This window comes from Staurois parvus, unplaced genomic scaffold (assembly GCF_062004578.1).
Source record: "Staurois parvus isolate SC_StPar_1 unplaced genomic scaffold, SC_StPar_1.0 ptg001892l, whole genome shotgun sequence".
Lineage (NCBI taxonomy): Eukaryota > Metazoa > Chordata > Amphibia > Anura > Ranidae > Staurois > Staurois parvus.
The window spans coordinates 115,001-174,494 of NW_028319688.1; the positions used below are offsets into that span (position 1 = coordinate 115,001).

General features: G+C 45.8%; 1 protein-coding gene across 1 annotated transcript; it reads right to left on the reverse strand.

Moving 5' to 3' along the window:
- Window positions 1–2,962: 2,962 nt before the first annotated feature.
- LOC149433868 (vesicular glutamate transporter 2-like) lies at window positions 2,963–49,595 on the reverse strand. The gene is made up of 9 exons (XM_089664346.1): window positions 49,415–49,595; window positions 47,056–47,143; window positions 46,891–46,977; window positions 29,600–29,742; window positions 29,337–29,486; window positions 26,967–27,099; window positions 24,879–24,989; window positions 15,154–15,281; window positions 2,963–12,167 (listed from the first exon to the last, which is right to left on the reverse strand). The coding sequence occupies exons 1-9, from the start codon at window positions 49,583–49,585 to the stop codon at window positions 11,832–11,834; spliced, it is 1,347 nt and encodes a 448-aa protein (XP_089520472.1). The 5' UTR covers window positions 49,586–49,595; the 3' UTR covers window positions 2,963–11,831.
- Window positions 49,596–59,494: the final 9,899 nt, after the last annotated feature.

The window sequence follows — 59,494 nt, forward strand, 5'->3', positions numbered from 1 at the left end:
ATGGTCGGAAACTTATAGAGAGATCATGAAAGTGTGGCGGGCAATCTGGCGCTAACAGATCGTCGCAGAGGGGTACACCCACTGACTAACAATGACATCACTGGTGACACTAATACAGTAATCAGATATAATAGTATACACTGTACTAATGACACGGGGTTAACTGTGTGCCTAGCATGTGTCACGCGTGTAATATGTGATGAGTTTATTCACAGATCTGGATACAACCAATCAGCAGGCCATAAAATCATCGGCTGAAACCTGCTAACAAAATCATGCTGCGTCCAGTCACATGACGAGTCAGCATGCGTACCCCAAACCCGGGAGACGGCTGATGCTGCGCACCCCAAACTCAGCAGATGTCTGATGCTGCGCACCCCGAACCCGGGAGACGTCTAATGCTGTGCACCCTGAACCCGGGAGACATCTGATGCTGCGCACCCCGAACCCGGGAGACGTCTAATGCTGTGCACCCTGAACCCGGGAGACGGCTGATGCTGCGCACCCCGAACCCGGGAGACATCTGATGCTGCGCACCCCGAACCCGGGAGACGTCTAATGCTGTGCACCCTGAACCCGGGAGACGGCTGATGCTGCGCACCCCGAACCCGGGAGACATCTGATGCTGTGCACCCCAAACCCAGGAGACGTCGTATGCTGCGCACCCCGAACCCAGGAGACATCTGATGCTGCGCACCCCGAACCCGGGAGACGTCTGATGCTGTGCACCCCGAACCCGGGAGACGACGGATGCTGTGCACCCCGAACCCGGGAGAAGTCTGATGATGCGCACCCTGAACCCAGGAGATGTCTGATGATGCGCACCCCGAACATGGGAGACGTCTGATACTGTGTATTCCGAATATGGGAGACATCTGATGCTGCACACCCCGAACCCGGGAGACGTCTGATGCTGTGCACCCCAAATCCGGGAGATATCTGATGGTGCGCACCACAAACCCGGGAGACATCTAATGCTGAGCACCCCAAACCCGGGAGACATCTAATGCTGAGCACCCCAAACCCGGGAGACGTCTAATGCTGAGCACCCTGAACCCAGGAGATGGCTGATGGTGCGCAGCACAAACCCGGGAGACGTCTAATGCTGAGCACCCCAAACCCGGGAGACATCTGATGCTCCCCAAACTCCGTTTTTCGTCTGTTTACATCCATTTTTTGTCCATTTTCATCCGTTTACATCCATTTTTCATCCGTTTTCGTCCATTCACATCTGTTTTTCACTGTTTTTCAGCTCTATGGGCTCTTTCACACAGACGTTCCGATCAGGTCCACTGTTTTTTAAGGCGGACCCAATCGGAACCTCCATTTCTCGGCGGGTATAAATGGACGTGTGCCTGGAGCCTTAAAATGGGGAAAAACATAACATTTGTATCATACCATTTCCAGAAATAAATGCAATCCAAAAGACAAACTTTTTTTTTTTTTTACAAAAAGATAAATAGCATTTTATTAACACTTTTTGCACCAACAGAAGTGACACTGCCCACCTTTTTCATCAAACACAGCAAAAGCTATGGTCACATTTTACATCACTTTGAGGCACAAAGCAAAAAAAAATAAAAAATAAAAATAAAATAAAATAAACAGATTTCATTTTTTTTTTTTTTTTTAGTTTTCGAAGATTTTCAAGGCCTGTATGTTTTTGCATTTTTTTTTGTCCTTGATTTCTTTTTCAAGGTCGATATTGCAGTAGCAGACCCTCCAATCACTAACACAGTACAATGGATGGGATAAAAACAGGGGAGTCACTAACACACATATAGAATCATTTTATGTCGGTCGGGATTATGCGTCGTGATCAAAAAAATCGCTCCTATGGGTTGGATGGGCGGATTGCATTACCGTTTGGTCTCCAATAACCAGCTTTAAGCAGTAGAAGATAAGCGGAAAGGTTTGCTTTAAATAAAAAATAAATAAATCATCATTGTGCAGTTTTTATAAACGTTATTGCTCGGTGTGTCTGTTAAAATGCCTTAAATATTTTGTCTATAAATTATATCATATTATATTTTCTATCATAGAGGTTTTAAATAAATTGATATATTCTATTAGATTTTTTTTTCAGTTATAAATATTTAATATATAACTTCCTGAAACAAAAAAAAATTTGCAAAGTGGATGGTGATTTTAAGTATTGGCCTTTTGTAGTCCAGTTTTATATATTACATCATAGAGGTTTTAAATAAATTGATATATTTTATTAGATTTTTTTTTATGAGTTATGAATATTTAATATATAACTCCCTGAACAAAAAAAAAAAATTTGCAACGCGGATGGTGATTTTAAGTATTGGCCTTTTGTAGTCCAGTTTTATATATTCTGTCATACAGGTTTTAAATACATTGATATATTCTATTAGATTTTTTTTTTATTATTTATGAATATTTAACATATAACTCCCTGAACAAAAAAAAAAATTTGCAACACGGATGGTGATTTTAAGTATTGGCCAATTATAGTCCAGTTTTATATATTCTATCATAAATGTTTTAAATAAATTGATATATTCGACTAGATTTTTTTTTCAGTTATGAATATTTAATATATAACCCCCTGGAAAAAAAAAAATTTGCAACGCGGATGGTGATTTTAAGTATTGGCCTATTGTAGTCCAGTTTTATATATTACATCATAGAGGTTTTAAATAAATTGATATATTCTATTAGATTTTTTGAGTTATGAATATTAAATATATAGCTCCCTGAAAAAAAAATTTTTGGCCTATTATAGTCCAGTTTTATATATTCTATCATAAAGATTTTAAATAAATTGATATCTTCTATTAGATTTTTTTTTCAGTTATGAATATTTAATATATAACTCCCTGGAAACAAAAATAAATTTGCAAAGTGAATGGTGATTTTAAGTATTGGCCAATTGTAGTCCAGTTTTATATATTCTGTCATACAGGTTTTAAATACATTGATATATTCTATTAGATTTTTTTTTATTATTTATGAATATTTAATATATAACTCCCTGAACAAAAAAAAAAAATTTGCAACGCGGATGGTGATTTTAAGTATTGGCCAATTATAGTCCAGTTTTATATATTCTATTATAAATGTTTGAAATAAATTGATATATTCTACTAGATTTTTTTTTTCAGTTATGAATATTTAAAATATGGTGATTTTAAGTATTGGCCAATTATAGTCCAGTTTTATATATTACATCATTATATATATTACATCATAGAGGTTTTAAATAAATTGATATATTCTATTAGTTTTTTTGAGTTATGAATATTAAATATATAGCTCCCTGAAAAAAAAAATTTGGCCTATTATAGTCCAGTTTTATATATTCTTTCATAGAGGTTTTAAATAAATTGATATATTCTATTAGATTTTTTTTTTCAGTTATGAATATTTAATATATAACTTCCTGAAACAAAAAAAATTTGCAAAGTGGATGGTCATTTTAAGTATGGGCCTATTGTAGTCCAGTTTTATATATTACATCATAGAGGTTTTAAATAAATTGATATATTTTATTAGATTTTTTTTATGAGTTCTGAATATTTAATATATAACTCCCTAGAAAAAAAAAAAATTTGCAAAGTGGATGGTGATTTTAAGTATTGGCCTATTATAGTCCAGTTTTCTGCTTTTAAATCATCAAAAGGGGGCGTCCTAATTTACTAAATCCAAATGCTTTATCAATTACACCAAATAATCCACTGACATATGGAGGTAATAATAAATATTGAACAAAGAAAGTTAAAATAAATGGGAGCGCAGGCTAAGTGTAGCATTGAAACCTCCACTTTATTTAAAAGACAATTGGCAACTCACTATGTGGTGTAAAACGCTTGCTTATGTGAAGTAGGAACTGCTATATCTCCCACTGGTGGATCTTCCCATTGGTGCAGTTGCTGGTTGTGTCACCAATGATGAGGCACCATTCCTTCCAGTGGGGCATAATTCCACCCACTGATCCAAACTATGTATAATAATTACCTATTATTTCCCACGGACACCAAAGATGGGGCACTGTCCCTTCCACTGACATTAGTAATGCGGAATTACTCCTTCCACTGACAGCAAAAATGGGGCACTAGTCCTTCCAATGACACCAATGATGGACCACAATTCCTTTCACTGATACCAACGATGGGGCACTATTTCTTCTATGAGGCCCAATTCTAGGATCTCCAATGATGGACCACTATTCCTTTCACTGATACCAAGGATGGGGCACTATTTCTTCTAGGAGGCCCACTTCTAGCAGGTCCAATGATGGACCACTATTCCTTTCACTGATACCAAGGATGGGGCACTATTTCTTCTAGGAGGCCCACTTCTAGCAGGTCCAATGATGGACCACTATTCCTTTCACTAACACCAACGATGGGGCACTATTTCTTCTAGGAGGTCCAATGATGGACCACCATTCCTTTCACTGACACCAACAATAGGGCACTATTTCTTCTATGAGGCCCAATTCTAGGATCTCCAATGATGGACCACTATTCCTTTCACTGATACCAAGGATGGGGCACTATTTCTTCTATGAGGCCCAATTCTAGGATCTCCAATGATGGACCACTATTCCTTTCACTAACACCAACGATGGGGCACTATTTCTTCTAGGAGGTCCAATGATGGACCACTATTCCTTTCACTGACAACAACGATGCGGCACTATTTCTTCTAGGAGGCCCACTTCTAAGAGGTCCAATGATGGACCACTATTCCTTTCAAAGACACCAATGATGGGGCACTATTTCTTCTAGGAGGCCCACCTCTAGGAGGTCCAATGATGGACCACCATTTCTTTCACTGACACCAACAATAGAGCATTATTTCTTCTATGAGGCCCAATTCTAGGAGGTCCAATGATGGACCACTATTCCTTTCACTGACACCAACAATAGGGCACTATTTCTTATATGAGGCCCAATTCTAGGAGGTCCAATGATGGACCACTATTCCTTTCACTGACAACAACGATGCGGCACTAGTTCTTCTAGGAGGCCCACTTCTAAGAGGTCCAATGATGGACCACTATTCCTTTCACTGACACCAACGATGGGGCACTATTTCTTCTAGGAGGCCCACCTCTAGGAGGTCCAATGATGGACCACCATTTCTTTCACTGACACCAACAATAGAGCATTATTTCTTCTATGAGGCCCAATTCTAGGAGGTCCAATGATGGACCACTATTCCTATCACTGACAACAACGATGCGGCACTATTTCTTCTAGGAGGCCCACTTCTAAGAGGTCCAATGATGGACCACTATTCCTTTCAAAGACATCAACGATGGGGCACTATTTCTTCTAGGAGGCCCACTTCTAAGAGGTCCAATGATGGACCACTATTCCTTTCAAAGACACCAACGATGGGGCACTATTTCTTCTAGGAGGCCCACTTTCAGAAGGTCCAATGATGGACCACCATTCCTTTCACTGACATCAACGATGGGGCACTATTTCTTCTAGGAGGCCCACTTCTAGAAGGTCCAATGATGGACCACTATTCATTTCACTGACACCAACAATGGGGCACGATTTCTTCTAGGAGGCCCACTTCTAGGAGGTCCAATGATGGACCACTATTCCTTTCACTGACACCAACGATGGGGCACTATTTTTTCAGGAGCTTAGTCAAAGAACTCCATGACAAAGCTCCTGTTGAAGTGAAACGCGTAAGCAGAGCAGATGGTTTTTCTCCGTACCTGGGGTCACTTATAAATGTACCTTGGACTATTTGAAGTTGAGCAGCTCCAGTCTTGTTTCTCTGCCTCTGATGTTAGATCATGGACAATCTTGAAGCTTGCACCGTTGGGTCGGGTGAGCAGTGAGGGAAGCCTTGTGGTGAAGTAGTTGGGATTTACAATAAACAGTACCCTTGACCCATCAACCTCCCACGATGCATAGATGTATATACACATATTGTGGCGTGCCGGGCCAGGAAAGTTTTTTTGGTTCATTGGACCCTGGTCAAGAGCCCATAGGAAATGAATGGGCTGCTCCAACACAATGTGCATCCAAGCATGATCTACACCAAAATTTAGGGTGGTCTCTACAACAAAACAAACAAAAAAAAGGATTGTAGAAAAAGTGCTTCTACATAGTTAGTCTGGCTGAGAAAAGACAAAAGTTCATCCAGTTCAACCAAAAAAAACCCAAAAAAACAAATATGGTGCTTACCTGGGAAGACACCAGCTTGTGGCAAGATTCATCTAGTATAGCTTTTCCCAAGCTTACATTGGTTGCAGTGGACAAATGCCTGCTTACATTGGTGGACAGTGGACACATGTCCCCTTACATTGGTGGACAGTGGACACATGTCCCCTTACATTGGTGGCCAGTGGACAAATGCCCCCTTACTCTTGTTGTCAGTGGAAAATGCCATTGTACATTGGTGATCAGTGGAAAAATGCAACCTTATATTGGTGGCCAGTGAACAAATGTCGCCTTACATTGAACATCAGTGGACAAACGGCCCCTTACATTGGCTCTCAGTGGTAAAATGACACCTTTTTTGGTGGCCAGTGGACAAATGCCTCCTTACAGTGGCCGTCAGTGGGAAAATGTCTCCTGACATTGGCTGCTGAGGACAAATGCTCCATTACATTGGTCTTCAGTGGACAAATGCTCCCTTACATTGGTCCTCAGTGGCAATTGCCCCCTTACATTGGTTGCAGTGGACAAATGCCCCCTTACTTTGGTTGCTGTGGGCAAATGCACCCTTACATTTGAATGTCAGTACGAAATTGGTCCCTTACATTGGTGGCGATTGTTTGTTGGAGGAACCCTACTTGAGAAAACCTGATCTAATAGTTTGCTATAGTGGACAAATGTCCCCTTACATTGGTGGGCAGTGGACAAGTACCCCCTTACATTGGACATCAGTGGACAAATGCCTCCTTACATTGGTTGTCAGTGGAAAAATGTCCCCTTATATTGGTGGGTAGTGGACAAACACCCCCTTACATTGGTCTACAGTGGACAAATGTCCCCTTATATTGGTGGCCAGTGGACAAATGTCCCCTTACTTTGGTCATCAGCGGACAAATGCCCCTTACATTGGTTGTCAGTCGACAAATGCCCCCTTATATTGGTGGCCAGTGGAAAAATGTCCCCTTACATTGGACATCAGTGGACAAGTGCCCCCTTACATTGGTAGGCAGTGGACAAATACACCTTTACATTGGTTGTCAGTGGAAAAATGTCCCATTACATTGGTGGGCAGTGTAAGTACCCCCTTACATTGGACATCAGTGGACAAATGCCCCCTTACATTGGTTGTCAGTGGAAAAATATCCCCTTACATTGGTCTTCAGTGGACAAACACCCCCTTACATTGGTCTTCAGTGGACAAACGTCCCCTTACATTGGTGGGCAGTGGACAAATGTCCCCTTACATTGGTGGGCAGTGGACAAACACCCCCTTACATTGGTCTTCAGTGGACAAATGTCCCCTTACATTGGTGGGCAGTGGACAAACACCCCCTTACATTGGTCTTCAGTGGACAAGTGCCGCCTTACATTGGTGGGCAGTGGAGAAGTATCCCCTACATTGGACATCAGTGGACAAATGCCCCCTTACATTGGTTGTCAGTGGAAAAATACCACTTTACATTGGTGGAAAGTGCAAAAAAAAAAGACCCCCTTACATCAGAGCAGAAGCCCCCCACATTTGAATGTCAGTACGAAATTGCTCCCTTACATTGGTGCCCATTGTTTGTTGGAGGAACCCTAGTTGAGAAAACTTGATCTAATAGTTTACTATAGTGGACAAACACCCCCTTACATTGGTTATCAGAGGAAAAATACCGCTCTACATTGGTGGAAAGTGCAAAAAAAAAAGACCCCCTTACATCAGAGCAGAAGTGGCCCCCCGAAATTACTCCCTTACATTAGTGGCCATTGTTTATAGGAGGAACCCTAGTTGAGAAAACCTGATCTGATAGTTTACTATAGTTAGAGATAAACAAAACATTTGGAATTGATACAATTTTACTTTTTATCTCTCTGGTAAATTTTAAATAAAGACTACTTCCACTACTACACACTGCTACTAGTGTACAACTACTACTACCACCTCTGTTACTACTATTACTATCACCACTACCACTACTCTACTACTACTACTCTACTACTACTACTCTACTACTACTACTACTACTACTACTACTACTACTACTCTACTACAAGTATAAAATATAATAATTATAAATAATCTCTCTATTACAGTTTTTTTTATTTTAATGCTCTTTAAAATATCCAGAATTTTAGAAAAATAAAAAGTTTCTAACCTATGAAATCATTTGACCTAAACTCCGCAGGATTTGCCGTCATCTCTAACTACAGTAACTTCTTGTGCTTACTATTGTGCGCAACTAACACGTAAAAACATTTTTGTCCTTTCACAGCTTACGTAACTAATATTTTATATGTTTTTTTGTTTTGGTCCAGGCCAGTTTACATTTTTTGCGGTCCTTTACAGAAGCGGTTTGCATTACGGCGCTGCGTTACTTTAACTGACAATTGCGCGGTCCTGCAACGCCGCACCAAAATGAAATTTACGTTCTTTAGTTCCGCACAAATTGGGATTTCTTTCGGCGGTATTGGATCGCCTGTGCGTTTTTAATTTTTTTCGCTATAAAGAAAAAAAACAATTATTTGAACTTTTTGCTATAAAACAAGTCCAGTAAAAAAATTTAAAAATCAAATTTCGTGATGAATTTCGGCCAAAATTTATTCTGCGACATGTCTTTGCTAAAAGAAAAATCCCAATAGGTGTAAATTAATTGGTTTATGTGAAAGTTATAGCGTCTACAAATGGCGGGATAGATACTGGGATTTTTTTTTTATACTAGTCATTGCGGGACGGATACTGGGATTTTTTTTTATACTAGTCATGGCGGCATTTTATACTAGTCATGGCGGCATTGATACTGTTTTTTTTTTTTTTATACTAGTCATGGCGGTATAGATACTGGGATTTTCTTTTTATACTAGTCATGGCGGTATAGATACTGGGATTTTTTTTTATACTAGTCATGGCGGTATAGATACTGGGATTTTTTTTAAATTTCTGACACTGGGGGAGAATTGACTTGGGGTCACTGACATCCCAGTGACACCAATACAGTGATCAGTGCAAAAAAAAAACCACTGACACCATACTAATGGCACTGGGGAGGAAGGGGTTAGCATTAGAAGGCAATCAAAGGGTTAACTGAATGAGGGGAGTGTTTAGCTAGAGGGCGGGGTCTGTTTCTAGGGGGCGGGGGTGTGTGCTTCACTGTAAGCACACTGATCCGGAAGGCTGAGCTCATCCATGTGGGTCAGAGTGCCCAAACTGACAGGGAGGAGAGCTGCATTGAAAACAATGCAGCCGTCCTCCCTGTCAGTGTTTGCCGGCAATCACGGGGCTCCGGCGGGTATAAAAATGTAAAAATCTAATTTTGTGATAAAGTTCGGCCAAAATGTAAATATTTTGCAACATGTCTTCTTGTGCTTACTATTTAGTGCCGCAACTAAAACGTAAAAAAAAAACATTTTTGTCCTTTCACAGCTTACGTAACCTATATTTTATATGTTTTTTTGTTTTGGTCCAGGCCAGTTTACATTTTTTTGTGGTCCTTTAAAGAAGCGGTTTGCTTTACGGCGCTGCGTTACTTTGACAATTGCGCGATCCTGCAACGCTGCACCAAAATGAAATGTATGTCCTTATTTTCCCCACAAATTGAGCTTTCTTTCGGTGGTATTGGAACAGCTGTGCGCTTTTTATTTTTTGCGCTATAAAAAAAAAAATGGCTGACAATTTTTGAGAAAAAAAAAATATTTTGGTCTTTTTGCTATAAAACATGCCTAGTAAAAAAATGTAAAAATCACATTTTGTGATAAATTTCGGCCAAAATTTATTCTGCGACATGTCTTTGCTAAAAAAAAAAATCCCAATACGTGTAAATTAATTGGTTTATGTGAAAGTTATAGCGTCTACAAATGGCAGTATAGATACTGGGATTTTTAAAAAAATTTATAGTAATAATGGCGGCGATCAGCGACTTATGGCGGCAATCAGTGACTTATAGCGGGACTCTGGAGGGCATTCTGACACTGGGGGGGAACTGACTTGGGGTCACTGACATCCCCAGTGACACCAATACAGTGATCAGTGCAAAAAAAACAAAACACTGACACCGTACTAATGGCACTGGGGAGGAAGGGATTAACATTAGAAGGCAATCAAAGGGTTAACTGTGTGAGGGGAGTGTTTCACTAGGGGGCGAGGGGAGTGTGCTTCACTGTAAGCACACTGATTCAGAAGGTTGAGCTCATCCATGTGGGTCGGTGTGCCCAAACTGACAGGGAGGAGAGCTGCATTGAAAACAATGCAGCCATCCTCCCTGTCAGTGTTTGCCGGCAATCACTGAGCTCCGGCGGGTATAAAAATGTAAAAATCTAATTTTGTGATAAATTTCGGCCAAAATGTAAATATTTTGCAACATGTCTTTGCTAAAAAAAATCCCAATACGTGTAAATTAATCGGTTTACGTGAAAGTTATAGCGTCTACAAATGGCGGTATAGATACTGGGATTATTTTTTTTACACTTATACTAATAATGGCGGCGATCAGCGACTTATAGCGGGACTGCGGCAGACATTCTGATCGGTGGGCGGTCGCGCGCCCCCTACCCCAAAATTCAGGATCACGTTTATAGACGTGATCCTGCGTACAGGGGCCACCGTATATGTACTGCGGGCGGTCCCCAAGTGGTTAAAAGAGGAACTGTTGGTGCCGAATACGCGTTTCTACATTTGTTTCAGAATTCTAAAAACTATATCTAGAACTTGCGCTAAAATTTCGTACAAAACCAGTAGATCTCAGCATTGCAGTCAACATCCACAACTGCGTTCACTATCAGACGCTAGAATTGTTACATATTAAACATCGTCGCCCAGCGCAAAAAAAAAAAAAGAAATATTTTGTCCTGCGCACCTATTTATGATATTTCCAACAACCCAACTCTGAACGTGTCTTCATTTCATGCTCCTTCAATGTGTAGCCATTTAGGTGGCTCACCAGTATATATTGTATGTATATATATATATATCTCGATAGGGAATGGAGGTGCCACCAAATATTACACAGCTCCGCCTACAAACCAAAAATCTCAGCTGCGTTGTATGAAAAATATCCACATCTCTGTATAAATGGCGAGCGTCTTCCATATTCGGTATTGACGTTGCCACCAGTTGGGTGGGCCACCATTGAACCATCCTCTCGGTGCGCTGGAAATGAATGCTGGTCGAGAGTTTTGTGAGCGAGATAGTCGTGTCTCGACTTTTTACACTTTGAAGGACTGTTTTGGCCAATAGTTTTTTTTTTTGTGCTGGTTGAACCGCCATCCATTTCCTAATGACGGTCAGTTGACTACCATCGGTCTTGTAGAGATCTACTAAAAAAAAGGCTCCAATGACGCAGCAAAGATTTGGCAACGTTGTTTCGGATGTGTCGCCATCTTTGTGTCCGCTTTGTCTCGGTTGGAGAGAGAGTTTTCCGCTGTGCTATATCTAAGTGTGCTTTGACCATCTCGGGTACTGCATCCATGGTGGCAATGTTTTCGGTAATGGCATTCTAAAATGAACTCCAGAGATGGTTCCATGGATGGTGGCACCAAGCCGATGTATTGGTCTGTCCACTTGTAATCAAAGCTGGATCTTATCTTCATGTATGACATGTGTTTTCAATGATCCACCACTTGTGTGCAAACACTACGATGAATTTGACCACAGACACTATGATAAAAAAAAAAAATAATAATAACTAGCTACAGCTTGAGTTAGGAGTAGTCTCCATCTTCTCTATATTGGTATGACGCTTGTCCTTCTTCTTGTATAAACTCTTCTCTCTTATCCCAGCCGTTGGGCCAGCCGCCGCTCACCTGCGTGGTGGTGCCGTAGGTTTTGGCGGTACCGTAATTAATATAATTTTGACTAATGTCCCCGCTCTCCTCAGCCAACTCATCCTCATGGATGAAGCCACATTTCTCGTCGCTGGTCTGCTCGGGGTCTGCCCAGGGCTGCTTCTCTCCAGAGGCAAATAAGCCGTAGAAGATGACTCCACCGTAATGGACCAGAGCTGCGATTAGGAAGACGTATTGCCATTCCTCACGTGTCTACAAAAGATTAAAAAATAAAAAAAACATGATTTACAGAAATTTTGCAAAAGGTTATTAGAGCAATAGATCGAAAAATTCATCGGCAACCCACATGGATAAAAAATACATTTTAAATATATTTTTAAAATATTCTTCCCAAATATATTGGCATATATTTGAAATACTACAATTTTGGCCGTATTCAATATATATATATATATATATATATATATATACACATAAATATATATATATATATATATATAAATATAAATAAATATATATATATATATACTGTATGTTGAAATGTGTTTTTTATATATTACAAAGTGGTTTTATATATTTTTTTAAAATATATTCTTGTTTAAAAAAAATCTGAAGAATATATTTAAAAAACTATATATTTTTTAAAATATTTTTCATATATTTTGTAATATATAAAAAAGAATTTCAACATACAGTATATATATATATATATATATATATATATATATATATATCTACTGTATGTTGAAATGCGTTTTTTATAAATTACAAAGTGGTTTTATATATTTTTTTAAAATATATTCTTGTTTAAAAAAAATCTGAAGAATATATTTAAAAAACTATATATTTTTTAAAATATTTTTCATATATTTTGTAATATATAAAAAAGAATTTCAACATACAGTATATATATATATATATTTTTTTATATATATTGAATACGGCCAAAACTGTAGTATTTTGAATATTTGTCAAAATATTTGGGAAGAATATTTTTAAAATATATTTAAAATATATTTTTCTTCCATGTGGGAAGGGACAGAGATGAGTGGAGTAATTCCCTGAAACCAGAGGTGTAACTAGAACCTTTAGAGCCCCGGTGAAAGAAACCATGAAGAGCCCCTCTGACCTGATTCTGGGGCCCTTTTGATTGGTCCTTTCCTCCTAGCTCAGGGTCCTTCCTTTGGGGCCCTGGGCCCTTTATTATGGTCCTGCAGTAGGACCCTTACACATGTTCTGTAGTGGGCCCCAAGACAGCAGGAAGGTGGTGAAACACAAAGGTCCGGTCGTACATGCGACCTCTGCAACCCTAGTAGTTCCGCCTCTGGCTGAAACTAATTTTGTCACAAAATTAGTTTCTGTGTTCCTCAATGGACAAAGATGGACGAGGATTTTTGTACTTGCCGTAAAATCCTTTTCTTGGAGTCCATTGAAGGGAACAGGCCCCCCCCCTCTGGATGATCATCCTATTGGTACTGATTTGGTACTAAAATGGAGCATGCTGGTAGTAGGAGGGGTTATCCTTGTCTGACCTACAGTTTATTTTTATTTTCCAGAGTCCAGTCCTCCTATGGGTGGAAATATGACCTAGAGGTGAAAGACTTCCTGTGTCCCTCAGTTTGGACTAGAAGTTTGGACTAATAGAAGGTGTTGATCCTTCTAGGACACTAGCAAAAAACTGAGGCATGCTGGGTAGAGAAGGGATATCCTTGGCTGGTCTATAGTTTTTTGGGGTTTTTTTGCCAATGTCCAAAATTAGTTCCTATGTTCCTCAATGGACAAAGATGGACGAGGATTTTTGTACCTGCCGTAAAATCCATTTATTGGAGTCCATTGAAGGGAACAGGTCCCACCCCTCTGGATGATCATGCTATTGGTACTAAAATGGAGCACGCTGGTAGTGGGAGGGGTTATCCCGGTCTGACCTACAGTTTTTTTTATTTGCCAGTGTCCAGTCCTCCTATAGGTCGAAAAATGGCCCAGAGGTGAAAGACTTCCTGTGTCCCTCAACAGACGAGGATGATGTTCTCACCATAAAACCCATTTCTTAGAGTCCATTGAAGGGAACAGGTCCCACCCCTGTGAGGGATCATGCTCTTGATACTACTTTGCTACTAAACTGAGGCATGCTGGTAGTAGGGGGGCGGGGTTATTCTCGTCCGGCCTACTTTTTTGTGTTTGCCAGTGTCCAGATGCTATAAAAAAATGAGTTTGGACTAGAACACGGGTGTCAAAGTGGCGGCCCTCCAGCTATTGCCAAACTACAAGTCCCATGAGGCCTTGCAAGGTTGACAGTTGCAAGCATGGCTCCCAAAGGCAGAGGCATGATAGGACTTATAGTTTGGCAACAGCTGGAGGGCCACCAGTTTCACACCCCTGGACTAGAAGACGGTGTTGATCCTTCTAGGACAATAGCAAAAAACTGAGGCATTCTGGGTAAATAGTACACGGGTGTAAAACTGGCGGCCCTCCAGCTGTTGCCAAACTACAAGTCCCATGAGGCCTTGCAAGGTTGACAGTTGCAAGCATGACTCCCAAAGGCAGAGGCATGATGGGACTTTGGCAACAGCTGGAGGGCCACCAGTTTGACACCCCTGGACTAGAAGAAGGTGTTGATCCTTCTAGGACACAAAAACTGAGGCATGCTGGGTAGAGGAGGGGCTATCCTTGGCTGGTCTATAGTTTTTTTGGGGGGATGGAGATTTGCCAATATCCAAACCTTCTGTAGGTGGCAGTATAACCCGGGGGTGAAAGATTTCCCATGTCCCTCAATAGACAAGGATTTTTGTACTCACTGTAAACTCCAAAAAACTCAAAAAAAGGGGTTTTAAGGTGAGTACAAAAAACAACAACTATTTTTGTCTCTAGAGATCAAGTTCTAACATCTGATTTTGAATTATGTAAAAAAAAAGCGAGATTAAAATAAATCTAAAAATCTAAAAATGCAACAAGATTTCCCTTTAATGAGAGAATGGACTGAGATGAGCTCGGCGTTGTATTTTCTTCCTCCGCCCCCCATTCATGGATGGATGACAGCTCTGTGACTTGTAATGCGTGTTGGCTGGCGGTCCGTGTATTCGCGGCGCTCAGCTTGTTTCTTTCGCAGTTAATTAAAACCTCCTGACTCCTCGGTCACATGCAGACCGGAGAGGGAGTTCGAGGTTCTATATTTAGAAGCCTCGGCGCTCTTCCTGACAGCGCCGGGTCCGTAATGAGCCCAGGAAGGAGATGGACGTACTTTGTTCTTAGTCATGGCTCCGACGATCAGGGGGCACACCATCCCGGACAGGGTCCCCACGCCATTGGAGATCCCCATCAGAATGCTGGCATAGCGAGGAGCGATGTCAAGGTGGTTGACGTTGAATCCTAGAGAGAGAAGATCAGAGTCAGACATTGCAGGCAAGAAAAGGACACTCCAATCACAACACAACATAGGAAATCATGGGGGGCAGGTTAAAGCAGAACCCCAGCCCTCCCTCCAGGCTTGCACAGGTGTACCAGCTCCTCCCCTTCTGTCTTGCACAGGTGAACCGGCTCCTCCCCTTCTGTCTTGCACAGGTGAATCAGCTCCTCCCCTTCAGTCTTCCACAGGTGAACCGGCTCCTCCCCTTCAGTCTTGCACAGGTGTACCGGCTCCTCCCCTTCAGTCTTGCACAGGTGTACCAGCTCCTCCCCTTCTGTCTTGCACAGGTGAACCGGCTCCTCCCCTTCAGTCTTGCACAGTTGTACTGGCTCCTCCCCTTCAGTCTTACACATATATTCTGGCCCCTCCCCTTCAGTCTTGCACAGCTCCTCCCCTCCAGTCTTGCACAGATATACCGGCTCCTCCCCTTCAGTCTTGCACAGGTGTACCAGCTCCTCCCCTTCTGTCTTGCACAGGTGAACCGGCTCCTCCCCTTCAGTCTTGCACAGGTGAACCGGCTCCTCCCCTTCAGTCTTGCACAGGTGTACCGGCTCCTCCCCTCCAGTCTTGCACAGGTGTACCGGCTCCTCCCCTTCAGGCTTGCACAGTTGTACTGGCTCCTCCCCTTCAGTCTTACACATATATTCTGGCCCCTCCCCTTCAGTCTTGCACAGCTCCTCCCCTCCAGTCTTGCACAGATATACTGGCTCCTCCCCTCCAGTCTTGCACAGATATACCGGCTCCTCCCATTCAGTCTTGCACAGGTGTACCGGCTCCTCCCATTCAGTCTTGCACAGGTGTACCGGCTCCTCCCCTTCAGTCTTGCACAGGTGTATCGGCTCCTCCCCTTCAGTCTTGCACAGGTGTACCGGCTCCTCCCCTGGACTGAAATGGCTTCCTCTGATGTCACCGCTCACTGTAAGCTTTTCTCAATGTGCATTAGAAGCTGCAGCAAATCAGACAGAGCTCCGCCTCCTTTCCTGGCTGGAGGACGTCCAGCATCATCTAGTCCTTTCCTCCCCAGCCTGACTGTCCCTAATCCCGCCTCTTCCATTCATTGGATGTCAATTCTGTCAATCATGGAGGCTCAGCATCACACATGGGTGTTACCTAGGGTGGTCTGCATGCCTGGAAATGCTTACTCTTCCAGAATGACTCCGCCCATCAAGACAGGTTGATATCTGCATAACTCCTCCCATGAGCCGGCCCAGGAGTGTGTTTAACCCTTTCCTGTCACCACCTCCTGACTCTTTAAGAGGATCAAAATGCTGGGAGAAGGAGGTGGGCATTCCGATCATATGACCGCTGTGATTGGCGGAAAGTGTTCACTGGGAGTGGTCTGTGACACGTGTGTGCCGCGAGCGCGTCGTCAGCACAGTAAACAGTTTACAGATGGACGCCTATAGGCAGCCAATAGGCATGAAGAGGTTAAAATCTTGTTCTGCCAACTGCCATTTATAAAAGGCGCCGGTAGGCAAGAGGTTAAATTCCACTTCTGTCAATCACACGTGGGTGTCACCTAGGGCGGTCTGTATGCAAATTAATCCCGCCTAGGAACGCCCACTCCTCCACACTGACCTCCACCCATCTCAAACAATTTTTTTTTTTTATATTTGAATAACTCTTCCCATGAGCCAGCCCACTGCTTGTATCAAGACTCCTCCCGGGTCCTCCCTCCAGCCATGATCTGCCTGCATGGCATAGAGAATCACAGAGACCCAGTGATGACGTCACGGAAACTAAAATAAAGTATGTCATGGAAACAGAATTGTTTTATTAACATGTTGATGATGATGGGGGGTGGGGGAGGGACCAGGGAAGGCAAAAATAAAGCAATTAATCTTCATCCCTAGAGGAAGGACGTTACATATATGACACATATCGAGCGAGAGACAGAAATCTTCACACGCTTAGCTGAATGAAAATTACACGCTGTACATTTTTCACAGGTTGACTCGGATCTATGCGGCGATTCCCGGAGGAAATCCCTAAAAATAGAATCACACGGATAGTAAACAGACGGCAGCGCCGGGCCGGGGGAGCACGCCAGAGTTCCCCGGATTAAAGGGCCCCCTGTGTGTCACAGAAAACATAAACCTGTTCAAGGAGAACATCCAATCAGAAGTCATTTGAAGACAAAGTGCGGTTGGTTTTTTTGCTCCCTCTTCGGACGCAACTTTACCCCCCCCCCCCACCCCGATGCATCAAGTCTTCTCTGTCCTGTCTGCTCCTGTGCATGGCGGCCCCATTGACTTCTATCAGACCAGAGAAACATAGAAAAGTGACGGCAGAAAAAGACCATGAGGTCCATTGAGTCAGGCGTTTTATTTCTTTTTTTTTGGGGGGGGAGGGGGTGGTTTTGTTTTGCTTTTTGGGGAGGTTATTTTTAATTTTTTTTTTTTGTGTTTTTTTCAGTTTTGTTTTGTTTGTTTTTTTCAGGTCTTTTTGTTTTGTATTTTTGGGGATTGTTTTTGTGATTTTTTTTTTTGTTTTTGTTTTTTTGTTTGTTTTTTTTTGTAGTTTTGTTTTGTTTTGTTTTTTGTTTGTTTTTTTCAGGTCTTTTTGTTTGGTTTTTTGGGGGAGTTTTTGTTTTTGATTTTTTTTATTTGCTTTTTTTCTGTTTTCACTATATCCACTCTCCCCGGACCCTGCATTCACTATATCCGCTCTCCCTGGACCCCGCATTCACTATATCCGCTCTCCCCGGACCCCACATTCACTATATCCGCTCCCCCCGGACCCCGCATTTACTGTATCCGCTCTCCCCGGACCCCGCATTCACTATATCCGCTCTCCCCGGACCCTGCATTCACTATATCCGCTCTCCCCGGACCCTGCATTCACTATATCCGCTCTCCCCGGACCCTGCATTCACTATATCCGCTCTCCCTGGACCCCGCATTCACTATATCCGCTCTCCCCGGACCCTGCATTCACTATATCCGCTCTCCCCGGACCCCACATTCACTATATCCGCTCCCCCCGGACCCCGCATTTACTGTATCCACTCTCCCCGGACCCCGCATTCACTATATCCGCTCTCCCCGGACCCCGCATTCACTATATCCGCTCCCCCCGGACCCCGCATTCACTATATCCGCTCTCCCCGGACCCCGCATTCCCTATATCCGCTCCCCCCGGACCCCGCATTCCCTATATCCGCTCCCCCCGGACCCCGCATTCCCTATATCCGCTCTCCCCGGACCCTGCATTTACTATATCCGCTCTCCCCGGACCCCGCATTCACTATATCCGCTCTCCCCGGACCCCGCATTCACTATATCCGCTCTCCCTGGACCCTGCATTCACTATATCCGCTCTCCCCGGACCCCGCATTGCCTATATCCGCTCCCCCCGGACCCTGCATTTACTGTATCCGCTCTCCCCGGACCCCACATTCACTATATCCGCTCCCCCCGGACCCTGCATTCACTATATCCGCTCTCCCCGGACCCCGCATTCCCTATATCCGCTCCCCCCGGACCCCGCATTTACTGTATCCGCTCTCCCTGGACCCCGCATTCACTATATCCGCTCCCCCCGGACCCCGCATTCCCTATATCCGCTCCCCCCGGACCCCGCATTCCCTATATCCGCTCTCCCCGGACCCCGCATTCACTATATCCGCTCTCTTCGGACCCCGCATTCACTATATCCGCTCCCCCCGGACCCCGCATTCCCTATATCCACTCTCCCCGGACCCCGCATTTACTGTATCCGCTTTCCCCAGACCCTGCATTCATAAGGGGGGGACACTGGAAGAAGGGGAGGATCAGAGAAGACAGGGTCAAACAGCGTTTTTTACACAATGCAGAGGATTAACCCCTTAGGTTCCACAGCGAGTATAACAAGCACGCTTTACTGCATCTACAGACTGATTGTACTGTTGGGGGTTTAGTAACACTTTGAACGAAGTTTAGCATGATGTGAAGTACAGGCATTCACTATATCCGCTCTCCCCGTACCCCGCATTCACTATATCCGCTCTCCCCGGACCCCGCATTCACTATATCCGCTCTCCCCGGACCCCGCATTCACTATATCCGCTCTCCCCGGACCCCGCATTCACTATATCCGCTCTCCCCGTACCCCGCATTCACTATATCCGCTCTCCCCGGACCCCGCATTCACTATATCCGGTCTCCCCGGACCCCGCATTCACTATATCCGCTCTCCCCGTACCCCGCATTCACTATATCCGCTCTCCCCGGACCCCGCATTCACTATATCCGCTCTCCCCGTACCCCGCATTCACTATATCCGCTCTCCCCGGACCCCGCATTCACTATATCCGGTCTTCCCGGACCCCGCATTCACTATATCCGCTCTCCCCGGACCCTGCATTCACTATATCCGCTCTCCCCGTACCCCGCATTCACTATATCCGGTCTCCCCGGACCCCGCATTCACTATATCCACTCTCCCCGGACCCCGCATTCACTATATCCGCTCTCCCCGGACCCCGCATTCACTATATCCGCTCCCCCCGGACCCTGCATTCACTATATCCGCTCTCCCCGGACCCCGCATTCCCTATATCCGCTCCCCCCGGACCCCGCATTTACTGTATCCGCTCTCCCTGGACCCCGCATTCACTATATCCGCTCCCCCCGGACCCCGCATTCCCTATATCCGCTCCCCCCGGACCCCGCATTCCCTATATCCGCTCTCCCCGGACCCCGCATTCACTATATCCGCTCCCCCCGGACCCCGCATTCACTATATCTGCTCTCCCCGGACCCCGCATTCCCTATATCCACTCTCCCCGGACCCCGCATTTACTGTATCCGCTTTCCCCAGACCCTGCATTCATAAGGGGGGGACACTGGAAGAAGGGGAGGATCAGAGAAGACAGGGTCAAACAGCGTTTTTTACACAATGCAGAGGATTAACCCCTTAGGTTCCACAGCGAGTATAACAAGCACGCTTTACTGCATCTACAGACTGATTGTACTGTTGGGGGTTTAGTAACACTTTGAACGAAGTTTAGCATGATGTGAAGTACAGGCATTCACTATATCCGCTCTCCCCGGACCCCGCATTCACTATATCCGCTCTCCCCGGACCCCGCATTCACTATATCCGCTCTCCCCGGACCCCGCATTCACTATATCCGCTCTCCCCGTACCCCGCATTCACTATATCCGCTCTCCCCGGACCCCGCATTCACTATATCCGGTCTTCCCGGACCCCGCATTCACTATATCCGCTCTCCCCGGACCCCGCATTCACTATATCCGGTCTCCCCGGACCCCGCATTCACTATATCCACTCTCCCCGGACCCCGCATTCACTATATCCGGTCTCCTCGGACTCCGCATTCACTATATCCGCTCTCCCCGGACCCCGCATTCACTATATCTGCTCTCCCCGGACCCCGCATTCACTATATTCGCTCTCCCCGGACCCTGCATTCACTATATCTGCTCTCCCCGGACCCCGCATTCACTATATCCACTCTCCCCGGACCCCGCATTCACTATATCCGGTCTCCTCGGACCCCGCATTCACTATATCCGCTCTCCCCGGACCTCGCATTCACTATATCCGCTCTCCCCGGACCCCGCATTCACTATATCCGCTCTCCCCGGACCCTGCATTCACTATATCCGCTCTCCCCGGACCCCGCATTCACTATATCCGCTCTCCCCAGACCCCACATTCACTATATCCGCTCTCCCCGGACCCCACATTCACTATATCCACTCTCCCCGGACCCCACATTCACTATATCTGCTCTCCCTGGACCCCACATTCACTATATCCGCTCCCCCCGGACCCCACATTCACTATATCCGCTCTCCTCGGACCCCGCATTCACTATATCCGCTCTCCCCGGACCTCGCATTCACTATATCCGCTCTCCCCGGACCCTGCATTCACTATATCCGCTCTCCCCGGACCCCGCATTCACTATATCCGCTCTCCCCGGACCCCGCATTCACTATATCCCCTCTCCCCGGACCCCGCATTCACTATATCCACTCTCCCCGGACCCCGCATTCACTATATCCCCTCTCCCCGGACCCCGCATTCACTATATCTGCTCTCCCCGGACCCTGCATTCATAAGAGGGGGACACTGGAAGAAGGGGAGGATCAGAGAAGACAGGATCAAACAGTGTTTTTTACACAATGAGGAGGATTAACCCCTTAGGTTCCACAGTGAGTATAACCAGCATGCTTTCCTGCATCTACAGACTGATTGTACTGTTGGGGGTTTAGTAACACTTTGAACGAAGTTTAGCATAATGTGAAGTACAGGCAAAAGTCATGCAAAGAAAACGGTTTGGAAATTGGTGAAATCTGTCTACAAATATAATTCTTTGTGGAAATAAATGAATTCCCCCAGAGCAGCAAGATAGATGGATGGAAGGATATAAATATCGATGTTGAGGTTCCATCACACACACTTGTACAGGATCTGCTGACTCAAGAACTATTTTTAGGATCGTTAACTGCAAAAGAAAATGTCACTTCCCTCGGCACCGCAGATTCCCCGTGTGTGTGCGATGGAACCTCCTGTCCTCACAGCTCCAAGGAGATCTGCAAGGAGGACGAATATCCTGTGTGATGTTATCATGTACCTACAGATCCTGGCAGATATCACTCAATCTGACCTCTGGCCTCCCCTTCAGTCTTGCACAGGTGTACCGGCTCCTCCCCTTCAGTCTTGCACAGGTGTACCGGCTCCTCCCCTTCAGTCTTGCACAGGTGTACCGGCTCCTCCCCTTCAGTCTTGCAAAGGTGTACCGGCTCCTCCCCTTCAGTCTTGCACAGGTGTACCGGCTCCTCCCCTTCAGTCTTGCACAGGTGTACTGGCTCCTCCCTTCAGTCTTGTACAGGTGTACCAGCTCCTACCCTTCAGTCCTGAACAGTTGCACCGGATCCTCCCCTTCAGTCTTTAATAGTTGTACCGGCTCCTCCCCTTCAGTCTTGCACAGGTGTACCGGCTCCTCCCCTTCAGTCTTGCACAGGTGTACTGGCTCCTCCCTTCAGTCTTGTACAGGTGTATGGCTCCTACCCTTCAGTCCTGAACAGTTGCACCGGATCCTCCCCTTCAGTCTTTAATAGTTGTACCGGCTCCTCCCCTTCAGTCTTGCACAGGTGTACCGGCTCCTCCCCTTCAGTCTTGTACAGGTGTACCGACTCCTCCCCGCCAGTCTTGCACAGGTATATCAGCTCCTCCCCTTCAGTCTTTCACAGGTGTACCGGCTCCTCCCCTTCAGTCTTGCACAGGTGTACCGGCTCCTCCCCTTCAATCTTGCACAGTTGTACCGGCTCCTCCCCTTCAGTCTTGCACAGGTGTACCGGGTCCTCCCCTGGACTGAAATGGCTTCCTCTGATTTCACTGCACACTGCGGGCTTCTCACGATGTGCATTAGAAACTGCAGTAAGTCAAATAGAGCATCACTTGTGTTACCTACGGCTGTCTGCATGCCTAGGAGGGCAATTATGGAGGGTGGGTGTTACCGAGGGTGGTTTTTCCTATGTACTTTGTCTGGTCCACTATACATTTCACACGTCCAATCTCCACCTCCAACATTATATGCCAAGATTGATAAAGAGAACCTGCTTTGACCCCTAAAATGCATTTACTCCAAAGGCATGTAGGCAGTTGCAGTCTATTTTCTGCCCTGTAGGTGGCGCTCATCCAGAGCAGCAATGCAGCTGGAGGGGGAAGTACAGGAAACTGTGGGGTTGATTTACTAAAGGCAAATAGACTGCGCACTTTGCAAAGCTCAGTTGCTCCAGAGATTAGTAAATGAGCAAAGGCTCTGCTGACTTCCATCATCCAATCACATGCAAGCAAAAATTATTTTTTTAATTTTATTTTCCTTGCACCTGATTGGGCATTCTTTTCAAAGTGAGGCTCATTGACTAAGCTCTGGAGCAATTACACCTTGAAAAGTGCACAGTCTATTGGCCTTTAGTAAATCAGCCCTTGTGTTTCTCTAAGATTCCCTTGGTTCCTTGAAGCAGCGTTCCAGTTGGCTATGCTTCATCCAGGTGACCCTGGCGGCCATCTTGGGTCACGCAGAGTCTTTTTGAAGTCCCTGCCCCCAGGTTTTGGGGCATATTTGCAAAGTGGCTAGTGTAGGGAAAGCATATCCCTCTGTCAGGGACTAAACTAGCAGCAGGAAGAGGTTCCAGAGGAGTAGGGAAAGCTTAGGGGCTGTCTATAACATCCGAAAACTCCTCTTTGGGTTGGATCAGCCAGGCCGTATTCCACCCCCCTTGGAAGGCACTGACTCTCTGCTCTGTTCCTGGTTGCGTGGGCTTCCCCGCCGGACTGCTGTACTGTTCACCAGTTCCTCAATACATTGGCTACTGCATTCCGAGCAGGGACAGACTGACCATTCGGAAACTCGGGCACTGCCCGAGGGCCCAGGGTCAGTAAGGGGCCCCATGAGATACCCCTGGTACCCTTTTCATAGGCTTTTTTGAGTTTGGGCAAGGACACAGGGGCCCCATGATCCCCTATTGCCCGGGGGCCCCATGAGTTGTCAGTCCACCCCTGATTCCGAGTCTCTGCTGTTTACTGCTGCCAAACCACAGTACACCGACCCAACAGGCAGAATGTACCGATCTGTTTTAATGAGGTAAAGACCTTATTTTTGGACCATTAGAGTCTGCCTCGCCATTCTTTGTCTCTACAGGTTATTTATGTTGTATTTCTCCTGGGAATTTTTTTTTCCAACTTCCTGTCCTGGAGACATAACAGGAAGCAAGCATTCCCTCTAAATTTTCTCCGGTGCAGTTGGCCCCATTGGAAGATTCCTTCTCATCTTCTGTTCTGATGACTACTCTACAATTTTGGATTCCCCATCCTTCTACCTCTTTGATAATGGTCATCAGAGAAGGTAGAGAAGGGGAATCTACCCAACGGGGGCGTGAAAGCAATAAAAACTTGACAGAAGGTCTAGGGGCGGACTGACAACTCATGGGGCCCCCGGGTAATAGGGGATCATGGGGCCCCTGTGTCCTTGCCCAAACTCAAAAAAGCCTATGAAAGGGTACCAGGGTCATCTCATGGGGCCCCCTACTGACCCCGGGCCCTCGGGCAGTGCCCGAGTTTCCAAATGGTCAGTCCACCCCTGAGAAGGTCTAACCCTTCCACATACCATCCAAAACTCTAACATCCAAAAGAAAAAAAAAACTGGCTTTGCATACTCGGCGGCAGAAACGTATCTTCTACAGTCTGTCCTACCTGCCTTTCTTCTATGCACCAGGGGCGGACTGACCATTTGGAAACTCGGGCACTGCCCGAGGGCCTGGGCTCAGTAGGGGGCCCCATGAGATGCCCCTGGTACCTTTTTCATAGGCTTTTTTGAGTTTGGGCAAGGACACAGGGGCCCCATGATCCCCTATTGCCCAGGGGCCCCATGAGTTGTCAGTCCGCCCCTGCTATGCACCCATGCTCCCTCTCTTTTTCTCTCTCTCTCTTTCCCAACATTTTTTTTTATAATATCTCCATCTCAGATATTCTGTTCATCTCTGCGCTTCATTAAAACATTTAAAATTTACAGTAAAAGAAACAAACAAAAAGAAAATAGTTACCAGAAATGGCAAATCCACTGAAGCCTACAGCAAGGACCAGGAAGGATATGGCTACACCCTTACTGTGCGAATAGCCGACCACCAGAAGAAGAGTTGCCTCCATCCCAAAACCTGAAAAAATGTGTAGGAAATAAAAGTCAATGTTGGGATTCTGGAAAGACTTTAGTCGTGTAGTGGCAATACAACTACTTCAGCAGGGTCAGAAGAAAAGCCAGACAGATTGGTCTCCTAAGTCCTCAATATCTCCTTGCTGCAACCATTTGCATAACAAATACTAAACTGTTTGGCAAAAAGTTGATGAACCATAGACCATCGCATCTACATGAGGTTCTAAAACCTTCAGCATGACTATGGAGCTGTCCACCATGGTGGCTTTAACAGCCTCCGCTTTTTTTAGAAGGCTTCCCACAAGATTTTGGGGTATCTGTGGGAATTCATGTCCATTTATGAGTTCGGGTACTGATGCTGGATGAGAAGACCTCATCAGAACCACCAAACTATGTCTTTATAAATATGTTAGATAAAAAGAATTGGCTCATTCTAAAAGTTCCCAAAGGTGTTCAGTAGGGTTGAGGTAAGGGCTTTGAATGCCACTTGAGTTCCTCCACACCAAACTGGTCAAACCAAGTCTTTATGGAAATATTGGTTGAGAAGACCCGGCTCATTCCAATTCATCCTAAAGGTGTTCAGTAGGGTTCAAGTCAGGGCTCTGTGCAGGACTCTCCAGTTCCTCCACACCAAACTGGTCAAACCATGTCTTTATGGAGATGTTGGTTGAGAAGACCTGGCTCATTCCAATTCATCCTAAAGGTGTTCAGTAGGGTTCAAGTCAGGGCTCTGTGCAGGACTATCCAGTTCCTCCACACCAAACTGGTCAAACCATGTCTTTATGGGGGTGTTGGATGAGAGACCTGGCTCATTCCAATTCATTCTAAAGGTGTTCAGTAGGGTTCAAGTCAGGGCTCTGTGCAGGACTCTCCAGTTCCTCCATACCAAACTGGTCAAACCATGTCTTTATGGAGATGTTGGTTGAGAAGACCTGGTTCATTCCAATTCATCCTAAAGGTGTTCAGTAGGGTTCAAGACAGGGCTCTGTACAGGACTCTCCAGTTCCTCCACACCAAACTGGTCAAACCATGTCTTTATGGGGGTGTTGGATGAGAGACCTGGCTCATTCCAATTCATCCCAAAGGTGTTCAGTAGGGTTGAGGTTAGGGCTCTGTGCAGGACACATGAGTTCCTCCACACCAAACTGGTCAAACCATGTCTTTATGGATCTGGCTTTGTACACATGGGCACAGTTATGAAGGAACAGAAAAGGGTCTTCACCAAACTGTTACCACAAGATTGAAAGAGTTGCACAACTGAAGGAAAGAAGAAGGAAGAATAAAAAAGAAAAGAAGTACAGAAGAAGGAAAGAAGAAAGAGGGAAAGAAGAAGGAAGGAGGTAGAAAGAAGTGAGAAACAAAAGGAGTCTAAAGGCCATTGCATCATTCTCCATGAAGGCCAACACATGTCATAGTTTAGCAGCTGAAGTGGGACTCCCCAGTCCTGCGGGCGGTGGGGGTGCAGACATTGGGAAGTCAGTGAATTGAGGAGCTGTACATTGCAAAATATCTGATTGACTCAATTCATGTCCACCTTCCAGTCTCCATGAGTCCAGTTTGCCCGTATTCTCAATTTGAATAATTCCAAGAAGATCAGACAGATCCAGGGGCGGACTGACCATTTGGAAACTCGGGCACTGCCCAAGGGCCCAGGGTCAGTAGGGGGCCCCATGAGATGCCCCGGTACCTTTTTCATAGGCTTGTTTGAGTTTAGGCAAGGACACAGGGGCCCCATGATCTCCTATTGCCCGGGGGCCCCATGAGTTGTCAGTCCGCCCCTGGACAGATCTACATGCAAACATTCAGCTGAATAAAAACTTGGCAAATCAGCGATTTCCCAGAATCCTCCCAACTCGCCACCCTGAGAGATCGAGGAAGGCAATGGAGGATTCAACCCCAAACCATCTCCCCCAATACCGTCCTATCAGTTTTGGGCAGAATGACCCTTTTAAGTCCCCTAAAAACAAGCCGCGTCACTGACCTCCGCAGTTCATGATCTTTCGCACCGTCGTCGTGGACAGGATCTGTCTGCTCCTCAGATAATCGGCGATCTGTCCTCCGATAGGCACAATAATCGTCATGACCAGATGCGGCACGGCGGACAACATCCCAACCTGGCATGAAACGGAGAGCAGAAGACATCATACAGCTTTCCTTCCTGAAGATGAACTCCAGTGACGTATTCAACACAATAATGAATGCAGCTCTGTATTGATTTGTATCATTCGTTGTATATTATTAACCCCTCACTGACAGCTCCCGCTGGCCCTTGAACAGTTCATGATCCCAGAGGCATCCCAGATCATGTGATCGCTGTGATTGACTCTTTCATTGATGACGACGTCCATCCTACCAGCTTCCAGCCTTCATGGTATGCTCAGGAGCTGATGGTGACAGCCAGGGCCACCAGTCCTCCAGTCCTCCTGTATGGGGCCCAGGCCAGCAGGGGGGCCCAGGCAGCTGGGTGAATTGGATGTGAGAAGGAAGGGTGATCGGTACAGTGGGGGGGGGGGGGGGGGCACTGGAACCGATCCCCTAAATGGCTCTTTCTGGCTTCTTCTCCTCAACCTCCCGCTGGCTTTCAGCTGCTGCAAAGAGAGCCATACAGGGGATGCGTTCCAGTAGTCGTCCCCCTCTCACACCCATCACCCTCCCTGTGCATCATACGTTTCTCCTTACTGCCTGGGCCCCCATGTGTGCCCCCACCCCCGCAGTGCCTCCGGCTTCCCTCCTCTCCTTGTCACACCATAGGATCCTTCAAGATAGAGAATGGGAGAAGGGTCCGGTAAATATGTCGCATTTACCAGTACCTTCCTTTCCTGCATGAATACAATGAGTGATCGGTACTGATCACTCACTGTGTTCATTCATAACTAAAGCATCGCAAACTGGGTTTTTGTTTTTAGGGGGGGGGGGCTGTCAAGTTGGCTGTATGGGACCCTGCGGTTTCTAAAAGCAGCCCTGGTGACAGCGCAGTCACAGTGCTGGGGGTGCGCAAAACACAGATACATATATAAGGCAACATGGAATACAGCCCACATAGAAGGCAATCTAGAGCCAATCCAATCATGCCAAACTGCCCCCCCCTTCCCCCCAAAAAATGTATGAGCATCATGTGTCAGCAACCCCCCTGAAAAAAGTGCTAAACTGCATGCTTACCTCCCAAGCATAAATCCCCCCCCCCATACAAATGGCCCCTCCCCCTGATAAAATCCTGCTCCCAGCACAAATCTTTGCTTCCCCATCCCCACTCCTACCATGTCATCTCTTCTAGCACAAACCCCTCCCCCCAAATCCCCCCTCCCCAGCACAAATCCTCTTTTCCCACCCCCAACCTAATGCAAATCCCTCCAAACCCCCCCTCCTAGTACAAATCCTCTTTTCCCACCTCCTTTCCTAACGCAAATCCCACCAAATCCCTCCTCCTAGCGCAAATCCTTTTTCCCCACCCCCCTTCCTAACGCAAATCCCCCCTCCTTGCACAAATCCTCTTTCCCCACCCCCCTTCCTAACACAAATTGCTTCAAATCCCCCCAGCACAAATCCTCTTTCCCCACCCCCCTTCCTAACACAAATTGCTTCAAATCCCCCCAGCACAAATCCTCTTTCCCCACCCCCCTTCCTGACGCAAATCCCACCTCCGAACACAAATCCTCTTTCCCTACCCTCCGTCCTAACGCAAATCCCTCCAAATCCCGCCCCAGCACAAATTGTCTTTCCCCACCCCCCTTCCTGATGCAAATCCCCCCTCCTAGCACAAATCCTCTTTCCCCATCCCCCTTCCTATTGCAATTCCCCCCTCCTAGCACACTCCATCAAATTATCCCTCCACAAAATTCTTACCCCTGCCATTCCCCAAAATTCCCCCTCCCAAAACAAATCTCCTCTCCCAATTCCCCCCCGACATGATACCACAATGGACAATGGCCAGGGCAGCCACCCCTCCTGGCCACCCATCTTTATATTTATATCAGCCCCCCCCCCTACAGCAGAGCTCAGACTGGAAGAGGGAGAAGCAGCACAAGGGGATAAACAGCTGTGTTGTAGTGCTCATCTGCTAACAAGGGGCATGCATACAGAAGGAGAGTGCAGAGTGACAGAGAGATGAGCTCATCAGTCTTCTGCTTCTCCTTTCACTGTCCATTCATAGACTGGGAGAGGGAGAAGACCCAGGAGTCTTACTAAACTGCAGCAGTGAAATGAAAAATCAGGTCTCTAGGCTGGCTGTGCTGTGTGGCAGAGCTGTGTAAACCTCAGGACTGGCTGAACAGGACTACAAATTCCTTGGTGGGTACAAGAGCTCCCATATAAATGTATACAATGGATATCTAGACGGCTGAGAATTTCTCACCTTGCTGATCTCGAAGCCAAACACCTCCTCAAAGTACGCCGGCTGGCTGATGAGCAGCAGATAAAACGTCCAACTGCGACAGAAATTTGCAACTATGATTGCATAGACAGGCATCGAGGTGAAGAACTTCCTCCAAGGAGTCTTGAATTTCTGGAAAAGGAGGAAAAGGAAAGCGTCGGCTGCTGATGAGAGTGATTGAGGCGGCGGGGACGGAAGATTTGATTGCAAGCCTAGAGCCAAGCTGTCCAGCCTTCGCCACTTACCTCCAGTGCACCCATGAGGTTGGCGCTCTCGCCGATGCTCTCCTCGATGTAGGTGCGTTCTTCGTCCGTGATGGTCGGGTGCTTCGCCGGGCTCTCATAGGAAACCAGAATCCAGAAGAAGTACCAGACTATTCCGAAACTCCCTGCGAAGGACACGAATCGTCAGCAGATCGCCGCGCTGCCCCTGTAGGGGCCACTGTGGAAGGTGGGGCAACGCTGCCAGGCGCACAGCAGCAGTTCATCTAGTTTGGCTCAGTTAGCAGTTCTCAGCCCCCCCTTCCCTCTTCACATCAGAGTCCTCAGTCCACCCCCTGACCTTTCACATCAGAGTCCTCAGGCCCCCACCTTCCCTCTTCACATCAGAGTCCACAGTCCACCTTCCCACCAACTCTTCACATTAGAGTACTCAGTCTGCCCCCCACAACCTTTCACATCAGAGTCCTCAGCCCCCTTCCCTCTTCACATCAGAGTCCTCAGGCCACCCCCTGACCTTTCACATCAGAGTCCTCAGTCCCCTCCTTCACATCAGAGTCCACAGTCCACCTTCCCACCAACTCTTCACATTAGAGTACTCAGTCTGCCCCCCACAACCTTTCACATCAGAGTCCTCAGCCCCTTCCCTCTTCACATCAGAGTCCTCAGGCCACCCCCTGACCTATCACATCAGAGTCCTCAGCCCCCCCCTTCCCTCTTCACATCAGAGTCCTCAGCCCCCCTTCCCTCTTCACATCAGAGTCCACAGTCCACCTTCCCACCAACTCTTCACATTAGAGTACTCAGTCTGCCCCCCACAACCTTTCACATCAGAGTCCTCAGCCCCTTCCCTCTTCACATCAGAGTCCTCAGGCCACCCCCTGACCTTTCACATCAGAGTCCTCAGCCCCCCCCCTTCCCTCTTCACATCAGAGTCCTCAGCCCCCCCTTCCCTCTTCACATCAGAGTCCACAGTCCACCTTCCCACCAACTCTTCACATTAGAGTACTCAGTCTGCCCCCCACAACCTTTCACATCAGAGTCCTCAGCCCCCTTCCCTCTTCACATCAGAGTCCTCAGGCCACCCCCTGACCTTTCACATCAGAGTCCTCAGTCCCCTCCTTCACATCAGAGTCCACAGTCCACCTTCCCACCAGCTCTTCACATTAGAGTACTCAGTCTGCCCCCCACAACCTTTCACATCAGAGTCCTCAGCCCCTTCCCTCTTCACATCAGAGTCCTCAGGCCACCCCCTGACCTTTCACATTTGAGTCCTCAGCCCCCCCTCCCTCTTCACATCAAAGACCTCAGCCCCCCCTTTACCTCTTCACATCAGTGTCCTCAGTCCACTTCTTGACCTTTCACATTAGAGTCCTCAGCCCCCTCCTTCCCTCTTCACATCAGAGTCCTCAGCCCACCTTCTCACCAACTCTTCACATTAGAGTCCTCAATCTGCCCCCCACAATCTTTCACATCAGAGTCCTCAGACCCCCCCCTGAAATTTCACATCAGAGTCCTCAGGCCACCCCCCCCCCCAACACTTCGTATCAGAGTCCTCAGTCTGCCCCCCACAATCTTTCACATCAGAGTCCTCAGACCATCTCCCCGACCTTTCACATCAGAGTCCTCAGGCCACCCCCCCAACACTTCACATCGGGGTCCTTAGGCCAACCCCCCAACACTTCACATCAGAGTCCTCAGGCCAACCCCCACAACCTTTCAAATCAGAGTCCTCAGGCCACCCCCTCAATCTTTCACATCAGAGTCCTCAATCCCTCCTTCTCCCCAACCTTTCACATCACAGTCCTCAGTCCACTCCCACCCAACCTTTCACATCAGAGTCTTCACTCCATCTCCCCCAACCTTTCTGTCCTCAGACCACCCCCCCAAACAACCATTCACATCAGTATCCTCAGTCCACAACCCCCCCTACCCTATCACATCAGAGTCCTCAGTTCCCCCACCTCTTTACATTGAAGTCCGCACTCCCCCCGCCTTTCTTTCTTATTAGAGCCCTCGCTCCATTTCCTTTCACAATATAGATCTCAACTCCCCCCCCCCAGTGCTCCTTTCACATTAAAGACCTCAACAGGGCAGCCATATGAAATTTTGGGGTCCCTTACACCACAGCTTTAGCCCTGGGCCCCCCAGGCCTGACCACCAACATTCTCCAGGACCTGCCCACTGGCTGTCCCACTGAATTTTCCCAGTGGCCATCCCAGCGAGTCCTTCAGTAGATCTACTTTTATTTTAACACTCTTAAAACTAAAAAATGAAAAGTGTATTCCAAGTCATCAGTGCTTGCATCCCCATATATCCAGCAAAGAGATGACCCAATCCAGCAAAGGGACATCCCTATATATGCAGCAAAGAGACTGCCTTATATATTCAGCAAAGAGATTGCCCAATACAGCAAAGAGGCATCCTCATATCTTTAGCAAAGGGAAAGCCCAATCCAACAAAGAGACATCCCCATATATTCAGCAAAAAGACAGCCCAATCCAGCAAAGAGATACCCCCATATATATATATTCAGCAAAGAGACATCCCCATATAATCAACAAAGAGACATCCCAATCCAAGAAAGAGACATAGCCATATATTCAGCAAAGAGACATCCCAACCCAGCAAAAAGACATCCTTATTCAGAAAAGAAACTGCTACATATATTCAACAAAGAGATTGATAAATACAGCAAAGAGACATCCCAATATATTCAGCAAAGAGACATCTCAATCCAGTATAGATCTCAATCCAGTAAAGAGACAGCCCAATATATTCAGCAAAAAAGACATCCCAATCCAACAACGAGACAGCCCCATATATTCAGCAAAGAGATGACCAAATCTAGCAAAGAGACAGCCCAATCCAGCAAAGAGACATCCCCATATATTGAGCAAAGAGACAGCCCAATCCAGAAAAGAGACAGCCCCATATGATCAGCAAAGAGACAGCCCAATCTAGCAATGAGACATCTTAATATATTTAACAAAGAGACACCTTAATCCAGAAAAGAGACAGCTCCATATATTAAACAAAGAGATACCCCCATATATTCAAAGAGACACTCCAACAAGCCGATCCCCATATATTCAGTAAAGAGACATCCCTATCTAGCAAAAAGACAGCCGAGTCCAGCAAAGAGACATCCCCATGTAATCAGCAAAGATACAGCCTGATCCTTTAAAGAGATGCCCCAATATATTCAGCAAAGAGACACCCAAATCCAGAAAAGAGACACCCCATATATTCAGCAGACACCCCAATCTAGCAAAGAGACATTCCCATATATTTAGTAAAGCGACATCCCCCTATAGCAAAGAGACAGCTTAATCTAGCAAAGAGACCACCCAATCCAGCAAAGAGACATCCCCATATAGCAAAGAGACATCCCAATCAAGCAAAGAGACATCCCCATATAACAAAGAGACATCCCCATATAGCAATTTATAATAAAAGATGGCACATTCAATACACACAGCCAGGTTCTTCTAGTGACACCTACTGAACATGGTTGTCTCAGGTTGCAGAGAGGCAGAGAGGAGACCACAATTTGTAGCAATTAAAAAGGAAAAAAAAAATCATGGTCCCCGTAGTGAACTGCAATCGAGAGTTTTAATTTCCTCCAAATTTAGATGAAAATCAAGGGAACATTATGATTTTGGTGGCATGCACAGGGATACATCAGGAAGGCAAACGTGTTTTTTCGGTATTGTATTAAGGAAGCCTCAGGCTTGGAATAGCTCCTGAGGTGTCTTCAACTATCCTCCTCTTCACGTGATTGTTACAGTCAAAGTGGTTGTAAAACCTCCCATATCCCCAGTGAAGTGACTGGCCTCAGGCAATATACAGAGATGAAACAAATCTTCCTGCATAAGTTGTACCTGTCTATCTGCATTCTTTTCTTCTGTACATCCATTCAAATTGCTGAATTTATAAAGCTGTCTGAGTTCAGAAAACAGGGTGGGGAGCTGAAAGTACACTCTGCAGAGCTCAGTGATGGGAGATCTGAGAGCTGACTGGATGGAAGAGACACCCCCCCCCCCTTTACACAGGAACAGAGCTGAGGCAGTCAATCTGCTAATAGCAGAGGAAGGAGGCAGCAGACAGAAATGACACTTAGGGGTTTATTTACTAAAGCTGGAGAGTCCAAAATCAGACTCCCTTCTGCATAGAAACCAATCAGCTTCCAGGTTTCATTGCCAAAGCTTCATTGAACAAGCTGAGGTTAGAAGCTGATTGGTTTCTATGCAGAAGGGAGTCTGATTTTGGACTCTCCAGCTTTAGTAAATAAACCCCTTAGTGTTCTGGACTGAGACAGGTACACACTATAGCAGGATATGCTTTGTTCATATTTCATGTCTGAGGTTTACAACCACTTTACCATCTGTGGTTGAACTGCATCATCTTAGCATAGAAATGAATGGGGCTTTCTCTTGCCGTGTCAATTATGAGCCGGGAGGATAATCCATTCCCAGGAGACCGTTAGCTGTCTCTTCCATGCTCTTGTGATGGTAGGAGGGACCAAGATTACTTCTACGGTCGCCTAATGCCACCCCGGAGAGGGGTAGAGATCCTACCCTCTTCTGCGAGAACATTGAGCTCCAATGCTCTCCATATATCACCCTTCCATGAGAACAAAAACCTTGCCCTTTTATAACTCCTACTGGGGTGTAGCAGAAGATCCATCAATTCAACAGCCTCTGAAAAATGTTCCAAGATTTTAATAACCCGGTACAAACCGTCTCGCTGTGAATGTGTTTTAATTGGTTTTCTGGAAGACACATTGACGATTTTATTCCGGGAACAACGTTAATTAGTCCTCCTTGACCCGAAGTGGAAATGTGTGCAGAGAGGACTGTGTTATTTTCCAAGGGACATGTTCTGATTGGAGCCATTATCCTCCTTGGTCACATGGGCTGGAATGTGACAGATGAATTACGGCAATTCCTGGAAAGTTTACGAAATCAAATAGTAGGCACAAAGTTCATTTTAAAGGACATCAAAAAGGAGGCACATATAGGTCTGAGATATCAAAGTATACACTATATTGCCAAAAGTATTGGGTCAGCCATCCAAATCATGTGATTCAGGTGTTCCAATCCCCTCCATATCATGTGATTCAGGTGTTCCAATCCCCTCCATGGACACAGGTGTATACAATCAAGCCCCTAGGCATGCAGACTGCTTCTACAAACATTGGTGAAAGAATGGGTCGCTCTCAGGAGCTCAGTGACTCCAACCGTGGTCCCGTGATAGGTGGCCACCTGGGCAATAAGTCCATCCGTGACATTTCCTGGCTACTAAATATTCCACGCTCAACTGTTAGTGGGATTATAACAAAGTGGAAGCCACTGGGAACAACAGCCACTCAGCCACCAAGTGGTAGGCCACGTCACATGACAGGGCGGGGTCAGCGCATGCTGAAGCGCACAGTGCGCAGAAGTCGCCAACTGTCTGCAGAGTCAATAGCTAAAGACCTCCAAACTTGGTGTGGCCTTCAGATGAGCCCAACAACAGTGCGTAGAGAGCTTCATGGAATGGGTTTCCATGGTCGAGCAGCTGCATCCAAGCCTTCCATCACCAAGTGCAATGCAAAGCGTCGGATGCCGTGGTGTAAAGCACGCCGCCACTGCACTCTAGAGCAGTGGAGACTTGTCTGGAGTGAAGAATCATGCTTCCCTGTCTGGCAATCTGATGGACGTGTCTGGCTTTGGCAGTTGCCAGGAGAACGGTACTTGCCTGACTGCAATGTGCCAAGTGTAAAGTTTGGTGGAGGGGGGGATTATGGTATGGGTTTTTTTTTCAGGGGTTGGGCTTAGCCCCCTAGTTCCAGTGAAGGAAACTCATAAGGCGTCAGCATACCAAGACATTTAGGACAATTTCATGCTCCCAACTTTGTGAGAAGAGTTTGGGAATGGCCCCTTCTTGTTCCAACATGTCTGCGCACCAGTGCACAAAGCAAGCTCCATAAAGACATGGAGGAGCCAGTTTGGGGTGGAGGAACTTGACTGTCCTGCACAGAGTCCTGACCTCAACCCCAAAGAACACCTTTGGGATGAATTAGAGCGGAGACTGCGAGCCAGGCCTCCTCCCCCGACATCAGTGCCTGACCTGACAAATGTGCTTCTGGAAGAATGGTCCAACCTTCCCATAGACACCCTCCTAAACCTTGTGGACGGCCTTCCCAGAAGAGTTGAAGCTGTTATAGCTGCAAAGAGCGGGGCCAACTCAATACTGAACCCTACGGACTAAGACTGGGGGACCATTAAAGGTCATGTGTGTGGAAAGGGCGGGGCCAACTCAATACTGAACCCTACGGACTAAGACTGGGGGACCATTAAAGGTCATGTGCGTGGAAAGGGCGGGGCCAACTCAACATTGAACCCTACGGACTAAGACTGGGGGCCATGAAAGGTCACGTGCGTGGAAAGGGTGGGGCCAACTCAACATTGAACCCTACGGACTAAGACTGGGAGGCCATTAAAGGTCATGTGCGTGGAAAGGGTGGGGCCAACTCAATATTGAACGCTACGGACTAAGACTGGGGGCCATGAAAGGTCATGTGCGTGGAAAGGGCGGGGCCAACTCAACATTGAACCCTATGGACTAAGACTGGGAGGCCATTAAAGTTCATGTGGCAGGCAGCCCAATACTGTTGCCAATATAGTGTAGATCTGAACCAAGCCTAAAACACAACACGTGGGAATGCGCAGAAAAGCAGACGCACCTCCTGGTATGAATGAGCCCGGCACTATATGTTCATTTATTACAGAAGAGTTGAAGCTGTTATAGCTGCAAAGGGCGGGGCCAACTCAATATTGAACCCTACGGACTAAGACTGGGATGCTAATAAAGTTCATGGGCATGTAAAGGCAGGCGGCCCAATACTTTTGGCAATAAAGTGTATGTAAAGAAATGCGTACCCACTCTACAACCAAGATGCCAAGGCCAAATTTCGTAATGACTTCTGGGCATGAAGCCATAACATGTTTCGGTGACAACTATTTGAGGGCTTTCTCTTCACTTTGTGTATCTGAGAGGTGAGCTGAAGGGAACTCCATTCTATTTCTTGGTTTTTGGACTTTTTGTAAAAATAGTGTGGTTCAGTTGCCTGGCTAGATAACAGAACAGATGTTCTCAGGTCTATGGCTTGGCTACAGTATCTGGTTATGAGGACGGCACACTTTGCCGTTGGATCTTTGGATGTTTCTGGAGACCCCACTAGTATTTTACCAGACTGGGACAAGTGGAAAAAAGGTTACGTCAAAGGTGTCTATGTTGCAGCAACAAGGATGATGGTGACTGCACAAAGGAGAGCTCTGTTTTGGATTCTGGTGGGACATTAAAGGAACTGGGTTGGATTCACATTACGACACATTGATCACTTGCACCTTGACACCACAGGGTGTTGAGGGAGCTTCACCAGTGGATGCATAAATATCACCACCACAGAAATGCGCATTGGTTATATGACCCAATGTAACCTTGGAATCAATACGCTCCCTTCTCCAGGAAGGCAAATAATGAAGGGCAAAGAAATTGCAGTATATACTATATGAACTTGGCAGACAAAGCCTTGAGTTGGACTAGGAAGGGCCTTAAGGGCCAAGCAACTGTTACGTGGAAAGGCCCAGGGTCAGGAACTGAGGAAGCCTATGGATTTCCTCACTTCAAGCTTGCCAAACAAACCAAAACCAAACCAAAAATTGCTGGTTGCAAATTCAGAAACGCATCACAGAAGGTTTTCTTTCACCGTTTTTCAAAACAGTTGAGGAGGACAGGAGGTTCATGGGCAGCCAAGCAACTGTTACATGGAAAGGCCCGGGGCCGGGAACTGAGGGAGCCTATGGATTTCCTCACTTCAAGCTTGCCAACCAAACCAAAACCAAACCAAAAATTGTTGGTTGCAAATTCAGAAACGCATTACAGAAGGTTTTCTCTCACCCTTTTAGGGCTCCCGAACATTTCAAAACATTTGACGAAGACAGGAGGTTCATGGGAAGCCATTCACAGACTGATGACACCATGACCAGACTAGTGTCCTCCAGCTGAAAGATTATTTTAACAAATGACCTCATTAACAGGGATGAGCTTTGTGTTCTGTCTGAACGTAGATTTGGACTAAACACTGGCTGTTTGGATGTTTGTCTGAACTCTTAGTGCATTCAACCTGGACAAACCTGACAGCTTCTGGCTTGCACCCACCACATCTTTACCAACCGTTGACGTCACTCAGCCCAGTTACTTACACAGTTGAGAATCAATGTAAGTAATTTTGGCTTCTGGTGGGACATTAGAGGAACAGGGTTGGATTCACATTTCGACACATTGATCACTTGCACCTTGACACCATAGGGTGTTGAGGGAGCTTCACCAGTGGATGCATAAATATCACCACCACAGAAATGCGCATTGGTTATATGACCCAAAGTAACCTTGGAATTAATCCTTCTCCAGGAGGGCAAATAATGAAGGGCAAAGAAATTGCAGTATATACTATAGGAACTTGGCAGACAAAGTCTTCAGTTGGACTAGGAAGGGCCTTAAGGGCCAAGCAACTGTTACGTGTAAAGGCCCAGGGTCAGGAACTGAGGGAGCCTATGGATTTCCTCACTTCAAGCTTGCCAACCAAACCAAAACCAAACCAAAAATTGTTGGTTGCAAATTCAGAAACGCATTACAGAAGGTTTTCTTTCACCGTTTTTCAAAACAGTTGAGGAGGACAGGAGGTTCATGTGGGCAGCCATTCACAGACTGATGAAACCATGACCAGACTAGTGTCCTTCTGGCTTGCACCCACCACATCTTTACCAACCGTTGACGTCACTCAGCCCAGTTACTTACACAGTTGAGAATCAATGTAAGTAATTTTGGATTCTGGTGGGACATTAGAGGAACTGGGTTGGATTCAGATTTACGACACATTGATCACTTGCACCTTGGCACCACAGGGTGTTGAGGGAGCTTCACCAGTGGATGCATAAATATCACCACCACAGAAATGCGCATTGGTTATATGACCCAAAGTAACCTTGGAATCAATACGCTCCCTTCTCCAGGAAGGCAAATAATGAAGGGCAAAGAAATTGCAGTATATACTATAGGAACTTGGCAGACAAAGTCTTCAGTTGGACCAGGAAGGGCTTTAAGGGCCAAGCAACTGTTACGTGGAAAGACCAGGGGACGGGAACTAAGGAAGCCTATGGATTTCCTGACTTCAAGCTTGCCAACCAAACCAAAACCAAACCTCCATTTTGGTTGCAAATTCAGGAACGCATTACAGAAGGTTTTTTTTCACCGTTTTTCAAAACAGTTGAGGAGGACAGGAGGTTCATGTGGGCAGCCATTCACAGACTGATGAAACCATGACCGGATTAGTGTCCTTCTGGCTTGCACCCACCACATCTTTACCAATGTAACCTTGGAATCAATACGCTCCCTTCTCCAGGAAGGCAAATAATGAAGGGCAAAGAAATTCTAGCATATACTATAGGAACTTGGCAGACAAAGTCTTCAGTTGGACCAGGAAGGGCTTTAAGGGCCAAGCAACTGTTACGTGGAAAGGCCCGGGGCCGGGAACTGAGGGAGTCTATGGATTTCCTCACTTCAAGCTTGCCAACCAAACCAAAACCAAACCAAAAATTGTTGGTTGCAAATTCAGGAACGCATTACAGAAGGTTTTCTTTCAAACTTTTTCAAAACAGTTGAGGAGGACAGGAGGTTCATGGGCAGCCAAGCAACTGTTACGTGGAAAGGCCGGGGGCCGGGAACTGAGGGAGTCTATGGATTTCCTCACTTCAAGCTTGCCAACCAAAACCAAACCAAAAATTGTTGGTTGCAAATTCAGAAAAGCATTACAGAAGGTTTTCTTTCACCCTTTTTCAAAACAGTTGAGGAGGACAGAAGATCCATGACCAGCCATTCACAGACTGATGACACCATGACCAGACTAGTGTCCTCCAGTATATATATATACTGTATGTTGAAATGCTTTTTTTATATATTACAAAATATCTGAAAAATATTTTTAAAAATATAAATATTTTTTAATATATTCTTCAGATTTTTTTAACATATAGAAAGTCATTTTATATTTTTACATATATCTGTAAATGCATTCCAAAAATGCAGATTAAATGTATTTTTAAAGACATACAGTATATTCGAAAATGTATTTTTTTTAAATTTTTCATATATTTTGTAATATATAAAAAAACACAGTATATATATATGCACTGTATGTGGAAATGTGTTTTTTATATATTACAAAATATATGAAAATTTTTTAAAAAATACATTTTTTTTCAAATATACTGCATGTCTTTAAAAATACATTTAATCTGCATTTTTGGAACGCATTTACAAATATATGTAAAAGTATAAAATTACTTTCTATATGTTAAAAATATCTGAAGAATATATTAAAAAATATTTATATTTTTAAAAATATTTTTCAGATATTTTGTAATAAAAAAAGCATTTCAACATACAGTATATATATATATAATACGGCCAAAATTGTAGTATTTCAAATCAATGTCAATATATTTGGGAAGAATATTTTTATAATATATTTTTCTCCCGTGTGGGTTCTGCTGCTACAATTGGTAAATGGATAGGAAAGTAGATCATATTTATTTGTGTTTAACTTTTTTTTTTACATTTCTTCAGCTACTTCCTGGTTTCCACACCTAGGCACATGAGGACATCATCCCAGCAGTCTTATGGAAGGGAGGGAGGGTTCTCAGCTCAGCCAATGCTGGAGCTAAGGGCAGATGGATTCCAGGAAGTAAATGCTACATGAATCATCTGCCCTTACTCAAATTGGCCACTTGGGGGTTGCTTTTCATAATGGTTTCTCAGCAAAATAAAGCATGGTGGCATGGAAGGATGGATGGAGACATGGATGGATGGAGACATGGATGGATGGATGGATGGATGGAGACATGGATGAATGGATGGATGGAGACATGGATGGATGGAGACATGGATGGATAGATGGAGACATGGAAGGATGGATGAATGGATGAAGACATGGATGGATGGATGGATGGATGGATGGAGACATGGATGGATGGATGGATGGAGACATGGATGGATGGAGACATGGATGGATGGATGGAGACATGGATGGAGACATGGATGGATGGAGACATGGATGGAGACATGGATGGATGGAGATATGGATGGATGGATGGAGACATGGATGGATGGAGACATGGATGGATGGATGGATGGAGACATGGATGGATGGATGGATGGATGGATGGAGACATGGATGGAGACATGGATGGATGAATGGATGGAGACAGGGATGGATGGAGACATGGATGGATGGATGGAGACATGGATGGAGACATGCTTGGATGGATGGAGACATGGATGGATGGAGACATGGATGGAGACATGGATGGATGGATGGATGGAGACATGGATGGATGGATGGAGACATGGATGGATGGAGACATGGATGGATGGATGAATGGATGAAGACATGGATGGATGGATGGATGGAGACATGGATGGATGGAGACATGGATGGAGACATGGATGGATGGAGACATGGATGGAGACATGGATGGATGAAGACATGGATGGATGGAGACATGGATGGATGGAGATATGGATGGATGGATGGAGACATGGATGGATGGATGGAGACATGGATGGATGGATGGATGGAGACATGGATGGATGAATGGATGGATGGAGACAGGGATGGATGGAGACATGGATGGATGGATGGAGACATGGATGGAGACATGCTTGGATGGATGGAGACATGGATGGATGGATGGAGACATGGATGGATGGATGGAGACATGGATGGATGGAGACATGGATGGATGGATGGATGGATGGAGACATGGATGGATGGATGGATGGATGGAGACATGGATGGATGGATGGATGGATGGATGGAGACATGGATGGAGACATGGATGGATGAATGGATGGATGGAGACATGGATGGATGGATGGAGACATGGATGGAGACATGCTTGGATGGATGGAGACATGGATGGATGGATGGATGGATGGAGACATGGATGGATGGATGGAGACATGGATGGATGGAGACATGGATGGATGGATGGATGGATGGATGGATGGATGGAGACATGGATGGATGGATGGATGGATGGAGACATGGATGGATGGATGGATGGATGGAGACATGGATGGAGACATGGATGGATGAATGGATGGATGGAGACATGGATGGATGGATGGAGACATGGATGGAGACATGCTTGGATGGATGGAGACATGGATGGATGGATGGAGACATGGATGGATGGATGGAGACATGGATGGATGGATGGAGACATGGATGGATGGAGACATGGATGGATGGAGACATGGATGGATGGAGACATGGATGGATGGAGACATGGATGGATGGATGGAGACATGGATGGACGGATGGATGGAGACATGGATGGATGGATGGAGACATGGATGGACGGATGGATCGAGACATGGATGGATGGATGAATGGATGGAGACATGGATGGATGGATGGAGACATGGATGGATGGAAACATGGATGGATGGATGGATGGATGGATGGAGACATGGATGGATGGATGGATGGAGACATGGAAGGATGGATGGAGACATGGAAGGAAGGATGGAGACATGGAAGGAAGGATGGAGACATGGAAGGATGGATGGATGGAGACATGGATGGATGGATGGATGGATACATGGATGGATGGAGACATGGATGGATGGATGGAGACATGGATGGACGGATGGATGGAGACATGGATGGATGGATGGAGACATGGATGGATGGAGACATGGATGGATGGATGGATAGAGACATGGATGGATGGATGTGTTTGCTTTGAATATTAATGCTGAATTTGGTGGTGTTTCTGGTCTGTGGCGCTCACATGCAGGGTGGTGGGTGGTGGGTCCTCTTTAATATTGTTAAGGCTTTAAAGGGGAAACCAATTATTTCTATATATTATATCTTTAGTATTTCTTCTAAGGATTCAGTGTTTTCAATCAATATTCATTTTTATTTCATTGGATGCAGGCGAGCCCCACCCCCGGAGTCTCCGCCCCCAGACGCATGTCGGAAGCAGGCCGGTCATATCCCACCAGTCTAAGCAACGCAAAAGTCCCCTCTCTACAGAGAAACCCAGAAATGGCAGAAATGCCCCAAAACAGACACAAAGCAAACCTTCCATTACTCACTATATATCTATTATCCATTTACATTTTTTTTAACCCGTCACGCCTCAAAGTAACACAAATCTAAATGCCTAAGTAGAATTTTACAACTTTGACCTGTAAAACCGTCCGTATCATCACAACTACTTCGTACATCCGGGTGGATTATACCTTTTTTTTTTCAGGACAAATTGGGCTTCATTTGGTGGTGAATGGTAATGGATATCTCCTGATTTTTTTTCATTATTAACCACTTGCCTACCGGGCACTTATACCCCCTTCCTTACCAGGCCAATTTTCAGCTTTCAGCGCTGCCGCACTTTGATTGACAATTGCGCGGTCATGCAACATTACTTTTTGCGCTATAAATAAAAAAAGTGCAAAAAATTTGAAAAAAAAAAAAAGTTTGTTTCTTTTATAAAATTTTTCAAACAGGTATTTTTTCTCCTTCACTGATGTGCGTTGATGAGGCAGCACTGATGGGCACTGATAGGCAGCACTAAAGGGCACTGATAGGCAGTACTAATGAGGTGGCACGGATAGGCGGCACTGATAGGTGACACTGATTATGGGTACTGATAGACGGCACTGACTGGCATCACTGCTGGGCACTGACTGGAGGCACTGACTGGCACAACCCCTGGGCACTGACTGGTGGCACTGACTGGCAGCACTGCTGGGCTGCACTGGTGGGCAGCACTGGTGGGTGGGCACAGGTGGGTGGCACTGGTGGGCACAGGTGGGTGGCACTGCTGGGCACATGTAGGTGGCACTTCTGGGCACAGGTAGGTGGCACTGCAGAGTGGCACAGGTGGGTGCACTGCTGGGCACAGGTGGGGGCACTGCTGGGCACAGGTGGGGGCACTGCTGGGCACAGGTGGGCGGAGCTAGTGGGCGCACTGCTGGGCGGAACTTGCGGGGGTCACTGCTGGGCACCGATCATCAGGGCACTGATCATCAGTGCCCTGATGATCGGTGCCGATCCCCGCTCTGACAACTGCCAGTTCTCGGCAGTACTTTCCTCACGATCTGACAGCGTGAGGAAAGTGCAGCCGAGAACCGGCACTTGCATTTCCCTGTGATCAGCGTGTCATTGGACACCGCTGATCACGTAGTAAAAGGCCGCTGTGATTGGCCTTTTACCACATCACGTGATCAGCTGTGTCCGTAGGACACAGCGATCACGGAGATCGCCGGGTGCGCGCCCCCTGGGGCACGCAGGATAGCGCGTTCTGGGAGGACGTCATATGACGTCCACTCAGAACTGGCCGGCAGCGGTGAAGCCGTCATTCGGCTATGCGCGGTCGGCAAGAGGTTAAAGGAAAACTGGACCAAAATAGTAAAAAAAAAACAAAAAAAAAAAAACTTTTTTTTTTTTTTTTTAAATATAGCTGTATGTTTCTTGTTACTACCATGACCTACCACCAAAGAACAACCCAAAATAAATTCTCCGGCTCTTGACGATCGCAGCGATACCCTATATGTGGATGTTATTTGTACCCATTGTACAGCGCAGAAACAATAGTGCGCATTTTTTTTTATTGTTTTTTTTTTTACTTAAAACACACCGACACTGATACCGATTTAAAAAAAAAAAAAATCCTGACCTTGACCCAAACGCTAACCCTGGCACTGAACTAGATCAAACTTTGATCTAGGTATTTTTTTCTTTATTTTTTATTTTATTTTTTTAGCCTCCATACACACTGAGAGGGGGGGGGGGGGGGGGTTGATAACGCCTGCAACCTTAGCTGTGTTAATTCACGTTAAAAAAAAAAAGTTTTTCAGCATTTTTTTACTCATTTTTGTATTAGCGTTTGCGTTTTTAACTTTTTTTGACCAAAAAAAATTTTTTTTTTGGTCAAAAAAGTCCAAAAACACAGTGATTTACCGCATTTTGCTGCGTTTTTCAGCGTTTTTACAGCTAAAAGTCCTCACGCACACGGGACGTTTTTACAGCGGCTGTTTTTGGCGTTTGACTTTTTTTCTACAGCTAGTAAACATGATAAAAAATGTAAACACGGAAAAAAACGCATTTTTGGACTTTTTTGACCAAAAAAATAATTTATTTGACCAAAAAAATATTTTTTTTTTAGTAAAAAAAATGCTAAAAAATGCAAACACGGAAAACGCAGCAAAACGCAGTAAAATGCCGCAAACCGGCGTTTTTGGAATTTTTTTGACCAAAAAAATAATTTATTTGACCAAAAAAATATTTTTTTTTTAGTAAAAAAAAAAATGATAAAAAATGAAAATGCGGCAAAGCGCGGCAAAACGCAGTAAAACACTGCAAACCGGCGTTTTTGGACTTTTTTGACCAAAAAAATAATTTATTTGACCAAAAAAATATTTTTTTTTTAGTAAAAAAAACGATAAAAAATGCGAACGCAGCAAAACGCAGAAAAACGTGGCAAAATGCAGTAAAATGCTACAAACCGGCGTTTTTGGACTTTTTTTGACCAAAAAAAAATTTATTTGACCAAAAAAATTTTTTTCTAGTAAAAACAAATGATACAAAATGTAAACGTGGAAAAACGCGGAAAACGCAGCAAAACGCAGTAAAATGCCGCAAACCGGCGTTTGTGGACTTTTTTTGACCAAAAAAATTATTTATTTGACCAAACAAAAATTTTTTTTCAGTAAAAAAAAAGGATAAAAACTGCAAACATGTAAAAACGCAGGAAAACGCTGCTAAACGTGGCAAAACTCCGCTAAACGCTAATGCAAAAACGCTGAAAAGCTCACATTTTTAACTTGATTTTACACAGCTAACGTTACCAGCGTCATCAAAATGCCCCTCCCCCCCAGTGCGCATGGAGCCAAAAACTCCTCTAGAAGCTCGCTAGTCCTGGGTTTTTTCCAGCCAAAAGTCGTTGATTCCAGTCTGTGTGTGTATGGACACATAGGATAACATGCGGGGGGGGGGGGGGGTTTACTGGCTGGAGAAAAAAATGCCAAAAAACGTCAAAAGCCAAAAACAGCCGCTGTAAAAACATCCAGAGGACTAATATTTATTTATCTTTTTTTTTTTTTTTTTTACAAACAGTTGTTTTTTTCTATCCTCTATACCTCCATTCAGAGGGAAAAAAAAAACAAGGGGGGGGGGGGGGCGGGCTTCACAGTGACTGATCAAGGTGATAGCCAATCAGAGGCTATCACAGTGGTCATGTGACTCGGAATGGGGAATCCCACGTCCCTATCGTTGGAACTGGAATCGGGGCTCTCAGTGACGCCCCGATATTTGTGCTGGGAGCGCGCTGGGCAGCGGGCTCCCAGCACAAAACACAGGTACACGAAAAAGGCGGCCCCACAGAAAAAAGGCCCGGTTCTGTGAGGCCGCATATTTTGCGTGCAGGGGCGGACTGACCATTTGGAAACTCAGGCACTGCCCGAGGGCCCAGGATCAGTAGGGGGCCCCATGAGATGCCCCTGGTACCTTTTTCATAGGCTTTTTTGAGTTTGGACAAGGAAACAGGGGCCCTTAGGGGGCAATAGGGGATCATGGGGGCCCTGTGTCCTCGCCCACACCTAAAAAAGCCTATGAAAAAGCCAGTGAAAGGTATCAGGGGCATCTCATGGGGCCCCCTACAGACCCCGGGCCCTCAGGCACTGCCCGAGTGCTCGAATGGTCAGTCCGCCCCTGTTTGCTTGACGTCGGCGCCAAGGGGTTAAAGTCATGATTTTTTTTTAGTAATATAATTGTATCAGACAATTACAGTATTAAACCGTCCTTTACAGGGGCGGACTGACAACTCATGGGGCCCCTGGGAAATAGAGGATCATGGGGCCCCTGTGTCCTCACCCACACTCAAAGCACACCCAAAAAAGCCTATAAAAGTTACTAGGGGCATTTCATGGGGCCCCCTACTGACCCCGGGCCCTCGGGCAGTGCCAGAGTGCTCGAATGGTCAGTCCGCCCCTGGTCTGTGAGGTGCGCTTCTTGCTGTAACCTCGTGTCTAACCAAGAGATATAGAACTGCAGCTACTATCGCTTCAATCAGGGAAGTCTCACTTCTCCTGCTGCATTATCTTTCATGTAAGCTGCAGGTAGAACCCAGCAGGAGGAGCGCGGCTCCTCGCGATGAGCGCGAGCCGCAGGGAAAGCCGAGACAGAGAAACGATGATCTTACCGTATACATAGAATACCGATGACCAGCCGGTGTATTGCACGAGGATCCCGGCTAAAGGCATGGCGATCACGGCTCCCGCGTAGGACCCTGAGAGAAGGGAAACTGGTCAGTGGCGAAGGTTTCCCGCACCGGGGAGACAAAACATTGGTGAGACTGAATCTTTACCGCAGAAGGAGGTGGTCGCCAGCCTGCTCCTCTCTAATGGCGGCGCCCACTTGCTCCATATTCCGTGGCATGCCGGGTAGGTGACACCCTAAAGTTATAAAAAAGAAAAAAATGTAAAAAAAAAAAAAGAGCATTCCGTTGTATTTTTTGTATCATGCAGGATTGGCAATGTTTCAACATCAGACATTCCAGCGTTGAAAATATATTTTTTATTTATTTCAGGTACTTTTATAGCATCATCAATGTACTCAGCACTTTACATACATATATTGTACATTCACATCAGTCCCCGCCCCCGAGGAGCGTACAATCTAAGGTCCCCAATCAGGGGCGGACTGACCATTTGGAAACTCGGGCAGTGCCCAAGGGCCTGGGGTCAGTAGGGGGCCCCTGGTACCTTTTTCATAGGCTCTTTTGAGTTTGGGCATGGACACAGGGGCCCCATGATCCCCTGTTGCCCGGGGGCCCCATGAGTTGTCAGTCTGCCCCTGTCCCTAACTCACCTTCATACATACACATACTAGGGCCAATTTACCTACCAGCATGTCTTTGGAGTGTGGGAGGAAACCCACGCAGGCACAGGGAGAACATGCAAACTCCAGGTAGGTGGTGCCGTGGTTGGGATTCAAACCAACAACCTGAGTACTTCCAGGTGGAAGTGCTGACCACTCAGCCACTGTGCTGCCCTACAACATTCTTAAAATAGCTGTAAGAGGATGAACACACAACCCTTCCTTGGAATTATATCCAGGAATGTGTGTCAGCATATAGATGACTTTGCTATTTTAGTGGGTTTTGTTGCACAGTAATAGAGTCAGAATGAACAGGCTGCATGAACTGTCTTCTGCATCCTGTATTCATTCTTCCCTATGATTGTTCCCAGGGCCGTGGATAAGAAGGGTCCACCAGTCCTCCTATAGAGCAGGGGGAGGCCAAAGCGGCTGGGTGAATCAAATGTGGGCCGATCACCCTTCCTGCCCGCATTTGATTCGCATTGGTGGGAGGGGGGGTGGGGAAACTACTGGAACCGATCCCCTGTATCCAGGGGCCGACTGACCATTCGGAAACTTGGGCACTGCCCGAGGGCCCGGGGTCAGTAGGGGGCCCCATAAGATGCCCCTGGTACCTTTTTCATAGGCTTTTTTGAGTTTGGGCAAGGACACAGGGGCCCCATGATCCCTTATTGCCCGGGGGCCCCATGAGTTGTCAGTCCGCCCCTGCCTGTATGGCTCTCTCTCCAGCAGCTGAATGCAGACTTCTTCTCCTCTCCCTCCCGCTGTGTGTGTCAGTATATAGATGACTCAAAGAAGCAGAACTTTGCTATTTTAGTGTTTTTGTGTGCACAGTAATAGAGTCAGAATGAACAGGCTGCATGAACTGTCTTCTGCATCCTGTATTTATTCTTTCCTATGATTGTTCCCATGGCTGTGGATAAGGGGTCCCTCCAGTCCTCCTGTACAGGGCCCCGGCCAGCCGGGGCAGGCCAAGCCAGCTGGGTGAATCAGATGTGGGCAGGAAGGGTGATTGGCGTGATGGGGGGGGGGGGTACTACTGCAACCGATCCCCTGTATGACTCGCTCTGCAGCAGCTGAAAGCCGGCTTCTTCTCCTCTCCCTCCTGCTGTGTGTGTCAGTACATAGATGACTCAGAGAAACAGAATTTTGCTATTTTAGTGCTTTTGGGTTTTTTTTGCACAGTAATAGAGTCAGAATGAACAGGCTGCATGAACTAGTAATAGAGTCAGAATGAACAGGCTGTATGAACTAGTAAGAGTCCGAATGAACAGGCTGCATGAACTAGTAATAGAGTCAGAACGAACAGGCTGCATAAACTAGTAATAGAGTCAGAATGAACAGGCTGCATGAACTAGTAATAGAGTCAGAATGAACAGGCTGTATGAACTAGTAAGAGTCCGAATGAACAGGCTGCATGAACTAGTAATAGAGTCAGAACGAACAGGCTGCATAAACTAGTAAAAGAGTCAGAATGAACAGGCTGCATAAACTAGTAACAGAGTCAGAATGAACAGGCTGCATGAACTAGTAATAGAGTCAGAATGAACAGGCTGCATGAACTAGTAATAGAGTCAGAATGAACAGGCTGCATGAACTAGTAATAGAGTCAGAATGAACAGGCTGCATGAACTAGTAATAGAGTCAGAATGAACAGGCTGCATGAACTAGTAATAGAGTCAGAATGAACAGGCTGCATGAACTAGTAATAGAGTCAGAATGAACAGGCTGCATGAACTAGTAATAGAGTCAGAATGAACAGGCTGCATGAATTAGTAATAGAGTCAGAATGAACAGGCTGCATGAACTGTATTCAATGTGGTTATAATAGAAGTGATCCTCAGTACCTCTACCAGCCCTTGCAGGATCCGGACGAAGATCACACACCCATAATGCACTCTGGCCGCAGACGGGATTAACATGTTGAGACTGGAGGTGAGCACTATGGCCGCACCGAACACCCTGCAAATCAGAGACATGAAAGTCAAACGTGAGTTCATGGAGGACAAGAAGGACATTCCTGGGAATATGAACGACTCTTTCTAGGAATCCTTCACCGGTTATCATGTTTGGCGTCAACATAACAGGGAGGTTCCATGACAGCCATGTGGGGAACATACAACTATACACTGATCCAGGGGCGTGGCTACTGCGGGGCAAACAAGGCAGTCTCTGACCGTCTCCTGTACTATGTCTGCAGTCTCTGACCGTCTCCTGTACTATGTCTGCAGTCTCTGACCGTCTCCTGTAGTATGTCTGCAGTCTCTGACCGTCTCCTGTACTATGTCTGCAGTCTCTGACCGTCTCCTGTAGTATGTCTGCAGTCTCTGGTCATCTCCTGTACTGTGTCTGCAGTCTCTGGTCATCTCCTGTACTATGTCTGCAGTCTCTGACCATCTCCTGTACTATGTCTGCAGTCTCTGACCATCTCCTGTATCATGGCTGCAGTCTCTGACCGTCTCCTGTAGTATGTCTGCAGTCTCTGACCATCTCCTGTATCATGTCTGCAGTCTCTGACCGTCTCCTGTAGTATGTCTGCAGTCTCTGACCATCTCCTGTATCATGTCTGCAGTCTCTGACCGTCTCCTGTAGTATGTCTGCAGTCTCTGACCATCTTCTGTATCATGTCTGCAGTCTCTGACCATCTCCTGTACCACATCTGCAGTCTCTGACCATCTCCTGTACCACATCTGCAGTCTCTGACCGTCTCCTGTACTATGTCTGCAGTCTCTGACCATCTCCTGTACCATGTCTGCAGTCTCTGACCGTCTCCTGTACCATGTATGCAGTCTCTGACCATCTCCTGTACCATGTCTGCAGTCTCTGACCATCTCCTGTACCATGTCTGCAGTCTCTGCCCATCTCCTGTACCATGTCTGCAGTCTCTGACCATCTCCTGTACCATGTATGCAGTCTCTGACCATCTCCTGTACCATGTCTGCAGTCTCTGACCATCTCCTGTACCATGTATGCAGTCTCTGACCGTCTTCTGTATCATGTCTGCAGTCTCTGACCATTTCCTGTACTATGTCTGCAGTCTCAGATCGTCTCCTGCAGTAAAAGTGTGGCTCAACGGTAGGGTTTTACCGCCCCTCAACCTCACGTGTGAATGAGCCCTAACATTATGCAAACGCATAAAAAAGCGCACGCAAAGTGCATCCAAATAAATGACTTAACCCCTTGACTCTGAGCACACGTAAATATGAGGCCTCTCGGGGTCTGGGCCGTGACGCCGAGCGGCCGCATATTTGCGCGCAATTAGAAAATACATATCTGCTGCACGCTCCCAGCACACGTGTCCGTGACTCACAGAAAGGTCCCGATCTCCCCTTTCGATCGAGACCTTTTCCGATCATGTGACTGCCGTGACAGCGAATCACGGCGGTCACATGACCCTTAACACCCCGCCCCACCTCCCGGCTTCTGAAACTCTTAAAGGGCCGGGAGGCGCCGGTGCGAAGACGTTACTGTAACAGACATGGGTGTCAATGGTGTTCAAAACTTCAAAGCACTTTAAAGGAGCCCTAAGGCTTTGTTCGCACATGTGGCTGGGGGGGTCAGTAAAACCGGGAGGTTGAGCTATGGTTTTACTGCCCCCCTGCCTAAACACTAAAAAACAGCCACATACAGCTGGGGCCACAAAGTCGTGACAGCAAACACCTAAACAACAGGATGCTTTGGCGGCGCAACTAATGCAGCTCAACCAGGCTGTGCCACAACCGCACTGCAACCACGGTCACTGCATGCCATGGCGGCAAGGTAGTATGGCAATCACGGGGTCACACCAGGCGTGAACATGTAGCATGTCGAGGAGCCGCGGCCCTTCCTCACCGCACATGTGACACGGGACAAGAAACCCATCATACAAAAACAACACAGAAAATGATCAGATTGTATTTCTGTTCACATTTTAAATATATTCCTCCCAAATATATTGACATATATTTGAAATACTACAATTTTGTCCGTATTCCATATATTTCAATTATACAGATATATATATATTATATATACAATGATTATATTATACAGATATATATATATACAATGATTATATTATACAGGATATATATATACAATGATTATATTATACAGATATATATATACAATGATTATATTATACAGGATTTATATATATACAATGATTATATTATACAGGATTTATATACAATGATTATATTATACAGATATATATATATACAATGATTATATTATACAGATATATATATATATACAATGATTATATTATACAGATATATATATATACAATGATTATATTATACAGGATTTATATATATACAATGATTATATTATACAGATATATATATACAATGATTATATTATACAGATATACAGTCATGGCCGAAATTGTTGGCACCCTTGATATTTCTCCAGGAAATCATGTATTTCTCACGAAACGTATTGCATTAACACATGTTTTGCTATACACATGTTTATTCCCTTTGTGTGTATTGGGACAAAACAAAAAAAGGGAGGAAAGAAAGCAAATTCGACATAATGTCACACAAACCTCCAAAAATGGGCTGGACAAAAGTATTGGCACCCTTTCACAACTGCGGATAAATAAGAATGTTACAAGCATGTGATGCTCCTGTAAACTCACCTGGGGCAAGTAACAGGTGTGGGCAATATAGAAATCACACCTGAAAGCAGATAAAAAGGAGAGACGTTCACTTAACCTTTGCATTGTGTGTCTGTCTGTGCCACACTAAGCATGGACAACAGAAAGAGGAGACGAGAACTGTCTGAGGACCTGAGAACCAAAATTGTGGCAAAATATCAACAATCTCAAGGTTACAAGTCCATCTCCAGAGAACTAGATTTGCCTTTGTCCACAGTGCGCAACATTATCAAGAAGTTTGCAACCCATGGCACTGTAGCTAATCTCCCTGGTCGTGGACGGATGAGGAAAATTGATGAAAGATTGCAACGCAGAATAGTCCGGATGGTGGATAAGCAGCCCCAAACATGTTCCAAAGACATTCAAGCTGTCCTGCAGGCTCAGGGAGCATCAGTGTCAGCGCGAACTATCCGTCGACATTTAAATGAAATGAAACGCTATGGCAGGAGACCCAGGAGGACCCCACTGCTGACACAGAGACATAAAAAAGCAAGACTACAGTTTGCCAAAATGTACTTGAGTAAGCCAAAAGCCTTCTGGGAAAACGTCTTGTGGACAGATGAGACCAAGATAGAGCTTTTCGGTAAAGCACATCATTCTACTGTTTACCGAAAACGGAATGAGGCCTACAAAGAACAAAACACAGTACCTACGGTAAAATATGGTGGAGGTTCAATGATGTTTTGGGGTTGTTTTGCTGCCTCTGGCACTGGGTGCCTTGACTGTGTGCAAGGCATCATGAAATCTGAGGATTACCAAAGGATTTTGGGTCGCACTGTAGGGCCCAGTGTCAGAAAGCTGGGTTTGCGTCCAAGATCCTGGGTCTTCCAGCAGGACAATGACCCCAAACATACGTCAAAAAGCACTCAGAAATGGATGGCAAAGAAGCGCTGGAGAGTTCTGAAGTGGCCAGCAATGAGCCCAGATCTAAATCCCATTGAACACCTGTGGAGAGATCTTAAAATTGCTGTTGGGAAAAGGTGTCCTTCCAATAAGAGAGACCTGGAGCTGTTTGCAAAGGAAGAGTGGTCCAAAATTCCGGGTGAGAGGTGTCAGAAGCTTATTGATGGTTATAGGAAGCGACTGATTTCAGTTATGTTTTCCAAAGGGTGTGCAACCAAATATTAAGTTAAGGGTGCCAATACTTTTGTCCAGCCCATTTTTGGGGTTTTGTGTGACATTATGTCATATTTGCTTTTCTGCCTCTGTTTTATATTTGTTCCAATACATACAAAGGGAATAAACATGTGTATAGCAAAACATGTGTTAATGCAATACCTTTTTTGTGTGAAATACTTGATTTTCAGGAAAAATATCAAGGGTGCCAACAATTTCGGCCATGACTGTATATATATACAATGATTATATTATACAGATATATATATATATACAATGATTATATTATACAGATATATATATATACAATGATTATATTATACAGGATTTATATGGCGCCAACAGTTTGCTCAGCACTTTACAACATGAAGGCAGACATGACAGTAAGGGCTCGTTCACACTAGGCTGTTTTGCCAACGCTTGCCAAACGCCCCTATAGCGTTTGGCAAGCGTTGGTCCGGCGTTTGCAGAGCGTTATTAACGCTCGGCAAACGCTCCGCAAACGCCGCATGCGTGGTTTAGCGGCAGTTGCTAGGCATTTGCCGAGCGTTAATAACACCCCACAAACGCCTATAATGCAGTTTGAGTGGTGTTACCGCTGCGCAAACGCCCCGCAACCGCGTCGCAACCGCACCGCAAACGCCGGCCGGGCGTTTGCGGAGCGGCACCATAGACAAGAATAGGAGGCTTCAAAGCCTCCTGACTCGTCCAGAGGCGTCCGTTTTGCCGTGACGCAACGCGACGCGACGCAAACGCTCCCGTTAGAACAGCACCATGTGCTGTAATGTGCAGAATTGGCAGAGGCGTTTGGGAAGCTTACCAAACACCTCTCTGCCGCCTGCACACAAGGCTAGTGTGAACGTAGCCTTACAATACAATTTGGTACAAGAGAAGAGGAAACAGATATATATATCATGTTGAAAGGTGTTGTTTTATATATTACAAAATTTATGAAAAATATTTAAAAAAATACATTTTCAAAAATGCTGCATGTCTTTAATAATACATTTAATCTACATTTTTTGGAACGCATTTACAGATATATGTTAAAATGACTTTTTGATATGTTAAAAAAAAAAATCTGAAGAATATATTTAAAAAATATATCTTTTTCAAAATAGTGTTCATATATTTTGTAATATGTTAAAAAACGCATTTCAACATACAGTATATATAATGAATACGACCAAAATTGTAGCATTTCAAATCAATGTCAATATATTTGGGAAGAATATTTTTAAAATATATTTTTCTTCCGTGAGGGCGCACTTGGATGAAGTAGAATCAAAAGATTTTGTAGAATTATATAATTTTTTACTTTGTATTACATTGCGGTGTAAACAGGGGCGGACTGACCATTTGAGCCCTTGGGCACTGCCCGAGGGCCCAGGGTCAGTAGGGGGCCCCATAAAATGCTTCTGGTACTTTTTATAGGCTTTTTTGGGTGTGCTTTGAGTGTGGGCAAGGACAAAGGGGCCTCATAATCCCCTATTGCCTGGGGGCCCCATGAGTTGTCAGTCCGCCCCTGGGTGTAAAGTGTTGTACTTTGTATTGTAACGTTTATTACTTTGTATTATTTAGCATTGTGAACTTTAGTACTTTGTATTACATTTGGTGTAAAGTTTTGTACTTTGTATTACATTTGGTGTGAAGTTTTGTACTTTGTATTCCATTGCGGTGTGAAGTTTTGTACTTTGTATTACATTTGGTGTAAAGTTTTGTACTTTGTATTACATTGCGGTGTGAAGTTTTGTACTTTGTATTACATTGCGGTGTAAAGTTTTGTACTTTGTATTACATTGCGGTGTAAAGTTTTGTACTTTGTATTACATTTGGTGTAAAGTTTTGTACTTTGTATTACATTGCGGTGTAAAGTTTTGTACTTTGTATTACATTTGGTGTAAAGTTTTGTACTTTGTATTACATTTGGTTTAAAGTTTTGTACTTTGTATTACATTGCGGTGTAAAGTTTTGTACTTTGTATTCCATTGCGGTGTAAAGTTTTGTACTTTGTATTACATTTGGTGTAAAGTTTTGTACTTTGTATTACATTTGGTGTAAAGTTTTGTACTTTATATTCCATTGCGGTGTGAAGTTTTGTACTTTGTATTACATTGCGGTGTAAAGTTTTGTACTTTGTATTACATTGCGGTGTGAAGTTTTGTACTTTGTATTACATTTGGTGTAAAGTTTTGTACTTTGTATTACATTGCGGTGTAAAGTTTTGTACTTTGTATTACATTTGGTGTAAAGTTTTGTACTTTGTATTACATTTGGTTTAAAGTTTTGTACTTTGTATTACATTGCGGTGTAAAGTTTTGTACTTTGTATTCCATTGCGGTGTAAAGTTTTGTACTTTGTATTACATTTGGTGTAAAGTTTTGTACTTTGTATTACATTGCGGTGTGAAGTTTTGTACTTTGTATTACATTTGGTGTAAAGTTTTGTACTTTGTATTACATTGCGGTGTAAAGTTTTGTACTTTGTATTACATTTGGTGTAAAGTTTTGTACTTTGTATTACATTTGGTGTAAAGTTTTGTACTTTGTATTACATTTGGTTTAAAGTTTTGTACTTTGTATTACATTGCGGTGTAAAGTTTTGTACTTTGTATTCCATTGCGGTGTAAAGTTTTGTACTTTGTATTACATTTGGTGTAAAGTTTTGTACTTTGTATTACATTGCGGTGTGAAGTTTTGTACTTTGTATTACATTGCGGTGTAAAGTTTTGTACTTTGTATTACATTGCGGTGTGAAGTTTTGTACTTTGTATTACATTTGGTGTAAAGTTTTGTACTTTGTATTACATTGCGGTGTGAAGTTTTGTACTTTGTATTCCATTGCGGTGTAAAGTTTTGTACTTTATATTACATTGCGGTGTAAAGTTTTGTACTTTGTATTACAAAGTTTTCTTAACATTTCCAAAAACAAAGTCTTCCAAGTGTCTCCCATCTCCTGGATCGGCTCAGGCAGATTATTTCTATATCAATATTAAATGAAGATTCGACCAATGAGCTGACACATGCCGAGGGAGGCGGAGACTTCCCAACACGCCTCCCGGTATTAAATCTGCTTCCTCAGAGGAAAGAAGACAGTTCTATATGAAGGGTGCTGAATCCTCAAGACAAAGACAGTCCAGCCAATCCCAGCACAGGGACGGGATACAGAGCTCAATGATTGGCCAAATCTTTATCTGGTGAAAAAAGCATTGTACAGTATGTATCCCGCAGAGATGATTCCTGGGCTGCTGATTGGTCAAAGCTTTCTAGAACCTGGAATGTATTATCAGTGCAGACATACAGAATAAGGACAGATACCGAGAATGACACCCGGCATCCGGGACAGGAGAAGTGGGACTGTGCAGAGTCCATACATACAGAATGGGGACAGATACCGAGAATGACACCCGGCATCCGGGACAGGAGAAGTGGGACTGTGCAGAGTCCATACATACAGAATGGGGACAGATACCGAGAATGACACCCGGCATCCGGGACAGGAGAAGTGGGACTGTGCAGAATCTATACATACAGAATGGGGACAGATACCGAGAATGACACCCGGCATCCGGGACAGGAGAAGTGGGACTGTGCAGAGTCCATACATACAGAATGGGGACAGATACCAAGAATGACACCCGGCATCCGGGACAGGAGAAGTGGGACTGTGCAGAGTCCATACATACAGAATGTGGACAGATACCAAGAATGACACCCGGCATCCGGGGCAGGAGAAGTGGGACTGTGCAAAGTCCATACATACAGAATGGAGACAGATACAGAGAATGACACCCGGCATCCAGGACAGGAGAAGTGGGACTGTGCAGAGTCCATACATACAGAGTAAGAACAGATTCTCCAGCAGTGTGAAGGTTGTCACATATTGCCAGTGATTAGATCATACAGCCAACACCTGTGATCTCGGGGCCCCGGGGACCTCCTGGGCGAGTGACATGAGCTGATGTCATGCTCTCAGGGGGGTGGTAAATACATGAGTAAGGGGACAGGATAAATATAGAAGAGTGTCATTTACCTCAGTAACCCTCAGCTCAGCCCGTCATCTGATCCAGCCAGCTGTACATGGAATGAGACCTGCCCCAATGAAAGAGTGATTGTGCGTGCCGCAGACTGAGGGGGAGGAGCCGGCACACCTGTGAGAGACTGAGGGGGAGGAGCCGGCACACCTGTGCGAGACTGAGGGGGAGGAGCCGGCACACCTGTGCGAGACTGAGGGGGAGGAGCCGGCACACCTGTGCGAGACTGAGGGGGAGGAGCCGGCACACCTGTGCGAGACTGGGGGGGAGGAGCCGGCACACCTGTGCGAGACTGAGGGGGAGGAGCCGGTACACCTGTGCGAGACTGGGGGGGAGGAGCTGGTACACCTGTGCGAGACTGAGGGGGAGGAGCTGGCACACATGTGTGAGTCTGATGGGGAGGAGCCAGTACACCTGTGAGAGACTGAGGGGAGGCGCTGGCACACCTGTGCAAGACTGAGGGGGAGGAGCCGGTATACCTGTGCGAGACTGAGGAGGAGGAGCCAGTACACCTGTGTGAGACTGAAGGGGAGGAGCCGATACACCTGTGCAAGACTGAGGGGGAGGAGCTGGTACACCTGTGCGAGACTGAAGGGGAGGAGCCAGTACACCTGTGCAAGACTGGAGGGGAGGAGCCAGTCCACCTGTGCAAGACTGAAGGGGAGGAGCCGGTACACCTGTGCGAGAATGAAGGGGAGGAGCAGCTACACCTGTGCAAGACTGAAGGGGAGGAGCCGGTACACCTGTGCAAGACCGAGGGGGAGGAGCAGCTACACCTGTGCAAGACCGAGGGGGAGGAGCAGCTACACCTGTGCAAGACCGAGGGGGAGGAGCAGCTACACCTGTGCAAGACTGAAGGGGAGGAGCAGGTCCACCTGTGCAAGACTGAAGGGGAGGAGCTGGTACACCTTTGCAAGACTGAAGGGGAGGAGCCAGAGTTCCTCATTTGCATTTCTATCCAAGCACACGATATACAATCTCCGTTCCCTTCCCTGGGATCAGGACTTCTCGGGGTTGCTCAGGGACCGGGCAGATTATCTCAGACAAACGTTCCGTTACGCGCTCCGGGCGCTGGGCCGCGATTTGATACAAATAAAGACTTGACGTACTGCGAATGCTACAAAATATTTATTTTTCTCCTCTGACCGATTGGCTGCTTTTTATGAGTCGTTGATTTTTTTTTCCTATTAAAATGCTACAATTTTCACCTTCCAATCTAATTAAAGAAAAAAAAAAAAGATTAAAGGGAAAAAATAATGGCCTTTCATTCAGCGGCGGCGCACATCTGAGGCTCGGCCTATATTGAGCGAATTCCCCGGCGGTTCATTAAAGGGGGGAAATGTCTATATTACGGGGGGGAGACAATGGCCGCGGCGTGGAGCATATGGTAGGTAGCATGGAGTGAGTGGGGATTAGGCTTGGCGTGTGGCAGGCTGGGCGGGGGAGGGGGGGGGGCGCTCTCTGCGCTTTTTAAAAAGACCCTGAAAACACAAAGCACTCGTGTCCGCGGTCAGTGCGGCTTTTCAAGGGAAAACCTCCCCCCCTCCCCCCCCCCCAGAACGCCTATTGATCGGCCTCTTCATCAGGACTACTTAATGCTGCTTTGTATTACATTCATGCCTGGGACTCACAACAAGCTTCATTAGAGGAGGAAATCCGCTTCCTATTCACTAACACAGAGCCAAGGAGGACGAGGAAGGACTATCATGAGGGACTGCGGCGCTCTTAAAGGGCCAGTCCTGATATTTAAACCCCAAACCAAAAATGTCATATATTGCAGCTCACCAGTGGTGTCCCGAGGCAGGTGTGGGGGGTGCGCGCCGCACTGGGTGACACCGGACCAGGGGCGGACTGACAACTCATGGGGCCCCCGGGCAATAGGGGATCATGGGGCCCCTGTGTCCTTGCCCAAACTCAAAAAAGCCTATGCAAAAGGTACCAGGGGCATCTCATGGGACCCCCTACTGACCCCGGGCCCTCGGGCAGTGCCCGAGTTTCCAAATGGTCAGTCTGCCCCGCTCTACAAAAAGGTAAGTTGTGAAGAAAGCCGACGATCCCCGCAGGATGGATCCGATCTGCAGATTGAGCAGAATGGATCGGAGTCCGATCCAATATGCTCCCCAATCAACAGATCCC

Coding starts and splice junctions, on each gene's coding strand:
- LOC149433868 (XM_089664346.1), bottom strand. CDS start 49,585: ATGTCCTTCTTGTCCTCCATGAACTCACGTTTGACTTTCATGTCTCTG. Junction 29,487..29,599: donor ACCTCATGGGTGCACTGGAG/GTAAGTGGCGAA, acceptor CTCCTTTTCCAG/AAATTCAAGACTCCTTGGAG. Junction 24,990..26,966: donor AAAGATCATGAACTGCGGAG/GTCAGTGACGCG, acceptor ACATTTTTTCAG/GTTTTGGGATGGAGGCAACT.